The sequence below is a fragment of the Notechis scutatus genome, chromosome 1 (genome assembly GCF_049901735.1).
Source record: "Notechis scutatus isolate UNSWTSFEM ecotype Mainland chromosome 1, rNotScu1.2, whole genome shotgun sequence".
Lineage (NCBI taxonomy): Eukaryota > Metazoa > Chordata > Lepidosauria > Squamata > Elapidae > Notechis > Notechis scutatus.
In genome coordinates this window covers 132,111,325-132,172,272 of record NC_142009.1, presented here as the reverse complement: position 1 = coordinate 132,172,272, position 60,948 = coordinate 132,111,325, and the positions used below count along the sequence as shown (strand labels likewise).

The 60,948-nt window shown below is 40.0% G+C and overlaps 1 protein-coding gene across 1 annotated transcript; it reads left to right on the top strand.

Moving 5' to 3' along the window:
• Positions 1-7,403: 7,403 nt before the first annotated feature.
• On the top strand, positions 7,404-29,927 carry CMPK2 (cytidine/uridine monophosphate kinase 2). The gene is made up of 5 exons (XM_087946112.1): positions 7,404-8,224; positions 12,730-12,844; positions 16,700-16,901; positions 28,196-28,429; positions 29,190-29,927. The coding sequence occupies exons 1-5, from the start codon at positions 7,559-7,561 to the stop codon at positions 29,311-29,313; spliced, it is 1,341 nt and encodes a 446-aa protein (XP_087802238.1). The 5' UTR covers positions 7,404-7,558; the 3' UTR covers positions 29,314-29,927.
• Positions 29,928-60,948: the final 31,021 nt, after the last annotated feature.

The following is a 60,948-nucleotide window of genomic DNA, read 5'->3' as shown; positions in this document are numbered from 1 at the left end:
ACTCATTAGTTGGGTGCTCACTCTCTCCCCCTTTGTTCCCTCTTAGGAAGATTTTCCACCAGGAGGATCTGGCTGTCTTCTCTCCCTGGGGAATCAACTCAAGCTAGGCTAGGCAGGATGGAAGAGTGAGAAGTTTGCTTCTGCAGACCTGATAAAAGTAATCCAGCAGATATTTTCTTTGGAGGTTTCTACTTGTTGTCTTCAGAGAACTTTCTCAATCTTCTTCCAAACCTGCCTCTTCAACAGAGCAGCCCTTATTGCTCAGCAAGTCCTGAATCTGAAGGCACTCATTCACAAGAAGGGTGGTGTGCTGCTTTCTTCATAAATGTATGAAAATGGTATGTGTGAGGACAGATGGTTGAATTGCAGGCGCTCATAAAAAGCAAAATAACTCATGCAGGAGTATATACATTTCATCTCTGTCAACAATGGCTCTGGGAAAATTATGCGAATGGCAATAAGAAACAGTGCTTTTTCTGTCAAATACATGAGGGGTTAATTGGAGTTCACTTTTTATTCCTTATTTTTTTCCCTTGTTCCTGCTTTCCTGTCCCACTTTTATTATTCTTGTTTGGCCAGAGATGAGAGCACTCCTCACCAAGGACACCGATAGAGCAACCATGACTTTTGCAATGTTTTTTTTTCCCCACCCACAATGATAGGGAGTCTAAATTGCCAGGGGAATTCAGATCTCTAAAGAAAACATCTGGAAGGAGATTAACTTTTTACAAAAATGTTTAAAATGTGTGCTCTATTTTGCAGCTGATTCCTCAGTGTTAAATCTGTACTATTTGTTAAAGTACCGGTATAAAAGTGAATCTGCAATTTTATTTTCCTGTTGTGATAATCTTTTTTGTGAATAACATAGATCCCCTTATGTTTCTTTCTTGTATTAATCAGAACTTAACACTTTTACACCCCAAACCTTATGTTAATTTTATTTCTTCCAGTTACAATATTAATTTGGCACTTCTTGTCACTGAGTATATTTTACACACAAGATCGATATGTGTATGTCTACCGGTAGTCCTCGACTTACGACCACAACTGAGCCCAAAATTTACATTGCTAAGTGAAACATTTGTTGAGTTTTGTTCCATTTTACGGCTTTTCTTGCCACTGTTGTTAAGTGAATCATTGCAATTGCTAAATTAGTAACATAAGTTGTGAAGTGAACCTGGCTTCCTCATTGACTTTGCTTTTCGGGTCGCAAAAGGGGATCACATGGCCCTGGGACAGAGCCCCGGTCATAAATATGAACCAGATGTCAAGCATCTGAATTTTGATCACGTGACAGTTGTGTGAAAAATGGTCATAAGTAACTTTTTTCAGTGCCGTTGTAACTTCGAATGGTCACTAAATGAACTGTTGGAACTGTTGTTTATATACGTCTAAGTGTGTATAAGAAAACAACTAAGAAAAGAGACATTACAGTACAGCTATTTTAGCCTGGCCGTATACTCTGTTCCTTTCTCCAGTATAAAAAGTTGGGATTAACCTCCACAATTTGAAAGTTTATTTAATGACCGTTCCAAGTTACAATGGCACTGAAAACAGTGACTTCTGCACACCACTGCAGCATCCCCATAGCCACGTGATCAAAATTTAGACCCTCGGCAACTGACTCCAATTTATGACGGTTATAGTGTCCCAGGATCAGCTTTTGCAATCTTCTGATAAGCCAAGTCAACTCACTTAATAACTCTGTTACTAACTGAACAACTGCTATGATTCACTTAACAATCATGGCAAGAAAAATGGGGCAAAATTCACTTAACAAATGTCTCACTTAGCAACATATATTTTGGACTCAATTGTGGTCGTAGGTCGTAGGTCAAAACATGCCTGCGGCATTCAAATACTGAATTTGGGAAATGCCTTGACCTACCTAGGTGTGTATATGATAATTCTTGCAATATATAGGTACAGAATAATCTGCCCGTTGTTACAGTAGCATTAGGCATTTTACCATTTTTATTCATTCCTTTTATTTATACCTGCTATACTTGTTTAATACTATAATAGTAATAATAAACACTCACTGGATTTATTTCCAGTTTTTGTCACAGCCTCTGGACTTGTACAGAATGTTTTCTCACCAATCATTAATCCTAGTATATATTCCACTTGTTTTGAATATAGAAAGTACTGTACAGGTAATCTGCCATGTCCCTGTCAGAGTCTGAATCTGAGGAGGAAGATGAACAGCTGACAGGGAATGGGAGTGTGGGTCCATTGGCTATGGAGGAGGTTGGGGAAGGGCAAAGTCCGGCTGGGCAGAGCAGCGAGAGATAGAACAGGGGAGAGGGAGTTCAGAGGAAGACCCAGGCCCACGCCCTCTTCATCCTAGGGCATGCAGGGAGGAATGGAGAAGAGAGCAACATGGATTGCATGGCTTACGGGGAGGAAAGGGCCCTAATTCCCTTCATTAGCCACACCTGGGATGAAAGTTTGTAAGAACTGAAGGCTGACTGTGGCAGCTGCTGGGAGCAAAGGTGACTTTATCCTGTGTTGTCATTGTTTATCTGTGTTCCTGGCGTCTTCCCAACCACGTGAGTTTTGCCATGCCTTCACGTATGGAATTCTTGCTCCTGCCCTGCCAAACTAATTACCTCAGTTTGGCTTGATTGGACTTAAAAGTTACAGTTTTTGTTGACCATGTTTTGGACTTGATTTCCTGCAGTTAAAGGCTGCTCCTGGGAGAGTTCTTCTCCAGCCAGAAGGTAACCTGGACACTGGGGGCAAAGTTGGAGCTAATAAACGGACTCTTATTATCTGACTGTGTTGCCTTTGTGCCGTGCCCTGGGTCATCACATAATCCTTGACTTACAACCATTTGTTTAGGGACCGTTTGAAGTTACAACGGCATTATAAAAAAGTGACTTATGACCATTTTTCCACATGGCCATTGCAGCATCCCCATGGTAATGTGATCAATAATTCAGATGCTTGACAAATGGCTCATATCTATGACGTCTGTGGCATCCCAAGATGACATAACCAGCTTTTACAACCTTCTGACAAGCCAAGTCAATGGGGAAGGCAGATTCACTTTAAAACCACGTTACGAATTTAACTGCAGTGATTCATTTAACTGTGGCAAGAAAGGTTGTACAATGGGTCTAAACTCACTTAACAACTGTCTTGCTTAGCAACAGAAATTTTGGGTTCAGTTGTGGTCGTAAGTCAAGAGCTACCTGTACAATATTCTGTTGTTCTCCTAAATCAGCTCTCTTTTGCCAGTTTTTTTCCCCATATGTTTACAGCTGCTGTGATTGTTCTGCTGTGAAGGTCATTGGTAGCTGTTGTGGTCTCACTCAAATAAAATTTGCTCTTGCAATGTCCTTGGCCTGACCCATTTCCCCATTTTTTTCTTTTTTTGGCTCCCTTGCAGGGCAGACATATTACTTAAACAAGCTGTCTCTTCCTGAGCTGTTTTTCTCTCCAACTCAAAGGGCAAGTTAACCAGCTCAGTTCCCTGACTTTTTTTTTTTTTTTTTGTAAATTTTATTTGAGTTTTCACAAAAAGAAAAGAAACACAATTAAAACATCTTTTTTGAAAGCAGCATAATCCTGGGTTATATTTCTTCGTGCAGACACAATTTCAGGTTCATGCTCATTTTTATATTCTATTCCATATCTTATTACAATTTTACATTTTCTACATAGCTTCTCCCTTCTTTTAATTTCCTCAATTTTATTGTATTTATTTCATCTCAATTCAAATAATTATATTTATATTTTTTGTCTGTCCTGTTTCAATTGTCTATTATCTTTTCTCATTAAACAAAATTTCTCCTGTAGTTACTGATTGGAGTATGACGCCTTTATATCTTTCCCCTAAAGTTATAACACTCAATATAATACGTAGCCTCCATTCGGATTCTGTTTGGTACATTCTTAAACTACACACAGTATTCTTTAAAAAAAAAGAAAGAAAGAAAAAGAAAAAATTATAAATGTATATAATTAAAACATTCCATTCCAATTCAATTCTATCATTAATATTAATATTCATTAAAGTCTTAAGATTTTTCACGTTACTTTTCAATTAAGTATCATACTTCTATGGGAACAATTATAAACTTTCCATAATCAATTCCCCCCCTCTTCACTTATATTTTATAAAACATTGACTAGTTAAAGTGTTCCCATTCCTTCCTAATTCAATTTTCTCATTTATTTTATTTCATTTACTTTATTCACAAACATTTCACTAAGTTACACTAACCATTCTATCCCTCATTCTAATCATATGTTGTTTCCAATTTTCTAAAGTTATTTCTATTTCAAATATAACAACACAATCTCATGTACCTTTACAGGATCCCCCTTTCAGTTAAATTTTTACCCATTATCTCTAAATAGGTCCTGTTTCTTTATATCTTGCTCCAGACCTTTGTGACTTCTTTTCCTTTCCTTCTTCCCTCTCTTCTTCTCCCTCCCCTTTTTACCCCTTTGTCTCTACCTCTACTTCCCTCTTCTGTATTCCCTTTTCTGTTGCTTTCCAGTATTATACTTATTTTTTGAATTATTTTTCTTTTCTTTGTTTGTTTTTTTAAGTCTTAAATTCTCCATCCTCTTTCCCCCCTTTCCTTTTTCTTCCCCACATAGAGTTACTTGTTCATTAAAGATGGCTTCTTCTTTGTCCCAGTCTTCTTGTTTTGCAGTCTTCTCTTGTTGTTGCTCATAGTTCCAAATCTCCATTTCTAAGAACTGAAAAACGAAGCCAAAGGAACCCTTCCCTTCTTGTGCGTCTTCTTTATACTTTTTAAGTTCCATTTTCAATTCATCCAAAAGTAATGCCATTGTAGAAATTTTTAAACAACCACCCGATTTATTTTAGTCATTCAAATATAATAGCCAAAAATCCAAAAATCACCAAGTAATCCAAATACACGCAAACTGTTTCTTTTTGCTCTTTCTTCTTTTTTCCACTTTCTCTTCCTGGGGTTACTATTTAGTTGCAAAGTTTCAGTTAAAATGTATCTTTTAGAAGTCTTATTGAAGTTTTACTTTAGATTCTTTTAAAGTCCAGGCAGTCTCCTCCCTCTTCCAGATCCTGCCCTTATTCTTTTTCTCTCCCTTCCTGTTTATAGAAGAAAAAGTTTTTAATGTCCAGAAATCTTTATTGTCCCTTTGGCATTTAGTTATATTTTCAGTTTAATTGCCTATTGATGCCAAAGCGGATTTTTCCAATTTCTTATTCTTAATTGTCAATATAAGGAAGGAGAGAGAAGAAAAAAAAAGTCAAACCTTTCCCTTTTCATTTTCTTTTGCTGCTTCCGACTCTTCTTTGGGAGCGATGTTATTTCTTGTAAAATTTAAATTCCAGGGTACCTTAGTTATTGCTTTTTCAACTTAGTCCGGTCAGCCAAAACTTTCACTTATCTTCCTCCTGCACGTTCTTCTCCGGTTGAGTACTTCTTTGAGGTGGCCATTTCTGACCACCGCTCCTACCGCCTTCGGGAAAGGGAGTTTCACCAGTTGAGGAGGAGAGATGCGGCTCTCCTCGACCCTGCTGGCAGTCTCCCCCTTCTTCACCACCTCTAGCCCCGAAACCAGCTGGCTCGGGGCGCTCCAGCGGCAAGCCCAAGCAGAAACCGTGCACGATCGCGGATTCCTGTCTGTCACTGAAGCCCTTCAAACCGTAAGTTCCAGTTCCCTGACTTTTAATTGGTTGATTAGAACAACTCTGCCAGCTGCTGCTTGAAACTCACCAGACCTTAAATCAGTTTCACTGGGAAGGTTTTTGGGAGGTCAGGAAATTGGTTATAAATGCCTGCCTTCGTTGGAAAACGATTTTTTTCATCACTGTTTTATTACCATTGTGCTTGTCAATGATACTAGATAACCAAGCTGCACCGTGAAGGCCATGGTTTACATAGCTGTGAAAACTGGGTCAAAAATATTAAATGAATAAAAAAAGGTATATCTGTAATGTGAGGGCAAGAGCCATCGAAGACAAGCGGGGAAGACACTTGGGAAAAAAGGAGGATGGTTAATTAAAAGGTGGCTAGATGCTTTCTGATAACACCAGTGGGACTTTACAAGAAGCCAAAGGTGCAGTTACTACTCCTTGACAATTCTGATGACACGTCCATCAGAGTCCAAAAAGTCAGAACTGGCTGAGAAACGAATTAAAGCAGAGGTGGGGATGAGACGTCACTGAACAACTCCCAGTAGCTAATTAGCATGGCTGATATTAGGGATGCCAAGTGAGTTGTTTTGCAACATCTGGAGGATCAGAGATTTACCACAGTGCTAAATCCATAGCAGGATTGAACCAATATTTCATGTGTTGATACATGATCTTTAACATTCTGGTGTTGCCATAATTCTTGAGAATAGACATGGAGTACAAATAGGTTTGTGCGAAGCAAATATTCAGCTGGAGAATTTCAAATGAATAGGAGTTTCTCACACAACTGCGGATTTGGATATTTGGTGTTAGTCTTGGTTTCTTCATCTCTATAAGATCTCAGCTTAACAATATCTCTAGTTGGTGAGGGCTCTAGACGAGGCCAGAGAAAATGAGCTGGAGAACTGCTCTTGTCCCTGGGATCCAGCTTGCCCACCCCTGCTTTTTTAAAATATTGGAGTCTTCCATTTTATTGAGGCTGTCCAATATATTTGCAGAACAAACCACCCTAATTACATACCAGATTAAAAGTTGTTTTTAGAAACTGTTTAAAAAATGTAAGTATTAGTAAGTGTTGGCAACCAATCAACTAACAACTCAACATGCCAGAGTTTAACTATCAAGCTGGAAATCCACCTGATCCCAATTAAGCAGAAATTGGTTAGAAATCAAGTTCCCTGGTGTTCCTTTTTCCTATCCTTACTGTCCAATTTCTGTAGCAAAACTAAGAAGACTGCCTTTTGGGCATATGTAGTTACCGATGCTGTGAAGAGGAATAATGTTTATCTTGCACATCAGTGTCTATGGCAGTTGGGCACTAATTCAAATAAATACCCTTTATATAAATAACGGGGGCACTTTTTATGTTGTATATTAACGTTTTCCCAGAAGATGATCATGTTAATCCGATGCACACACACACACAAAACAGCAAATAATGTGCCTTCTCTCCCAGGCTCATTCCCATAAAAATTATTTGCATTTGCCTCGAATCGCAAACGGGTCCCTCCACCCCCACCCCGCTTCAAAACAAACGAAAGGCAAATTTATCAGAGGTAAATTAGTCTGCTTGCTAATACTCAGTTAGCTTAATACTTGGTTAGCTTTCAGTTTCATGAAATATCGGCTTCATTTCCCAAATCGTCTCGGTTTCCTTTTTTTTTTTTTTTTTTGTCACAAGTTTCCCCTATCACTTTTGGTCACGGATTCTTGAATCTTAACTTCCTCTCGGGTTGTTTCGTTATGTAAGGTCGTGTATGTAATGTAAAGGGAGAGGGTGGTTCGCTTTCGTTTCTCCGCGGGTTTTTCCTTCCTCCAAGCGATAACAGCAGCCGGCGGTCGGTTTCTGTTTCCCCGTTCGCGAATGGGCCGGGGCCGGGGCGGTTTCTTAAGCCACTCCAGGTTTCGTTTCTCCTCATGCTGCCCGGCAGCGCCGCTGGATCTCTCCGGCTGCTACGATTAACCATGGATAAGCTGCTCTCTGCGAACCGAGCGGGCTGGCTAGAGCGCTCCTTCGTAGCCGAATCGTCAAGGGCGGAGGTGGCCTATTTCTCCCTCAGCGGCGCCGACGGGCAGCCAGGCAACCCCGCGAGGCCCCGGTGTTTCCTGCCTCCTCCGGGCAGATGCTATTCCTTCGGCATCCCCGTGGCTCCAACCCCGCGGGAGCGCGTCCGAGCTGCCCGGCTGCAAGGGACTTTGCAGCGCCGGCTCGAGCAGGAGGCGCCTTGGGGCGATCGGGGCCGAGTCCTGCCGCTCCTCTGCTACGGGCGTGGCGGAGCTCTGCTAGAGAAAGGCTTCTTGGTTCAGGACGAGCAGGGCCTGCCAGAGACGCGGGGCTTTTTGGAAGAGCTCTTGGGGGCCCTGCTCCCAGCGCCGGCCCACCTTTGGGTGTACGAGCCAGGCGAGAGCGGCCGGCTCGGCTGCGCCTTGTGGGGCTGTAAAGGGCCAGGAAAGGAGAGCGAGCTGCTGGGCAGGGCTAATGTGGTGGCCGCGGAAAAACCGCAGTCCCACCCTGCCGTGCCTCACCTTCTGGGCAACGCCGTGTTCAGGTCTCGGGAAGCTGCCCGACAAGTGCTGGAAGAAGTAAGTGTTTAGGATAAAGAGGAACACCGCAGAACCAGGCCTCCTTTTCAGGCCGTAGCTGAAGCACAGGTAGCCCTCGACTTACAGCAGTTCATTTAGTGACCGTTCAAAGCAAAACGGTATTGAAAAAGTGACTTAGGACCATGTGTTTCACACTTACGACCGTTGCAACATCCTTACCATGTAAATTCAGACCCTTGGCGACTGGTTCACATTTATGACAGTTGCAGTGGCCTGAGTTCATGTGACTGCTTTTGGCAATCTTCTGACAAAGTCACTGGGGAAGTCATATTTACTTTACAACCATTCTCCATTCAACCATTCTGCAGCGATTCACTTAACAACAGGAAAGGTCGTAAAATGGAGCAAAAGTTACTCAGCAACTACCTTGCTTAGCAGAAAAACTTTGGGTTGTAAGTTGAGGACTACCTGTATACAGAGGGAGGGAGGATGACTGGCCAAGCGAAAGCCAAATAGTGACCAGGTGGCTTCCGTGGATAAAGAGTGATGGAGGAGGTTTGATAGGGTTAAAAGATTGTACAGGGGAAACGTATTTGCTGGGTCTAAACCAGGAATGTCCAACCTTGGCAACTTGAAGACCCGTGGACTTCAACTCCCAGAGTTCTGGCTAGGGAATTCTGGCTAGGGAATTCTGGGAATTGAAGTCTTAAAGTTGCCAAAGTTGGATACCCCTGGTCTAATCAATAATGGCACCAACAGAATTTGGGTGTTGGGGGGGGGGGGAATGATGATAAAGTAGACTTGATGTTGCAGCCACAACATTTACCCTTTTTAAATAAGTTAGATAAATTATAAATTGAAAAAAAGTAGACTCAGATCATCTAGGACTAAGTATTTCATAAGCTTGGTTAAGTTTACAATGAAGTTTACAACTTCAACTCCCAGAATTCCTCAGGCTGCATCATGTGATAAATCAAGAGTCCCCCAAACTGGTCAATACATTATCAATAATCAAGAGTCAATATTATTATTCATAGTATTTATTGGTAAACGTAGTATTGAATTATTTACCTATGTTGGGACCCAATGAACCATCTGACATTCATGAAGAGGTTGATAAACGAAAGGATTTGAGGTCTTGTGTTAAATAGACCTTGTGACCGACATGTATCTTCTACAAGAGGCATAACCCAGTTAAATTGCCTTAATGGTGGCAATGGTAGCGGCAATCACACTAACTGGGTCAAAAGTTGTCATGGTTTTCTCCAAGAAGCTTTTCAAATCTTGGGCCTTCAAATCTGGAGCATATAAGCAGGCCTCAATTTATGACTGGTTGCTTAGCAACCATTCAGAATTACAAAGGCCCTCCCCAGGAGTACTTATGACCCAGTTTTGAAGGGCCACATAGTCAACTGATATACATTTAAATTGTTTGCAAAGTCTTGCAATCACATGACCGTGATTTACAATATTTTTACAAGAAACCATTTTTCACTTCCAGTTTTACACAAAAATGCCCCATAGCAAACAATGTGTTTGCTTAATTTTTTGTTGTTTAACGACCATGGTACCGTGTTTCTCCAACAATATGACCTCCACCAATAGGAAGACTCAGCATGTTTTCTAGGCATAAAATCAAATTAAGCCCCTCCCCCCAAATTAAGGCCCATATTAAAAATGCGAAATGGGGGGGGAATGGCGGGGGGGGGCTTACCGTTAGGAAGTACTTTGTTGCATGCCCAGATATGGTGCTGCCTGCGTTGGTGGGGCACTTCATATTGGGAGACCTTCCACCACCATTGCTTTCCCTTCTCCCTTGCTGCCGCGGCGTTAGAGCAACGCCACGGTGTTTGGCGCAGCCACGTGCGGCCAGTTAGGGCTCCTCCCTGCAACCGGAGCCCTGTGGAGACACTTGGCTTCAGGCGCTCCTGTCGCCGCCTTCCCTTTGCCTTCGAAGGTAAAGCGAATTATTTTAAAAATGACACCCTACTACAACAAAGCCTCCCCTGCCCGAGAGGACAGCCCAACCCCACATGGGGAGGCGAATCTCCCGGGGCCGCAGCGCAGGATTGGCCCACCTTGGGAGAAGCGCCCAGCTGCCATCCCTGCCTGGTGCCAGGCAGAGTGCGAAGAACATTTAAACACCCGCGGCTCACTTTCCTAGCTCTGCCCAGCCTGCACGGCTCTGGCGGGATGAGCGGAGGGGAGGCGCTCATTGCCTTGGCGAGAGCTCCACCACTGGGCAGGAGGGCCCGCCTGTCAGGTGCGCTGGGCACCCCAGGCGAAGCTCTTCGCGCTCTGCCCAGCACTAGGCAGGGATGGCGGCTGGGCGCTTCTCCCGGGGTGGGCCGATCCTGCGCTGCGGCCCCAGGAGATTCACCTCTCCATGTGGGGTTGGGCTGCCCTCTCGGGCAGGGGAGGCTTTGTCATACCAGTAGTAGGCGTCGTTTTTAAAAGAATTGGCTTTGCCTTCAAGGCGAAGGGAAGGCGGCGACAGGAGTGACTGAAGCCGAGTGTCTCCGCCGGGCTCCGGTTGCAGGGAGGAGCCCTGACTGGCTGCACATGGCTGTGCCAAATGCCGCGGCGTTGCTCTAACGCCGCGGCAGCAAGGGAGAAGGGAAAGCAACGGTGGCGGAAGGTCTCCCGAACATCCAAGCTGTCGCCGCCCACCCACCCGAGGATGCAAGGGGGGGAATTAAGTCACCCCCGAAAAGACAGCCTAGCTGTTTTTTCAGGGGTCAAAAAAAAATAAAGCTCGGCCTTATTATGTGAGAAACACGGTAGTTGCTTTATGACGACTGTCCATTTGAAGAAAAATCACTCTGACTAAATTATATGCAGGAACTACTTTTCCATGGCCCATTTAGAATGCCATATATGAAATATGTTATTAACATATGACTCTTAATGATGCTTGTTTATATTTCAGGAGGGTTTTTGTTTTTAATTGAACTATCAAGTAACTGACAAATTTGTGATGTATCTGCATGCACATCGATATATGTTTTTATGTATAAGCTTATTTAAAAATCTGCTAATAAGATAGTTAATAGTTAATATATATCTAAAGCTTTACCAATGGTATTTCTATTGCAACTGAAATTAAATATAATGTTCATCAAATTTGGTAGAATTATAGTTCCTGTGTCTGGTGTATTTTCACTGTATCTGTAATCTTTTCTAACATGGCAATTGAAGAGGTCTTGTTAATCCATACCTTAATTATTTAGTTATCTATTTTTTCCCAATATTGGGCAATAGTTTTAGCTGTTAAAATTAAGTAGCATACATTTCTCATTTTTATTTAGTCTCAAAAATAAATTCAGTAACTCTGGGTAACTAAGTTGTATTCAATTCTTTTTAAATAATGATTTTGTCTCCCCCAAATTTTTACTCCAAACTGATATATAACTTTATTGCATAACTACTACAAATGAAGTAAAGACAACTTATCCAATATTTGGAAGAATAGTATGTACAGTTACCAATCTGCCTAGAATCAAGTGCCAATGATATAAAATCTCCCACATAATTTCTTGCATTAAAGCTGTGGTGAATCAACCTGATTTCTATAATGCCTGTCAATTTATCTCCTGAATGAGTTTACTAAAATGAAGCTTCCTAAGCTTCCTTAGTTTAAGAGCACGAAGTGGCTGCCTTGTTTCAAACTTCAAGGGTAACTAACCTATACAATTTTGAGATTGTTCTCTTTATTTGTTCTGTATTATTAATTATTAAGTTCTCAAAATTAGTGTAATACTGAATTGCTGAAAGTCTAACATCTTTAATGCCCAGGAGAAATTTAATAATTAAGAAAAACACTTGCAACTTCTCACTTACTCATTGCTGTATGTCTTCTTTATTGAGGGGTTTCCTATTGCTATAGAAATCTTTTATTCTGTAAACATATCTTCTCAAAAGCTTCATTTGAGCCAGACTATGATAATTGTCATGTTTTTTTTTGTTATTAAAGCAATTAGAATAGAAACTTTACCAAGGCCTTTTGATTTTTGTTTTTGAACAATAAAAAGTTTATTTGAAGGGAAAATGTATGAAAAATCCTGGTGGAAAATGTAAATTGTGTATCATTATGCAACACATGATGTTCAAACTTAGTTTTTCAGTGTCTGCATTCTGTTTGTACTCTGTAGTGTCTTGAACAGGGATTGTGTATGTTTTCTTGAAGAAAATATGGATGGATAAAGGGGACATGGATACATATTCCAAAGAACCTTGTAAAATGTCCGTGTTTAATTGCACAATATCTTTTAAATTAGGCCAATCATACTTAAGTCTATTAAGTATTGTTTTCCTATGATCTACCCTTTGAACGGCCAAGGTATAGCTCCTATGTGGAAGACAGAGATTTTGGTATCTGTCTCTTGTGAATGTCAGCTGAATTTCTTTCAGGTGACAGAACGGTTGCTCAGGATTCAGGAGCCATATTCTTCAGTCTATCTGGCATTTCAAGTGGCCATCACAAGCATTGTGTTCCTTAGGTACTGCTTCTAATTCTTCAGAATCAATGTATCTTCTCGTTATAGTGCACTTCAATAATTCCTGAATCCAGACTGATTCTAGAACTAGTGGATAAGTGTCCTAAACATCCAAAGAAAGGAAATTTTCCTGTAATCGTTATTGAAGGGCTAGATGGAACAGGTAAGAAAATATTACACACACACACCCATAAGCTTTCGTTTGAGTGACACATTTCATATAGTATCAAATTAACTTACTTTGTGGGTTTGCACTGGAAAGCAAACAGGTTAGGGTTTGTGCAACATCTTAAAACTATTTAAAAAAAATCAAGGCTATGTGAAATATAAGACCCCCAATAAATTTATACTCACAATACGAAGACAAGTCTGGTGCACAATTTCAAAGGTTTATTGAAGAAAAGAAAAAGCAGTTGCAAGCGCGGCCTCCAAGACCCTTCCCAAGTGGATTGAGTACAAGGAGAGCAAAATTCCATATTCAAACAATACATTTATACCCCTACATAGAACACACCACGCCTAAGAGGCCCTCCCCAGACCTCCTTATTTTCTTGCATTCTAAGATGAGCTAAATTATAGGTTTAAGGGTCAACATGACATTGTTTTCTGTGCCTCTGTGTCTTGTCTTGTTTCACTGCTGGGCTTTACCTTGGGAGGATGTCCCTTATCTTATTTACTTGTTGTCTAGCCCTGGGCAGATCTTCCTGTCTTCCAAGAAGATTGTAACAATTCACCATGTACTTGTAACTGAACACATTTTAGGCTTTAGGGTGAGGGTTTTATATGTAGCAGAAAGAGTAAAGAGGAAGCTAACAGAAAGAGTTTAGCTTAACCATACTTAAACTACATAAAATCCTATTATAAAAAAGTAACTTACAATGCTTTTCTCTCAGTTACCAGCAGGCAAGTGAGTACATTAACATGTTTTCTTGTCTGATTGTTTCCTAGGCAGCATCTCTTCCCCTCTTTCTTCGAGATCATTCACACAGTCCATGATATTTAGTACAACTACTTTAAATTGCACTCAGAAGCCTCTTGACAATCAAAAGCTGGGGAAAGGATGGTAGCCCCATGCTTTTTCCAAGTTCAGCCAACAGACCACTAGAGTTCTCCCCTTTGTTTTAAAAGACCAATTATTTTCTCTGTCCAGCAGAGGGGAGGGACTGGGGTATCTCCTTTTTTGTGTAACCAACCATATATCTCTCTAATGGGGATGTGGACTGACAATCTGGCATGCAATCCTAATTTGTTGCAGATGTTGATGAATAGAATCTCAATTTCTAAATAGAATACATTGGATTAACTTGCTTAAAAATTAATTCTTCCCATTGAAAAATATCAGCAGTTTAGCTACTATATGTAATTGTTTACTTTTTCACCACTGCCCTTAGAACATTTTCACCAGGCTTGAGAATTATGGATTTTTTTATTTATTTATATATATATATAAATATATATATATATTCTATTTATATTATATATATATATATATATATATATATATATATATATATATATATATCTATCTATCTATCTATCTATCTATCTATCTATCTATATATATATATATCTATATATCTATCTATCTATCTATCTATCTATCTATCTATATATATATATATAAATATATATATATATATAGATAGATAGAATATATATATATATATATATATATATATAGATAGATAGATAGATAGATAGATAGATAGATGATAGATAGATAGATAGATAGAAATATATATATATATATAAATATATATAAATGCCCTTAGAACATTTTCACCAGGCTTGAGAATTATGGATTTTTTATATATATATATATATATATATAAAAATCCATAATTCTCAAGCCTGGTGAAAATGTTCTAAGGGCAGTGGTGAAAAAGTAAACAAAATATATTTATATATATATAAATATAAATATAAATATAAATAATATAAATATAAATAATATAAATATAAATATATATAAATTGTAGTTGCATCACAGGAGTGAACAAATAAGGCATGCAAGTGACATACTGCCCAGAATTGTTTGCAGGTGATGTTTTTGGAGGTCATTAGTGTGTCCAAATTAGCAAGAAAGTAAAATGGAAACAATTAAATAAAAGTGTGTTTGATGGTAATTTGAGGGTTAGTGAACAGATGTTAAGGTTAGTAGAAAACAGAAATCTTTGTCATATGACAGAGGGGTGTAGCTGACAGTGTATGGATCAAATGTAGCCTGCAAATCCACCTTTCTACCTCCCTCAGAGTTCCCTTGCCATTCTTGTGAGTATCATAGGAATTGTAGGCCAACATAGCATAAGGGCATAGAGTGAGGAAGGCTGACATACATTAATCTGTTTTAGATCATAAAGTAATGTCAGGTGAGTAAGCATTATTTTTCCCCTTGTTCAGTCATTCATCTAATGATTGCTGTTTATAACAATATCTAGGTAATGGCATTCTACTCCTACATAGTAGTATTCCATAATATTTGATAATGGTTTATTGAATAATGCCCAACTGACTGAATTTGAACATAATTATAATTTGTTAAAAACCACAATTGGATGCACACTGCATATTAAACCAAACAGATCATTTTATGGCGTAGCAGAATATGATTTGTGAATGAGGCTGGTGAATTCATGCAAATAGTGGATTAAGCCCTGTTGTGAAGCTTAGATTCTATGCTATCTTAATCCCGGTTCATTTAATGAAGGTACAAGAAAGTTGCTTCTTGCCTTCATGACATCTCTTCACAGCAGGATTGGTGGCAGTTATGAGGCACTAAAGGAAGTAAAGGAATTCCATCTTCAACTCTTCTTCCTTCAAGTCATAGCAACTAGCAATAGCAATGGCACTTAGACTTACATACTGCCTCACAGTGCTTTATAGCCCTCTCTAAGTAGTTTACAGAGTCAGCCTATTGAGTAACCATCTGGGTATTCATTTTACTGACCTCAAAAGGGAGGGAAGGCCAAGTCAGCCTTGAGCCAGTCAGGATCGAACTGCTGGCAATTGGCAGAATTAGCCTGCAATACTGCATTCTAACCACTGTGCCACCATGGCTCTGCCAAGAGAATAGCTGATTAGAATAGAATAGAATAGAATAGAATAGAATAGCATTGAAGAGCATAGCATAGCATAGCATAGCATAGAATAGAATAGAATAGAATAGAATAGAATAGCATTGAAGAGCATAGAATAGCATAGCATAGCATAACATAGAATAGAATAGAATAGAATAGAATAGAATAGAATAGAATAGAATAGAATAGAATAGAATAGAATAGAATAGAATAGAATTCTTTATTGGCGAAGTGTGATTGGACATACAAGGAATTTATCTTGGTGCATGTGCTCTCTGTACATACCGTGTTTCTCATATAATAAGGCCGGGTCTTATTTTTTTGTGAGCCCTGAAAAAATGGCTAGGTCATCTTTTCGGGGGTGACTTAATTCCCCCCCCCTTGCATCTTCGGGCGGGCGGCGACAGCTTGGATGTTGACCTCGGCATTGGTGGGGCACTTTGTATCGGGGTCAACGCAGGCAGCACCATATCCGGGTGTGCAACAAAAGTACTTCCTAACGGCAAGTCCCCCCCACCATTCCCCCATTTCGCATGTTTTAATATAGGCCTTAATTTGGGGGGAGGGGCTTAATTTCATTTCATACCTATAAAACATGCTGGGACTTCCTCTTGGGGGAGGCCATATTGTTGGAGAAACAGGGTAAAATAAAAGACACATTCGTCAAGAATCATAAAGTACAACACTTAATAGTCATAGGGTACAATAGGCAATCAATCCTACTAGGAAACCGTCCAAAAAGTTATGGTCATACAGTCATAAGTGGGAGGAGATGGGTAGTTCTCTGCAAAACTGTACTTTATCTGCAGATAGGACTGAGAAATCCAAACAGTGGACTATTCCCTATGATATCAGTGATCTAATCTAAATTCTTGCAAACTTGATCAATCCAAGTGCTGTGTTATAACTAAGGGTGACTTTTCTTCCTGTACCAAATGTAGGCAAAACAACAGTGACTCATTTTTTGAAAGACTCATTGAATGCTGTGCTCTTGAGGACTCCTCCATCTTGTGTTAGCCAATGGCGGAAGATTTTTGATGATGAACCACCGATCATACGGAGAGCATTCTATGCACTGACTAACTACATTATGGCTTCTGAAATAGCTGAAGCATCCTCTAAGTCACCAGTGATTCTAGACAGGTTTGCAAAAATAAAGTGTTTTCAGTGGAAGAAAATGTAGCTCAGAGATGAACTGTGGTGTCCTTGAGCTTGGTTGTTTCCTTGCAGATGTTTCAAAACTGGCTGGACAAGCTACTCCATATTAACGGAGTAAACCCCACATTTACCTGTACAGATGATGTTACATATTGGTTAATAAGATATCTGCAAAAAACAACCAAGCTCAGAAAGCATCAAGGACTCAACAAAAAAATGTGCTGCCTTGTTAATTGTACAAGTTGTGTTTCTAGTATTTTATGAAAGGTTGAAATAGGAAGTTATCATGCATTATAATTATCCATTGCCTGTGGTTATTTTACTCCATTACAGTTCTGAATTTTCGGAATAATCTGGCTGTCTATATGCTAGAAAAAGAAAAAGGACATTGGTACTTACCTGACACGCCCGTTCTCTTTGAGCTATGAAGAGCATCCAGTAGTGGGAGGTGCTTCAGTCTCCGCATGTCTAGGCTGGGCTTAATTTGTGGAACGCTGCTCCTCCTCCACGGTACTCCTACCCAGCATTCCCCAGTTTTGGCGAAGACGAGATACATAACCGCCCTCGTCCTCAATGCCCTAACAACTCATTGGCCGAAACAGGACCCCACCAGATGGAAAAAAAGGGTGGGGCTGGATGCTCTTCACAGCTCAAAGAGAACGGGCATGTCATGTAAGTACCAACGCCCTTTCTCCCATGAGCTGTTCAGAGCATCCAGTAGTGGGACATACCAAAGCTTGGCCTGTCCTACGGGAGGGACTCCGTCTGGCCTGGAATCTCCTCCTGGTCCCTGTGGACCCGTTGCAGAACTCTTCTGCCAAAGGAGGCCTCAGCGGATGCAAACACATCTATTTTATAATGCCTAATGAATGGTGATGGAGAGGCCCAAGTTTTGAGGCTTAACAAATTTCAGTTATTGGTGCCTGTGTGGCCCATGCTGCCGATGTTGCAGCGCTCCTTGTTGAATGAGCTGTTATGCCCCGGGCACCTGCAGTAATTGAGTCTGATACATTTTCGCTGTCGCGGCCTGTAGCCAACGGCCTATTGTAGAAGGTGAGACCTTGCATCCCTGAGTGTTGGGCTGAAAAGACACAAATAAGGCCTCCGTTTTTCTGAAAGCCGCTGTGCGGTTGATATATATTTACAATGCTTGCCTCACATCAAGCCTATGCCACTGCAGTTCCATCCCTTGGGATGGTCTGGGACAAAAATTAGGAAGTATCAGCTCTTGTGCCCTATGAAAGACCGAGTTAATTTTGGGTATAAATTTAGGATCAGGACAAAGGACCACCCGGTCAGAATGGAAAACACAAAGATCTTGTCTGACAGATAAGGCTGCAATCTCCGAAATACGACGAGCAGAAGTGATCGCTACAAGGAAAACCACTTTATAAGTCAGAAATTGGAGACTTGACAATTTCAAGGGTTTGAAAGGGCCCTTAGTGAGTGTGACAGGGACCTTGTTAAGGTCCCAGGTGGGATAACGATGTACCGCTTGAGGGCGTAAATTTGTGGCTCCTCGAAGGAAACTCCGTATGCGTGGATGATGGGAAAGAGAAAGTAGACCTTCACAAGTGAGAACTGACGCCAAGGCCGCCACCTGTCTTTTCAATGTATTCGGTGATAAACCCTTGTCAAGTCCCTCTTGCAAGAACTCTAGGATTTGAGCCACAGATGGAGAGGTGGGATCAATTCGAGACTCGGTACACCATTTGCAGAAACTGGACCATGTAGCATTGTAGGTACAAGTTGTTGAGGGGCGTCTGGCAGCTTGGATAGTGGAGATTACTCTGTTGGAAAACTTTTCGCTCTTCAGACAACTCCGCTCAACCTCCAGACGGTCAGGTGCAACCATTGAAGGTCCGGATGTTGAAGGGGTCCCTGGGTTAACGAGACCCTGGCTGGCGGAATTCTCCATGGTGTTGATATGGATAGACTGTGGAGGTCTGCAAACCACGGCCGTCTGGGCCAGTAAGGAGCTACTAGAAGTAGTTCCGCCCTCTCGTCTAGCAGTTTCTGGATGACCTTGGGAACCAGTGGAAGTGGCGGGAATGCATACAGAAGTCCCGGAGGCCAACGACAGTGGAGCGAGTTGTAGTTCTCCGCTCCTTGCGAGGGGTACCTGGAAAAAAATCTCGGGAGATGAGCGTTGAGGGGGAAGCGAACAGGTCCACCAGCGGCTGTCCAAATGTCCTGACCGCTTCTTTTTTAAAAAAAAACAAGTTTTATTAATTTTCAAAACACACAAATCATCATTATCCATTACATGTTTAAACCTTTTTCCATTATAAATTTAACAAGTCAGATAAACTATAATTCTGTTTTAAACTATTTCCATATAAACATACAAAAACCTCTTATCCAATTTCTCTTTACTTCTCTTTACTCTTATTCAATTTCATTATTATTATTTCATCTATTTCTTTCTGACTTAGTTACCATTATTCTCATTCTATATTTCTGCAAGGTTTTATTAATTCTCCCCCCCAAAAAAAAACATATACACACAACACACAAAACATAAAAAGATCTTTTTGGAAAGTAACTTGGACCCAGGTATCTCTCTCTTCATGGACTTCAATTATATTCATGCTCATCTTACATATCATTACTTATTTTATTTACCATTCTAAGTCTTCTATATTAACTTCTCCACATATTTCACTCTTCTTAATTCTATCTTAATTAATCATCTTAATTTGAGTCATTGTATTTGTATCTTTTGTCCGTTCTTTATTGTCCCTTTGTCTCGTTCCTTATTAAAAAAAAAGAAGTTTCTCCTGAAATCACTAATCAGAGTATGATGCCTTTCTATCTCCCCCCTAAATTAATCAAATTAACCTTTAAAATAACGCCCAATACCCAATCCGATTTTGCTTGGTACATTCTATCTAAATAGTACATCCAGAATAATTAAATACATAATTAAACAATATATCTAAATATTAAAAACAAATACTATAATAGAAATTTTATAATAACATCAATACCATAATCTTATTAAACTCTTTAATTAAAACTCAATATTCTAAACCTCCCCTCATATTATTAAATTTTAAAACCAATCATTATTAAACATTTCAACATTTTAATCTCTTATCAACTCTTAAACCATTTAAGTTTTCTATTTCTGATACAATACTACAATATCATCTTATGTACCTTGCAAAATCTTTTTGAAGAAATTATACTTTATCCTTTATCCCTAAAAAAGATTCCTTTTTTCCCATTTAATTTCAAAACTTTATAGCTTTTCTCCACCTTTTCCCTTTCTTTCTTCTCCCAACAAACCTTTCTACCCCCCCTTCTTCTAGCCTCTGCCTTCCTGGCTTCCCTTCTCTGTCGTGTTCCTTTTCCCTTTTGTTTACTATCATTATATTGATTTTGCATCTTATTTTTCCCTTTCTTAAGTGTTTTTTTAAATCTTAAGTCCTTTATTTCTCTTCCTTTCCCTCTTCCTTCTTTTGGTCGAGTTCTGAAATTCATTAAAAATGGATTCCTTTCCTTCTTCTCCTTCTGCTGTCTTCATCTGTTGTAATGTTTGTTGATAGTTAATAAGCGCCATTTCTAAAAAGAGAAAGGCTTCTTTCAAACCAGCTTTACCATTTTTTTTGCTTGTTCATAATCTTTTCTCAGTTCCTCAATAGAGAGAGCCATTATAAATCTTTTCTTTTCTTTTCCCCTTCTTTCTTCTTACAACAACCAGAATATTCCAAAGAGAAAATAAAACAGTCCCAAAGTTATCAATCAGTCCAAACCAAGGCAGAGTTCTCACTTTCTCCTCCTGGGGTAGTATCAATCAGAGAAAAATAAAATCCAAATCTGTTTCTTAAAATCTTAAAATCTTATTGCAATATATTTTAGTCTTCAAATCCTTAAGGCATCTCCTCCAACAAATTCTTAGCATACAAATATTATATATTTTAGTCCTCTCTCTTCCCACTCATTGCTTAAAGCCAGTTTTCACCTAAAAAAAAATAGGTTTCTTAATATCCACTTATTTATTCCGTAGGAAAAGAGGGTAAGCTTTCCTTTCAGCACCACCAAACTGCCGGTTTTTTCCTCTTTTAGAAGGTATCATTCAGAAAGTCATACTTTTCAGGAATTTTGTTAAATATGTCTTAGAGTCCTAGGAACCAAGAAAACTTTCTCCTTTCAAAAACTTTCTCCACTTCCTCCTGCGCATTCTTACCCGGCTGCCAGCTTCTTTGTGGCGGCCATTACAGACCGCCGCTGCACCGTCTTGGGAAAAGGGGGTTCTGCCGGCCGGGAGGGGGTCTGCAACACCCCTAACCCCTCTCCGGATCCCCTACCTTCAGCTGCCCCTGCAGGGCAGCCTAGCTCCGCACCGTCCGGATCGAGCCCCAAAAGCGGCTAGCGCAGCAGGGATCGCGCAGCTCGCGAATCCCTGCCGCCGCGGCCGACAAACCGGACCTTTACCTGACCGCTTCTTGAAACAGGGATGGATGGAGTCGCCACTCTGATTGATCGATGGTGGCCCTGCTCAGCCAGTCTGCCTGTGTATTCAATAGACCCGAAATGTGCTCTGCTCTGATGGAAAGTAGATTGCTCTCCGCCCAATGACACAAGTGCTCCGCTTCTCGCGTGAGATGTTTCGACTGTGTGCCCCCCTGTTTGTTTATGTGAGCTTTGGCTGTTACGTTGTCGGTTAATATTAGTATGTGCTGATTGCGTACCTGTGGAAGGAAGCTGCGGAGAGCCAGGTGTACTGCTCGAAGCTCCAGCCAGTTTATGCTGCACAACTGAGAGATATGAGGACCTTTGATGGTACCCTGACCTTGTATTTGGAGTTGCTTCAGCCGGAGCGCTGGTACGGGAGCAGGAACCACTGGAGGGATCTAGTGTGGAGCCGGGCCCAAGGGATGATAGAGATACATGAGATCATCTTGCCTAACAATTTTGATAGTTCAGCTAGGGACACCCTCTTAAGACCCCTGATCTCCTTAACTAATTGCTGAATGCTATTTAGTCTATCTGGTGACAGGTAAACTTTGCCTTTCACCGTATCTATGACTGCCCCCAGATGGGTTAACCGAGTCGATGGTGTTAAATGACTCTTTTTCCAATTTATTGAGAAGCCGTGTTGTAGGGATTGTAATGTGTTCTGAGTGTCTTTGACTGCTTGATGGGCGGAAGATGACAAAATCAAGATGTCATCAAGATAACACTGGAGTCGTACGGGGATATCACGGAGATGAGCAGCTAGCGCTGCGAGAACCTTCGTGAAGGTCCTAGGGGCAGAAGCTAGTCCGAAAGGAAAGGCCACATATTCAAAATGGTGGTTATTATAACAGAATCTCAGAAATTTATAATGGGAAGGCTGAATAGCAATATGCAGGTATGCCTCTGTCAGGTCTATGGATGTGAGGACGTCACCCTTTCTGATGCCAAGTAAGATAGATTGCAGGTGTGCATTTTAAACTTGTGATATACTAAGAAACGATAGACTAAGAGACATTTCAGATCTAATATTGCTCTCCACACACACACACACGAACTTTTGGGAACAACAAAAAGATGTGAATAGAAACCTTGCCCTCGTTGGGTGGTGGCTACTGGCTGGATGGCTCATATATCCAGTAGGTGTTGGATAGCTGTTTCCATGAGATTACGTTTAACCGGGTCTCTGGAGAGAGGGCATGACATGAAAAAATCTGGGGGAGTGGATTGAAACTCCAGCGCAAGGCCAAATCTAACCGTGTGTCTGACCCAGGAATCAGAGGTTGAGGAGTCCCATTGGTCAGTGAATAATTTAAGGCATCCGCCAATGGGGGTTGGGTCCAGGGAGTTATCTTGGACGCCAAAAGGGCCTGTTTCCTGCTCCCCGAAAGGATCTTTTGGATTGACCACCCCTTCTGCTCCTATCCCCGAAGTCAGACCTGTCTGGCTGCTGCCCTGGTCTGAATGATGGGGGTCTCTGGTATCTGGGTGAAAAAGATCCCTGGTAAAAGGGCCGAAAGGATCCCCTCCAAAAGGACTGAGGGTTTCTACGATCTGACTTCCAAAAAAGGGAAGGAAGAATTTACTTTTTGTTATGGGTTTCAATTAGTAGCGGATCAAAGGAAGGGCCAAACAGTCTGTTTCCCACAATAGGGGATGAAGCCAGCTTGCATTTGTGCTTAAAGTCTGCTTGGCAATGTTTTAACCATAGCAAGCGTCGCGCTGTGACATGTGAAGTAATGGCCCTGGCTGAAAACTTGACTGCATGATAAGTTGCGTCAGCTGAGAATTCAGCAGCTGCTATAAGTTTAGCAATATCTTGGTACGCTCTAAGGTTAGAATTAGGGACATGTTCCCGTAAGAGGCGGAGCCATCTGAGAGAAGAACGGGTGAAGAAGGAGGCAGCCGTGGCTGCTCTGATGGCCCACGCGTCAGATTGATGGGCTCTGCGTAGGGCTAGCTCGGCCCGTTTTTCCTTCGGCTTTAATGCCTCCAGCACATCACTGGGAATGGAGGAGGATGCTAATCCCACTATAGGTTCATCTACCTCGGGAGTATTCAATAATTTTGAGAAATCGGGCTAAATTGAAATATTTCCTGTCATATCCAGTGGGGGCTGGGTACACCGCTGCAGAGGCCCACTGTTTCTGTACCAGGTCCGAAAACATGGGAGGAATTGGGATCACCTCTGCTTCAACTACTGGTTGGTTGAAAATTAGATCCTCTGGTCCCTCTTCCGAAGGAGTTGGAGTGGTAGAAGGGGTCGACTTGTTTAGGCGTGCAATATTTTTTGCCTTAAACAAGAGAGATCTGAAAAGTTGTGGGCGGAATAAGCCTGTAAAAACAGGTTGGTCAGGAACAAGGCCCTCATCCTCAGACATTCCCCTTTCTAAGGGGTCTGCTTCTGACAGGGGCTTGCTGTCACGTATTGATCCTGATTCAATCTCTTCCATTTGATCAATTTGATCCACTTCCTCCTCCTCCTCCTCCTCCTCCTCAGTCCACCCTTGGAGGGGGACCTCCCCTTGTAAATGTACCTGGGTATGGTGCTGCTCCGACCTGGTCAATGACCTCAGCGATTGGGAATCATGATAGGTGATCACAGGATATTCCCTGGTCATAACTGCGTGTTGAAGACTTGCTGCGATTCCCTGGCAGATTGCCAGCTCCATCCAGGCCTTCATCCTCTCTGGAACTTCCTCTGTAAGACTATCGTCCTGATGAAGACCGGCAGCCGTCGGAGTGAATGTGGCTTCGGGAGCCCTTCGCATGGTCGGTGTCCCAGATACTTGGGCCTGTTGGCCTTGGGGAGCCAAGCTGTGCTTGGATGAGAGGGAGAGATCTAGGGGAGGAGGAGGGTGGGAAGAGGTAGACGGACCTGGGCTGGAGGAGGGGAAGTCCTGTGAGACCTTGTGCGCCTCCCGTGTGCACTTATCTATCTGTTTTTGTAAAGCATTATGGCGCCTGATGGCGTCCTTTTCTGAAGTTTTAGAATTCCCTTTAGCCTGCTTAGGTTTGTGCTGAGATTTGTCTTTGACCTTCAAGGATGAGGTCTGAGAGCTGCTACCATCTGCCATTTCGATTGAAAATGGAATTGCAATATGCTTGTTATACAATGCAATACTGTGAAGGCGGTTGGCACTCCCAGGGGCCTGATCTGAGGACAGACCGGTTGCCCTGATGATGTTTTTATTGCCCCCTTTCCTCCTTTTTTTTTTTTTTTGGAATAATGCCTATCTAAAATGAGTCGTATCTCAGTAATAATATTTTATTGATATTAAAATATTATACTGAAGAGAAAATTATTATTATTGTTGTTTGTTGTTATTATTATATATATATATATATATATATATATATATATATATATATATATATATATATATATATATATATGTTTTCTGAGGTTCTCAGGGTATTTGTATGTGGATCTTTGGTTATTCGGGTTTTCTCCAACCAATGAGAACACACCCCACCCAATCGAACGCAGCCAAGCCCCCACCCAGTCAAGTCACACCCCACTGGCAGTTAGAAGGAAGAAGCAGCTGAAAGCTCACATCACTCTGAGAAGCACAGAGCCGAAGAAGCAAGCCTGAAGATGATGAATGAGACTTCATCGAAACGTTGCCTAGATACTTTGAATCTTACGCGGGAGAAAACCCGAATAACCAAAGATCCATATATATATATATATATATATATATATATATATATATATATATATATATATATATATATATATTAATATTATATATTATATATTATATATTATATATTATATATTATATATGTATATGAATATTAATTTAGTGGCATGATGTTACGTGCTGAGAAACCAAACAGCCAAATTGAGAACGCCTAAAGGCCCAGATTGATAAGGATAGAGGCCTTCAACAGCTTCCCTGCACAGGCGGACAGAGGCCTAGGTGCTCGCTGTTGTGCCGCCGGATTGATTGGGCTGTGAGGGTTAAGCCAACAATTTAACTGTAAGAATAGCCTCGAATGGAGAAAAAGACCAAGACGAGGGTATAATGGTCCCCAGTATTTCTGAAGGGAACCTCTGCTCGGAACAGAGCTACCTCACACAGCACAAAATGGAATACAGGCGCATGGCCATGAGGTCTTGTAAGAAAAGATGGCCTCCGGCCGTTAATCTTTTGGCGTGCTCCCCAGCAGCAAACTCCCGCCGTATAAAGGAATAGCCTCTGATGGCTTTTCCTATGAGGCTAAACGGCGTGGAAGGTACTAAGTATTTGAATCCTCCACCCCAAATGGCGTTCAGAGGGGGAAGGAAAGCGATACGACTCTGTTGAGAGCAAAGAGCTCACGCTGCTGTTTGGGTAAAGAAATGCTGCGGCAGTCGGTTGGAATGGCAGGGGTAGAAAGATCGGTTGTGGGGAGGGGGCGCGGAGCAGCGCTGAAGCCTCCCGCCGCTTTGGGGCACGAAATGGCGCTTCCCTGAAATGCGAGCGATCTCTGCAATGCGAGCCAACTTCGAGAAATCGCAATAGGATTAGAAGGCTAAAGTATTAGCCAAGACAAGCTGATTAACCTTCAAACCTGCTAGCAAGGAAAGATTTTTTCCTGTTTCAGCCAAGGAAGAATCACAAGCACTGCCTATCTCTCACGAGGCTGAGCCAAAAACTGGGGAACACTGGGGAGGAGTACCGTGGAGGAGGAGGAGCGTTCCACAAATTAAGCCCAGCCTAGACATGCGGAGACTGAAGCACCTCCCACTACTGGATGCTCTGAACAGCTCATGGGAGAATGGCAAACCACTTCTGAAGAACCTTGCCAAGAAAACTGCAGGGACTAGTCTAGGCAGTTCTCTGGGGTCAAAAGTGATTAACACCCCCCCCCAAAAGGCTAGATGATAGCATGAGGATGATCTGATGATGATCTGATGATAGCAATAGCAGAAAAGTATCACTCTTAATTTTCATTTAATGGGATCAAAACAACTATGGACTTTTCTGATTGCTGAATAGGACTTGTATTTCTGCTTTTAATTTGTGCTCCCATCTGTATTGAACGAAGCTGAGGAGCTTCCAAAGCAACCAGTGATATAATGGATAATGCGACTACCATATTTGCTACAAAAATGTATTAGGATATAAGGGTTCTTGAGCTGATACCTTGAATTTGGCTCCTTTGGAGTCTTAAAAATTTCAAATGATTTTTAAAGTAAATTTCTAGACCTTATTTGAGAATGCAATGGTCAGTTTATTTCTAAAATATATCAGCCATCCAAATTATTTTTTTCATCTGTCATGAAAAGGGTAACTATATACAGTATGTATAGTTTGGTACAGTATTACGTTGGCACCCATATGACTAAGATAAAAATAGGTCAAAATACAGATACGCCTTGAGTCGCCATGTGGGTATAGGGGACAATATAAATTTTCTAAATAAATAAGTAAAATGAAAAAATACCTTGCCTGATTTTTCAATACTTTAATTTCCCAAACTCAGTGAACCACAGAATGACTCATCCTTTAAGCTGATAAAACAAAACAAAAAAATGTGAATTATAAGGAAGTGTTTTAATGTGGCATTTGTTTATCAGCTGCCTGGAGAGATAAATACAGAAACAGAGCTACTAGAGGACTTAAAGCCATTTATTCTTTTTCAGTCTTGTTCACTCAGAATAACTTAATTCTGATCTTTATGTAATTTCTCTCCCCCTCCCTCCCTCTCTCCCTCCTCTCTCCCTCCCTCCTCCCCCCTCTCTCTCTCACACACACACCATATTACATTCAAGCAACTTATTAGAAGAAAATTTTATTTTTTTAAATTTCAGAAAATGAACTTTTAAGAAAACCCCCCATGTTTATGGATTGTATTCTTGTCTCACGTTGAATTTGGGGCTGGTGTTCATACTGCAGTTTGAAGAAAAGTACCTGTACAACTGACTCTGTTATTTTCTGACAAAATTGTAAGGGAAAGCTGATGGTACTGTAAGGTAGCTCAAGTCTTCACAGAGCTTAGTTTGTGTTTTGAAAAAATCACTTTGCTTGGGTCTGTATGACAAGATCCTTGTGAAGAGAAAGTGAGTGTTCCTTAAAACCACGTCATTTAAAGTTGTAGCAACGTTTCGGCAACTTGAAAAGCACAACTACAATGACATGGGAACATACCCGAACAAAGCCGAATGCCATACATGTAAGTACCCGCGAAACTTAAGAAAACATACATACATACATACATACATACATACATACATACATACATATATATATATATATATATATTTCTTAAGTTTTCGGGTATTTACATGTATGGCATTCGGCTTTGTTCGGTATTTTCCCACGTCATTGTAGTTGTTCTTTTAAAGTTGTAGTAACGTTTCAGCAGAATCTCATCTGCCATCATCAGGCTTCTGTATATATATATATCTTAAAATGTACATACTGATCATCCAACAAGACTCAAGGCAGCTTACAAAAATGCAACATTAAAATACCAATATCCCACATTACAGTCACAATACAACAGGAGGCTTCCCCCTTGTTGTAATTTTGCTCTCAAAGGACTTCAGTAAAGCTAGTTTTATTAGCTTTCGGAAAAGCGAGTAGTGTGAATTCTAGTCTTTGGAATGATGTTCCAGAGAAGTGGGGCTGCAGCTGAGAAGGCCTGATCCCTGAAGATGACATTCCACAAGAGAAGGATCCCAGAGGGAGCCCACCCTTCCCCATGACCATTTTGAGGGAGGCAGAGTTGCCTTCAAAGTTCATTTCATATGTAAAACCTGATTGGTTCTAGAAGCAAAGAATGATCTTCATCTGAAAGTCACTCTGATGCCTTTGTTTGGACAGATACTGGCACAGCACTGCAGCATACGCAATTGCAACTGAAATAACAGGGAATGTGCAAAATCTTCCTCCACCTCATCACCTGGTGTATCACTGGCCTGATGATCTTCTGAGTCCAGACATTGTCCTGCTCCTGACTGTTAGCCCTGAAGAAAGAGTCCGGAGGCTACAGGGACGTGGGATTGAGAAAACAAGAGAAGAGGTTGATTTGGAAGCGAATGATGTCTTCCGTCAAAAGTATGTACTGAAATGCAAAACAAGGTGCCACTATATTCCCTCTTAGCAAATCATGAAAATCTTGCTCTTTTTATGATAAGGAAAAAGTGTATTGGGGCTTGATAATTATGGTAAATATGTATATCTTAGGAAGAGTTGTGTACTGGTTTTGGTGAACAAAAAAACCCTTAGAAGGATGGTGTACATGTGTTACATCGCACTTTGCAGGGTCTGCTGCCTTGGGTGAGGGGTCCTAAAATACCAGGTAGACTAGCTGCAAATAGTAACCACTTCAGTCAGATAAGCTTCTGTGTTTTTAGATGCAATTGTGCTCCATAGTAATTGAAGCTGGACTACAGTCCAGTAGCTGGACTCCATAACATATCCAAAGATAGGAAACACAAAAACTAAGCCAAGCTCTGATTCAGATTCTTTTTAATAATTGTGCCTATGCATATGTATAAAACTTCATGAAATCTTTGAATTGACTTGAAGTTAACTGATGCATTCAGTTCTGAGGAGACAATTTGCCTCACTTTCAGATCGAAGCTTAAAATTAAAGCTTTGCAAGCCCTATTAAAAATCCTTTTCAGACAACCTGGGATGACATATCAGTTTGCTTAATTTTGCAATAATGGCTATCTGAATCCTTCCAGTGCAGTATTTAAATCACAATTCATAGCGTCTGAAGTATATACTACACTGAAAGTTTTGCGGTTGGCTCTTAGTGTGAATGCAAAGTTTTTGTACATTTGGTGATGCTATGTATTTTTTAAAATAGAGTTGAAGAGTCTTACAGAAGAATGGAAAATCCAACATGTCATATCCTTGATGCCAATCCTCCTAAAGAAGGTGTTGCCAAAGCTGCTCTACATTTGATTAAAAATCACTGTCATTTCCTATAGCTGTTTGTGTATATACACTATTGTCAATAACTGTCGGAATGAAAAATTCCCAAGGAAAACGGATGTTAATATTTTCTGAACAAGTGAGAAGCATAAGGCATGCAAGACAATAAATAGTCTTTTATATGGAAAAGCTAATATTTAAAATATGTAATCATACTGAAATGTACTACTGCGACAGGAATGCAAAATATGTACATGATACAAACTTTGATTGTATTGGCACTAAATTTGTGTAGATTTTCCAAAATATTCTCCTTGTCTGAATTAACTTAGTGACAGTATCACATAGACAGATTATAGTAAGTCTTTAATGAGGTGGGCTTATCAAAAGGTAGAATAATTAAGGACTTAAACATGGTCACTGGAGATAAAATTCCGAATTGAAGTGAAAAATAAATGGTGTCTAGGAGTCCTTTTGCGTCCTTCCATTTTCTTGCTATATTTGTTGAAAACGCTTCACACTGCAGGAAGGAGAAACAAGAGGAGGTTTACATTTTAAAAGGAAGAATATGTGTGGAGGAATAGCTGTGCAAAGTTTCAAATCAGTTCTAGTGTACTGTGAAGACGTTGTGTGATTTCAATTTCAAATAAGAGGATTGATTATTACTAGATAACCTGTGGCCTGTTGGGTCATTGTTTCAGAGATAAAACGAAGAAACCTAAACAGAAACAGAAGGGCCACAAGTGGAGGAGACATGTTACCCTATTTAAAAGAGTGGCAGAATATAAATGCCTTTTGTGCAGGAAAGATAATAAAAGTAGGTGCCTGGAATACCTTATAGAGGGATTCTACTGATGGCACTTGTGTCTTGGATGATTTCTTCTAATAGAGCAAACTCAGACTGCCAGTGTCCCTTTAATCAGTTTCCACCATAAACATTCCAGAGTTTATAAATGAACAAGGTTAACAGTTGTGCTGTATTGTTAACAAGGTAATTAACATAGCAACCCTATATTTTACATTGAGCCTGTAGACTCAATGGGAGTTACAGATAGTTCTTGTTTAGTGACTTTGCAGATATCACAGTGATGGAAAAATAACTTTACAATCAGTCCCCACATTTATGACCTTTAACAGGGGTGTAAAGCAAATGAAAGCTGAAATAAGATCACAAACACAGGTTCCAGTTTCACTTATCTTGATAACTGAGTTGCCAATGAAAATTGTGGTTGCTAAACAAGAGTATCTGCACTTTTTTGACCGGTCATATATAGAATTGACATCACAATCCAATTTCAATTCTAAGCTTAGCAATTCTTGATGGAAATGGTGGTATGGAAATGGCTGTCACAATTCATAAATTAGCTTCAGTGTAGAACATAAAGGGAAGGGGTCATGTACATGTGAAAGGTTATCTTTAAATTTATATAAATTTGCAGTTAAGCCCACTAGAGGGCAGGCGAGAACTAGGCATCTCAGGATTTATAATTCAGGTAGCTGTCTTCTAACAAATATTTTTTTGCCCTCCCTCTGGAGGGTAAATGACAAGAGTTAAAGGTTCAGATGTACTAGAAATATCACATTCACTGTAGGACTCTGGGTCATGCTACCAAACAGGATGATGAGCCTGGCACAATTCTGGGAAGATTTCCCCCCAAAGAAAATATGCTTGGCTGAGAAGCTTAGGCGTATTCGGTGCCAGGTTTCTAAAATGAAATGCTCTGACCTGAAAGCATTTCCTTTTAGTCTGTGTTTTGCTCAAAGGCCACATAATTATAATTAGTAAACAAAAAAAAAACATGCAAAATACTTACTGGAAATTATTACAGCCACTGTGTTCTTTTTTGAGGCTTGTACCAATTTCAGAACATCATGCACACTCTTTTGAAAGATTTTTTTTGGTCAACATTTTTTTTAAACAGATCATACATTCCAATGACTTGAACAATGGTAATGGTTAAGGTTTGGTGGTCTCACGGTCAGCAGAAGTCTTTGTGGTTTACAGTTGGCTGTAGCAATATAAAGTCATTTGCCAAGGCCTTCACTCAGCTCTGGAAATAAATACTGTAGGTATTTAATGTAAATAGACCCTCCAATCTAAAATATCTGAATTTGGGATGGTTTACACTTTTCAGTATTAATGCTGATAATTAATGACAAGATTAAAGCTGAGCTGGCCCAGCAATCTGGTCCTATTGTGGTCAGCCTCCTAGAAGCCTATCAAAAAGGCATATGTGCAGACTCTCGGAGCTTAGTTGTTTTCTTGCAGGTTCAGAGAGTACCAAGGAGCTCTAATTTCAACCCTGAACTACAAATATTATCCTTTAGCAGTAGATATAAGTGCATTAGTGCCCTTCCACCTACATTTTCTGGAAACTGGAATTGAGAACTATGTGGCCTTTAACTTTATATGATAACCATTTTTTTGGCTTTTGAAACTATCCAGGTCATCGACACATTCCATTACATTTTATGATCAAACACTCTCCAGCAAGACCTTACCAACCATCTTTTTCCTGATTTTTTTCTTTCTTTCATTTACACAAAGTTACACTTTAAGAATCTAATTTTTGGTTGGAGAGGAGATCATAACAAGTTGAGGCCCAAAAAAGATACCAGGAGTGGGTGAAACCGTTTGAAGACCACCTTTGACTGGTAAGATCTTAAAGCTACTGGAACCTTCAGGAGTTTTGTTCCAGAAGGCTCTGTTGTCTGAGATTCCTTAAGATTACCATGCCCCAATTTGTGGCCTGTACCTTTCCTCAATTTCTGGGGTGTGCAGAGAAAAGAGGTCTTCCTCTTAGACAGCATTGATCAGTTGATTAGTTCTTCTTTTCGACTAGAGAAAATTCACCTGATTGGTCCAAAGTAATTGCTCTTTGGATCCTTCCTGCTTCTCAGGTATATTCTGCCTCAAGTCTTAACCGTCTTGTCTGGGGTCAGAAACCTAGCAAGGTTGGACTTGGTTAGTACTGGAATGGGAGACCACCAGAAATTATTGAAAGTTTTACGCTAGGATTAGGAAGTTAAAATATCCTCATAGAAAGTGACCAAATACCTAGACATCATTGCTTGCAAAATGGCATAATTGTGTCTACAAATCATCAGAAATTGAGCTTACAAGAGCATCTTTATATTGTTGGATAGGAATGTGAAAATCCCCTTTAGCGGTCATCTAGAGCCCTCTGGACGTATTCAAACAACATTTCCCAGTGCCTAGCACAACTTTGGCATATCCGAAGTGCTACCAAATTGTAATTATGTGAGAAAGGAGATAATTTAAACACTGTATTTAATTTCTATCAAATGTTGGTTTTATGCTGGCATGTTAGTCTAAAGCCAGATGTGACCCTTAATCTCACGTGCAAAAGACATTTGACTAAAGAGAAAGGAAGAGGCATAATCAGAGATGTGAACATGGAAAAAAAGTCAGGTGAGTTGCCTAAATGCCACTATTATGAAATATCAACACACATGCACGCACACACACACACAAACATTTTATTTTATTTTAAAAGTTAAAATACAAATTCTGAAAAAGAAAGATCAAGAGATTTTAGATTCTCCCCGCCATTTCAAAGTTGGTCTTCATTTGCATCTCTACATACAAATTACACTGTGCAGATATATGCACATTGCTATAGGGGACCTATGCCTGTTTCAAACACCTAGCTTTTCATAGGCATATATGCAGACTATATTCCAATTTTCGTAGGAATGGGTAATAGTTAAGTTAATAGACCTGTTGGTTTATATGTGGAAATCTTTTATCTTCTACTGAATTCTCATTTAAAGACTTCTGTAGCAGCCTTTTCTTCTCCATTCCCATTATCAACTAGTTCTATTTCTATTTTTAAAAAATTCAGCCTGGAGAAATAAAGATCCTTGGAACTCTTAAACTATATAGTAGCAGGTCCATTCATGTGACACTGTAATATAAAAAGCTCTGGGTCTCTGATATATTTTATTTTAATAGGTTTTGCTTATGCTGGTATAATAATAAGGGGTGTGGCAAATTATTCTGCCTCCCAATGGACAATCAAATGTCTCTGTTGACTGCATCTTGAGATATATACCAGAGGATCTGCTGTTTTTAAAGTATTTGTGAATGCCTTAAAGCATTTTTTTTAACCAGATTGGTTCATTAAGGAAAATGCGTGTGCTCCATAATAATTTAATCCTGGAAGAGTTTTCTTTCTCTCTGGCTAGGAATGTGTTCTTTCTTGACCTAGAATTTTGTTCTGGTGTAAAATACTACAAATGGGCTGTCATTTTATTCTTTGAAAGATGTGATGTGAAAGGACCTAAAGCTCGCTGGCAGCTTGGTAGTTAGTTCAGATTGCCTGCTTGCTTGCCTGATTGATTGATCGGCCGACTTAATATGTGATATGAAGTCAGTATTGACTTTTAATGACACTATTTTCTCTGCTACAATCTATCCCTAATGTGGCCTTCAAGCAGAGGTGGGATGCTGCCGATTCGGACCGATTTGCCTGTACCGGTAGTTCCGACCACCGGCTGGGCCCACGCACCCAACCCAGTGCTATCTCGCTCTCTGGCTCGCTTGCCCCGCCCATGCAGGTCAGCTGATTTCCGCGCCTTGCCTGATCTACTCACTGTGGCTGCCCAAGAAGGCGTGCTGGAAGTTGCGTGCATGAAATTGCCATGTGTTTGAACTCGTGCACGTGTGAAATACATGTGTGTGCATGCGCTCACGTTTTTGGTTCTGCACTAGGCGAACTGGTTGTTAAATTATGTGAAGCCCATCTCTGCCTTCAAGTGTCCCAGTGGTGCACCGATTGTCACTGTGGATCATCCTCTTCTCTTTCCATCCACTCTTACCAGCACTACAGTTTACTCCAGACAGCTAGGTCTTTGTTCACATAATGTATCTGAAGTAGAATAATTTGAGCCTGGTCAGTTGTGCCTCAACTGAAAAGTCTTGAGTTGATTTCTTTGATGATCCATTTGTTTGTCTTCTTGGTTACCTACGGTCTTCTCAAGAGTCTTCTCTAACACCTATATTCAAAAGCATCAATGCTCAAACAACAAGCTCAGACAGCACCGAGGATTCCCCAGAACTGTCATGTAAACAGAAAAAGAGGATGTCCCTGACTCTCAAGGTTGGGGAAACAACACACATTCAGTTGACTTGAAAAAAGTGGGGGCCAAGGGCCCAGAATTTATCTTTATAACAGCTATATTTATATGTCTTGATTTCTGGGTTCTACCGGATGTAGATGTTTTCCTCATATATACCGTATTTATCGGCGTATAACACGCACAGGCGTATAACACGCATCTTCATTTTAAGAGGGAAATTTCACCCCCACTCCCACCCGCGCGCTTCAATCCACAGTGTCCCATTCTGCCTGCCTGCCTGCCTGCCTTAGTTTCTGGTTGTTTGGGAGCAGCTTCGGCTGAGAATAATAACTATTCGCCTCTTTTACTCAGCCGAAGCTGTTCCGATTCAACCATTAACGAAGGCAGGCAGGCAGGCAGAACGGAGCACTGGGTTGAACCCGCAGGCTGGCGGACGGGGTGGGGTGGGGGAGAAACGGGCGCTTCGGCGACAGGAAAAGCCCCCGGCTTCTTTGAAGCAGTTTCTTCCTGTGCTGGTGGAGGAGCGAGAGAGCGACTGAGAGAGCTGAGCCAGAGAGCAGGACAGGCTTCGGTTGCTTCCTCCCTCCCCTTCTTTATTTGTGTCCTTGATCCCGATCCCAGCAGCATTCACCGAAGGCTTCTTAACATTATATCGGCGTATAACACGCATACATGATTTGCCCCCTATTTTCAGGGGGAAAAGTGCGTGTTATACGCCGATAAATACGGTAATCTTTCTGGTCTACAATAACACAACTTATTTTAGCAGTGCCATATCAGTAAAGGTTCTGCTGTAAGCAGGTTCCTGAATATGGCATTGGACATCTAAGTGTTAAGATTTATTGCTTTGTCTCCTGTGATACCTGATGGGCCCACAAACGTTGATACTAGAGAACAAATGTTTGTTTGGACTTAAGCTGGTACCTTCTGGAAAGGCAGAAGAATCATGGAGAGTTCCCTGGTTAAAAGAAGAAGGAAACAGGCTGTTATACTGAGAAGCCTACAGTCTATTAACAAACCAGGGTGAGAATCAAGAATCAAAAAGCAATTGCATATGCTTGAAAATCTAAACAAAGGCAGGTTTTATTCAAATGTGTGGCACATGCATGACATACACGGGACTTTTGTGTCTTTTAGCAAAAGTAGCCATTGGTTGGGCTGCTTACCCTGTGAAGCTATTACAAAAGGACAGTGGACACAAGTCCCACTTCACAAAATGGGCAAGAATATAACCAGACATGGTTTTCATATACTGAATTACATGAAACAATACTGGCTAGGGGCCACTCAAGTTGTGTGACCATTATAAACAAACAAACAAAAACAAACAAGCATCTGAAAGTTGAACTCCTGACTCCCTGCTTCGTAACAATATGGGAATGCACATGTACTGAAAAATAAAGAAGTTAGATCCACTGCAAGAAGGAAAGTTACCGCATTACTGAAATCAGATGAATAAATTCTGCAAGGATGAAAATTACAAACTTACAGTACCAAAGTCAAATGAAGAAATTGACTTGCAGGTTTTATCCCATGGGGATTCCTGGTTGAGCCTTCTCTGTAGCCATTCTTAATCTTGGAAATGTGTTCCTGGGTGAAGCTTTTTTGGCTTTTAAACAAGCTCTAATGAGGTATTTAGAAACAATCAGGTTTAATATTCTTGTTTTTTTTACTTGTGTCATCAACTGCCAAGAAATTTTAGTACACTTTGGTATAAAAAGCCTAAATACATAAATACCTTTCTGACAGTGATGGGTTTTTTTTTTTTTTTTTTTTGCTACCAGTTCTGTGGGCGTGGCAGGGGAAGGATACTGTAAAATCTGCATTCCCTCCCCTCCCCACCCCACTAACCTGCTTTCCAGCTCTGTTCTCCTGTGCAGGGCAATAAAAGAAGACCCAGCCGATCAGCTGGGACTCGGGAGGCAGAGAATAGATGGGGGCGGGGCCAGTCAGAGGTTCTCCGAACTACTCAAAATTTCCACTACCAGTTCTTCAGAACTGGTCAGAACCTGCTGAATACCACCTCTGCTTTCTGACTACAGCTGACCATAGTTTCTTATGGGAAAGTTTTAAGAGGCATTCTCCCATTCCAGCCCAGCCTGTGTTTCTACTCCAAGAAGCTTTGGTTTTATTTAACTCAGAGGTACAGATTCATGATTTTTCTTCCAAAGATCTGGATGGAAGGGAGGGTTGTTCTTAGCATAAATTAGCATCTGCATTAACGAAGGGATGAATTAGTTCTGACTTTAAAACTTATTCAAATAAGAGAACAAATCACTCTCACTGTTAGTCAAACAGGAAACACATAATTTACAGCACATTAAATTTCAATCACTGCTTTAAAATGGTTCATGGAAAGTTCAGGGCTTACAACTTAATCTAGAAGTGTGTGAAAACGAAGCCAATTCTGTATACCAGATAGTCTTGAGTTGTTTTATTTTTTGGCAGAGGTATTTAAAAAAAAATTCTAGAGAAAAATGCTATTGCTTCGTTGAAAGCGAATCTGACAGGAACTATTTTGGGAAAATATTTCTCATATTTAACTTGGTCTCCATTTGCTGGAGACATTTGGGCACATGAGCTCAAATGCATGGAAGGGAGATGGATGGAAGAAGCAACAAAGTCTTGTTTGTTTATTCATGTAAAAAGTCATCAATGCTTATATAAAATTACACATTGCAATGTAGCAATCTCTTTATAGGTTTGTTGTGTGTTTGTGTTTCCTTGCAGAAAAAAAAAAACATTGATCCACTGGGGACCATATCATCTGCTAACAGACTAAATTTCATTAACTATTAATTTAATGAGTGTTGACATTCAGTTCATTTATTTGTTACTATTTTTTAATTTCATCGTTGTTGCTTCTGCTATTGTGGCCATCCCCAGAAGCATCCTGAGACATCCAGAAGTGAGACCTACGTACTTTGACTTACCATCTGCCTTACGGCAATGGAAGATAAGTCCATTTCTTGGCACGAAGGATCTCTACTCTGCTTGTATAATAGGGTATGAGATTTAATGTCAATATACAGTTACCTTAAAGCAGGGGTGTCAAACTCAAGGCCTGGGGGCTGGATCCAGCCTGCACGGTGCTTAGATCTGGCCCATGTGCCACCCTGGAAACAGCGAAGGAGTGGTCTGTGGTGCCTCTGCCAGTGAAAACAGAGCTTGGGAGGGCTCCCGAGCTCTGTTTTCACTGGCAGAGGGCTGCAGGAGGCCTTTGTAGCCAAAAATGGAGCTCGGGAGCCCATTTTCGCTGGCAGAGTGCTCAGGCCACCACAGGTGCCCCCAACACGAGTGATGTTGAGTTGGCCATACCCACCCTGGCCCCCACCCCCTTAGGTCAAACACAACCCTGATGTGGCCCTCAATGAAATCGAATTTGACACCCCTGCCTTAAAGAAAACCAAATGGAGATAACGTGCTGGATAATAGAAGTAGCTGTTTTGCTTTAGATCTCACTGTGCTAATGAAATCCCTGTTCTTGCCTTGGATCCTCCTTCCTACACTACCTGGGGAAATTGTTTTACTTCTGTAATTTATAAAAGAGGTGGGAAGAACTACAATAGACCACCCAGGGATGCCAATTGCTGGAAGATCAGAAATAAACTTTTTAACCAAATAATTGGTGGTTTACATTAATATCAATAGTATTTAGGAGTTCCGGTTTGCAGCGCTTCAGGGCAGGCAGGAATCCGCGATCATGCACGGTTTCTGCCTGCACTCGCCGCTGGAGTGCCCCGAGCCACCCGGCTTCAGGGCTAAGCCACACCCCGTAGAAGGTGGTGAAGACAGGGGAGATCTGGCAGGGTCGAGAGGAATCGCACCTCTCCTCCTCAGCCGGCTAAACTCCCTTTTCCGAAGGCGGTAAGAGCGGTGGTCAGAAATGGCCGCCACAAAGAAGCGCTCAACCAGAAAAGAAAGTGCAGGAGGAAGTTAAGAAGTGAAAGTTTTTGGCTGACCGGGACAAAAAGTAACAACTAAGGTACCCTGGAATCTAAAATTTGCAAAAGATACATTGTTCCTAGAGACTCGCAAGCGGTGAATGAAAGTTAAAAGGGAAAGTTTTTTTTTTTTTCACTCTCCTTCCTAATGTTGACAGTGAACAGAAACGAATGAGAAATCAGAAAAACCCGCTTTGGCATCAATTGGTAACTAAACTGGATAACTAAATGTCAAGGAGATAATAAGGATTTCTGAACCTTTAAAAAAAATTCTTCTGCTGTAAGTGGGAAGGGAGAGGAAAAGAATTGGAGTAGGATTTGGAAGGAAGGAGGAGATTGCCTAGAACTTGAAAGAATTATTAAATACTAACAAGACTTCTAAAAGATACATTTTAACTGGAATTTTGTAACTAAACAGTAACCCCAGGAAGAGAAAGTGAAGAAAGAAGAAAGTGTTAAAAGAAACAGCTTATTTGGACTGTTTGGTGACTTTGGGACTTTTGGAAATTATATTTGAAGGACTAAAAACACTTGGGTGGTTGTTTGGAAAAAAAAAATTTTTTTCTACAATGGCATCACTTGTGGATGAACTGAAAATTGAATTCAAAAAATACAAAGAAGAGGAACAAGAAAGGAAGGGCTCTCTTGGCTCCCTTTTTCAATTCTTAGAAATGGCGATTTGTACTTATGAGAAACTGACTGCGCAACAAGATGATTGGGACAAAGAAGAAGCCATCTTTGATGAACAAGTAACTTTACTTGGGGAAGAAAGGGGAAAGGAGGAAAAGAAAATGAAGACTTTAAGATCTAAAAAAACAACCAAAAAAGGGAAAAATAAGGTGAAAAGTGGATATAATATTAGAAAACAACAGAAAGGGGGAATACAGAAGAGGGAAATGGAGGTGGAGAGACAAGGGGTAAAAAGGGCAGGGAGAAGAAGCAAGAGAGGAAAGAAGGGATGAGAAGTTTCAATGGTATGGAGCAAGATGTAAAGAAACAGGATTTATTTAGAGATAATGGGTAAAAACTTAATTGAAAAAGGGATTCTGCAAAGGTACATAAGATTGTATCGTTATATTTGTATTAGAAATAATGTTAGAAAATTGGAAACCGTATGTGATTAAAAAGTGGGATAAAATATTTAGTGTAATTCAGTGAAATTTTTGCGAACAAAAGGAAGGCAATGAAATAAATGAGAGAATTGAAGTAGGAAGTAATGGGAACATTTTAACGATACAATGTTTTAAAATATAAGTGAAGTGGGGGGGAAATAATTATGGAAAGTTTATAAGTGTTCCCATAAAAGTATGATATTTAACTGAAAAGTAATGTGCAAATTGTTCAAGATTTAAATGAATATTAATATTAATGATAGATTTGAATTGGTATGGATTGTTGTTTTAATTATATTACATATTTATAATTTTTTCTTTTTCTTTTTAAATATAGTGTGTAATTTTAGAATGTACTAAGCAGAATCCAAATGGAAGTTATGTACTATACTAAATGTTATAAATTTAGGGGGAAGAGATAAAGGCGTCATACTCCAATTAGTGTACAGGAGAAATTTTGTTTAAAGAGAAAAGATAATAGATAGCTGGAAACAGGACAGACAAAGAATAATAAGCATAATGATCTGAATTGAGATGAGATAAATAAAATAAAACTAAGAAAGTTAAAAGAGGGGAGAACCTATATAGAAAATGTAAAATGGCAGTAAGATATGAAATGGTATATAAAATGAGCATGAATTTGAATTTGTGTCTGTACGAAGAGATGTAACCCGGGATCAAGCTGCTTTCAGAAAAGATATTTTATGTTTTTATGTTTTATGTTTTGTTTGTTTGTGTATTGTTTTTGAAAACCAATAAAATTTGTTTAAAAAAAAATAGTATTTAGACTATTAGACTTATTAGCAGAGTATTAGACTTATATACCACTTCGTAGTGCTTTACAGCAATTTCTGAGTGGTTTACAGAGTCAGCATATTGCCTCCAACAATATAGGTCCTGATTTTATGGATCTTGGAAGAATGGAAGGCTGAGTCAACCATGAGTCGGTTAGGATTGAACTCCTGGCAGTGGGCAGAGTCAGCCTAACCATGTACCCCCACATGGGATAGAAGTAGGAATAGAAGCCAGGAGCAAAACCCGCCCGTCCCTAGCTTATTCTATCTCTAACTGCCAATCATAAACAGTTTGGGACATTTTAAAAAGTGGATATGGTTTGCTGTGCCAGAGGCCTTCCACTCCTATATCCATCTTTGGAATTGTGTGTGTGTGGGGTGGGGTGTGGGGAGCAAAAGAGAATGAGAGTCCAAAATCAGCCTGAAAAAAAGCAATTTATTTTATGTTATTTATTAATCAAAATTATACACCACCTTACTTATAATTTGCAACTTTACACGCCTGACAAGATTTAAAATAAAAATTTAATATTAGAAGTTTTAAAATTTAAAATTAGGGAAACCCCAATGTTTCCTTTTCCATCTTTCATTGTAGAAAGTAAAATGCCACTTGAAACTTTGCTACTAAATTTCACCACAATTTCTATGTGACAAAAGGTCACCAATAGTGTTTTGGTGGGTGTGGACACGTGAATTTTCATCCCTGGGTTAGAATCACAAATATATTTATTTTGCGGCATGCGCTTACAGCCATAAGGGGTAAAAGCTGGTTATATAAACATAAGCTTCTTGGGAAATTGAATTTTGTTCTAATATAACAGCCTGTAACCTGCAAGTCTATTGAATTATGGCCTGCATGCTTCCCTCTTTACATTGCCCTGGAGGTGATCTTCCACTTTGAGAGGACCTCTCATCACTGTGTATGTGTATGTTTGTGTGCAACATCATGATTTATATCTTGCGTGCATACAGGCTAGGATGTTTGTCATTTATTTGAAGGGCATCACACAGCTATGGATTAGATATGGTTTTAAAATTGGGAGCATCTCCAAAATCTTACTCTTGCAATTCTGCATTAATGCAGCTTAACATGCATTAGATCATTTTACTGCAAATGTGTTAATGCAATATGCATTCGATGTCATCTTTTGATGTGATTTTTGTGCCCGGCTAAAGATATTCTTCAGCTGACATAAAATAAGCTTTATTGCAAATGTGTTAATGCAATATGCATTCGATGTCATCTTTTGATGTGATTTTTGTGCCCGGCTAAAGATATTCTTCAGCTGACATAAAAAAAGCTTGGGTAAAGGATTTGATTGGGTCCCTGAATTCGAACACACTTAGAACTTCGATGCACGTAGCTTCCCATATTTCTTCAATCCTTTTTGAAGAATGTCGCTAATTTAACTCAGTTTTGTCAAAGTGAGACAGAAAACATAGGTTTAACCAGTTTGGGGGCTCTAGCAGTATCTGCAGCCATTCCATAGCCAAAAGAAGAGACTTCTACAGGTAGTCCTCAACTTACAACAGTTCATTTAATGACCATTCGGAGTTACAATCTCACTGTAAAAAGCGACTGATGACTGGTTTTCATACTTACAACCATTGCAGCATCCTCCATGGTCATGTGATCAAAATTCAGCTGCTTGGCAACCGGCTCATATTTATGAAGGTTGCCATGTCCGAGGGTCATGTGATCCCCTTTTGCTGACAAGAAAAGTCAATGGAGAAGCCAGAGCCACGTGTTGGGCTCCGTTGGTGCTGATAGATAAACTGAGCCCATCAGCATGTTTTCAAGAGCTGCTGAAGCCTGAAACTATATATTTCTGGGATTGTTTATCTGCGTCAGATGCATCATCGGCAGAGCGGAATGGTCGACGGTGATGAGAGGGGGAATCCGGAAAACCCCCTGTCCTTTTGCGGTTTTTGGAATTCACTGTAGTGCTGCAATGAATGAGGGGGGGAGGGGAAATCTGGTTATATAGTTTACTTGCAGTAGGTAGGGTTCATAGGCGAAAGATAGATTGCAGAGATAGGAAACAATGGACATATTAGGTATAACCGGATGGTGACCTAGAGGGTAATTAAGGGGCAAATCAGGGGTAAGTACAGGAGATAGGAGCGTTTAGGTGGGTGTGTTTATACCTTAAAATAGCATTGGAAGGCAGAAGCTTCCAGTGCTAACCTAGACCGGATTGTATGCCGTTCTTGCCGGATGGGAAGTTTGTTGTTTGACATTAAACACCTTGAAACCTGATTTCTGCTGTTGTATGGTGGTTTGTGTGTAAATCTGCGAGCTTTCAGAAGACCGGCCGAGCCAATGTAACAACCACATTACTAACTTAAGAACTGCAGTGATTCACTTAACACCAGTGGCAAGAAAGCTCATCAAATGATGTAAAACTCAGTTAACTCTCTCACTTAGCAACATAAATTTTGGGCTCAATTGTGTTCATGAGTCGAGGTCTACCTGTATTTTATCTGTGCAGTTAAATTAGTGACGTGCAGAGAAGGTGTATCCTGGATGGAAACTGATTGCTGTATCATTTCTTCACTGTAGTTTCAGAACGTGGTGACAGAAACACTGTAAAAAAGGGGGCCCAGTGGCAAATCAAACCTACAGCATCATTATTTCAGACCTTCAACCACCGCAGCTGACAAGTAATGCTTGCAGTGCTCTGCAGCTCTTTTTTTCCTCTTGCATCCATCACATTTATGGCCTCCTCTAGTGCCAAGCTGCTCAGAGCTATGTACGCTCTCTTGCTTTCACACGCTCCATATCTATGCTTCCCATCCAAGCAGCTTAAATGGCCAGACCAGCTTACTCTTAGCAATGGAAGGCCATCAAATATTTTTTGAGCATTGTCCCTGCCCTACGTTGTACTGCCTTTACTGGAAGTGCAAAGGGTTGTTTCTTTCTTTTTTCTTACTGGGCAGATACAATCCCAATCTCACACCTCTCACACAAATGAAATGGTCGCATAGCTTCACATCAGTTCGGGACCTGCCAATCTGTCACATATCATCCTGTGGTACTTGTAGCTCAGCTGGGAATACATCCAACCAAATGCCTTGATTGAGATGGCTATATTTTAATGTAGAACCTCCTTGGGTTTCTTCATCACTTCTGTTACTTTCTTTAACATGGTATTCTAAAGAGGTGTGAATTCTATTCCCAAGATGAAAGTCAATAAAAACAAACCTTGTTGCTGGTTCTCCTGTTGAACTTTTCATTGGATTGTTACCAACATCATCGCTTCTGAAAGCATCTTGCTTTGAGGATTTCACTGAGCTCAGGAACCCAAAACCAGCCCTAGTCTAAGAAAAGTAAAATAAGCAAAAATAAAGTAACCTAAAATACAACAGTATTTGGGTAAAAGGACAATTTGGATGGTTTTTAAGTCAAGGCAGGATATCTATTTGCCCTCTCCTGATTCAAAAACCTCTGTAAGCTCAGTGTCCATTATATAATTGAGTAGCCCTTGGCTATACCCAATTGATCCAGACTAGTGATGATGCTTTCTCTTCTGAATAAATCTATAGTATTTATTTGTCAACCTTATTCCAATTTTCACTTGACTCAGTCTAACCTAATCTTCATTCAGCTAATTTATTTATTCCATTTTATATTATTTTTGTTTCCCTTATCTTATCCTGGCCTTGTCCTTCTTTTCACAATGGACACATTTTTTCTTTTCTTTTAATGAATGCATTGGGGTGGAGTTGAGGCGACTGAATGGAGCTGAGCATTTACTGGCTGATGACCATCCTGGGGCCTAGGCGAGCTCACAGCAAATATGTTTTCTCCTCAGAGGGAGAAATACCTGCTGCCAGCTTGGATTGAACCCCACAGCCTCTCGATCATGAGGTGAGAGAGCTCCACCTCTAGGCCATCATGCCGCTTCACACAACAGACACATACTATCCCCAATTTTCTTTTCTTTAAAAAAAAGATTTTTTAAAATTTTTTTCTTCAATTTGAATTTTGATTTTTCTACTGTTATATAAATAATAGAGTTGTATGCCAGTTCTCTTTTGTTATCGTTTTATGTAGGATTCTTCCCATACTGTCCCTTTTTAGCCTAGTAAGGGAGGTGTAGGTTTGTGTGTGTCTATATGTTTCAATACAGTAGCCACAATCCCAGGTGAAAGAGACTGGATCAGGTCTTGTCAAATTGCCTTTGCCCACGATCCTGAGAATTTCAGAAAGTGCTGGAAGTAAGCAAATCAGACAGAAACTACAACCAAACACTTGGCTGAAGTAATGAATCCTACCAAACCCCCCAAACCCTACACTTCTTGTTTTAACAATTGTATTGTCCCCTAATAATTAATTGTCTGGTTTTTCTGTCAATTTCATCCTGGGGAAAATGAAGGGGAAAAAACAGGGGGAAGGACTCAGATTTTTTTTAAAAAAGAAAGAAATTGGAATACCTTTGCACTAATTTCTGTGGAATTTAATGTACTTTGTCTCTCCTTATTCTTTCATTTTCCTGCAGTGTTTCATGTTCCGTTTTAGATAGCACTTACTGCATATAGTTTCCCAGCCTGGGAGGGTAATAATTCTCCATTTCTCCCCCTTCTGAATCATTTCCTATTTCTTCCCCTTAGTATTATTATTTTTTTTAAAAAGTGCAGAGTTCCATTGTTTTCCCAGCTCCCCCACAAGGCGGGAAGGTTTCACCTTCCAGTTGTCAAATAGTGCTTAAGTTATTTGGGCTATTTGGAAGCTGAGGGTGCCACCTTTCCACCTGGTGTGACTGCACCATTTAATTAAAATTTAATTACCTTAAGAACATAATGAATCACAAAAAAAAAGTATTAATTAAAATTAATTATTAATTCAGCCAGGTCTTCCTAGGAGAATGCGGGGACTGCTATTAATAGCATAATACTGGATCTATGCAAATAATATGGCAATTGGCCAGAATTTCATCTATTTGGCTGGGGGCCAAATAGAAGTCTAAAGCAGGACATTTAAAAATGCATGTTTCTAGGGTGTAATTTTCTAAAATGGTATTTCTGCTTTTCTGTACAGGGCAGGCAAATGATAAGATTATAATCAGAAAGAATACGTTATTTATTCTCCTTAAACAGCTAACTGCTACTTAAACAGCTACTTCCTTTTGCAAAATAATTTTCTTTGAACATCCTCAACCATATGATAAAGAGACTTCCCTCCCGCTTAAAGGCGTTCATCCCAAAGTGTCAGAATTGTCAGAAACAAAAAAGCAAAATGAAAAGCAGCTCCTACTACAACAAAGGACAATAACATCAGTCCCATAAGGGCCAAGGAAGGAGTTGTAGTATTGCCACTCAGTAGAGTTGGAACAACTCGGAACAATGGAATAATTACATTCCTCTCTATTTGCATGTAACTACTTACTGTATGGTGTGAACATACTCCGCTCATCTCTTACTTTGTGTTATAGCCTCATGATTTTATTTTCATAAAATCTTTACCTGAGGCACCCAGTGGGGATGATGGGAGCTATAATCAAATACATCTGAAGGGCATCAGGATGTGCATGTGTTTTGCCAAGGAAGGCTGTTGCAAAAGTATGGCTTCTTAGTCAGCCCTTGAATGCAGCTAGCAACATTACAAACCGGATTTCTGTTTTCAGTAAATATGCCTCTGGTTAAAAAGATTAACTAGTGTAATAACCCAGTTCTGGATGACATTTTCTTAAAGAAAGGGAGAAACATGGTGGTTAGGGAAAGGAAAATGGAAAGTTTCTGCAGCAGGACATATTTGGTATCCCAGAACGCTGGGTGCCATATGTGTGGGGATTTATAAAGAGGGAGGTAGGGATGCAATATTTGGGACTCCAAAAAATCTGGACTATTTGATGGCAGAAGCATCTGTAGTTTCTCACTTATTTGATGTACCAGTTACAGGATCAGGCTAGAAACTGGGAGACAGTGAGTTCTAGTCCCGCCCTAGGCACAAAGCTAGCTGAGTGATCTTGGACTACTCACTCTATCTCAGCCTGAAAAGCAGGTAATGGCTTCTGGATTCACAGCTACTCCAGGAGGTATCAGCACCAATCTTTGAATGTGTAAATCCATAACAACAACAACAATAATAATACACCTATATAATATTTTTCTCACTTGTAAGAGTAAGAAAAACACCTCCTTTGCTGCATCATTTAAATGCCAGGGTGAGAATGAATATGGCAATGGCAGCTTATGAACCTACATGTTCAGATATATTGTCTTTTCTTGGTAGGGAAAAATGATTGGAGAATGAACATGATCTTTAGGTCCTACTAAATTACCAGTGCCTCTTTGGGCCATCTCTTCATAGACAAGAGGAACAGATTGACAGATAGTGAGGAACCACTGAGTTTCCTTCTGGGAAGCTGACAGAAAGCAGGGAAAATCTTCCTTCCTTCCTTCCTTCCTTCCTTCCTTCCTTCCTTCCTTCCTTCCTTCCTTCCTTCCTTCCTTTTTCTTTCTTTTCTTTCTTTCTTTCTTTCTTTCTTTCTTTCTTTCTTTCTTTCTTTCTTTCTTTCTATCTATCTATCTATCTATCTATCTATCTATCTATCTATCTATCTATCTATCTATCTATCTTTCTTTCCCAAAACTAACCAAGGAGAGAAGCAACCTAGAACTAAGGAGAAATTTCCTGACTGTGAGAACAATCTTGCCTTCAAAAGATGTGGGTGTTTCATCACTAGACACTTTTAAGAAGAGTCTGGACAGACACTTATCTGGAATGGTATAGCGTCTCCTGCTTAAGCAGGGAGTTGGACTAGGTCCCTTCCAAGGTCCCTTCCAATTCTGATATTCTATGTCCCTTCCTTCCTTCCTTCCTTCCTTCCTTCCTTCCTTCCTTCCTTCCTTCCTTCCTTCCTTCCTTCCTTCCTTCCTTCTGTATCTGAAGGCAACCTACCAAAGGTAATTTCTAAACAAGGATAGACACCTGCTGCTGTGCTACATGTCATTGGGATTGCTGAGTCTCCTGTCCAAAATACTGGAGAAATTGAATGACATTGCCAGGTACCTCTATGTCTCTAGGCCCAAATAAAGTATAAATTTTAGAGCTTATGTGTGCAGAACTGCAGTTGCATTTGCCATTTGCTATAGTTTGTTGAGTGTCCCCCAAAACACAATGAAAGAAAAGAAAACAAACGAGTAGGAAACCTACCTCAGACGTGAAGATGAATCCACCCGGGGGGGGGGGAGAGGGGGTGGTGGAGGGGTTGTTATCCCTTCAATGGAGGATCCAGACAATTTAGGAAAAAATTATTTCCTATTCTTGAACAATGGATTGCATACATCCTTTATTATAAAGGCCAGCCCTTTATTTCAGAAAGCTGCCTTTTACACTGATTTATTTTTCAAAACTTCATTTTGTCTTTTATTTTGGTCATTTAATTTTTACAATGCTCATAGCTTTTGATGCTTTTGAGATTTTTTAAAAATTAGAATATGCATTTTTATAAAGCTTTTCTTATTGCTGTTGGTTTTTCCTTTACAAACCAAAGTTATAAACATAAACAATTTCATCTTTTATCCTCATGAATGTCTTTCAGATTTTCCCCTTTTCAGGTTTGGGTCCAGCAAGAAAATATGGTCACCATAACTATGAGGCACCCTTTCATCTTTCAGCTCTTCCCCCAAGCGTTGATTTGCTGCAGTTCTTGCTACAATCCCTTTCTAAGAAGGGACTTCTTTGACTTCAGGAACGCTAAGTGAATAGCCCATTGTTAGTTTCCTGCTTCCCCCACGGTCAGAGAGGAAGAAAATTCACTTCTGCCTAGAAGCATCTTCTCTTAATATGAATTCTGGCTCTTTCTGACTTCCTCATGAAAACAAGGCCTTCCTTTCCCTCTCCTTTTTTTTTCCAGAGACCCTAAAAAGAACGATCAAGTTTGTGGCCCAGGAGCCCTAAGATCAACAGACATATGGGTAGCACCTGGCTGATGTTTGTGATACCCTAGGAGGGTGACTGCCCTGGCTGGGGGAGCGGGAGCTGGGGTACCCCTACTCTGTTTACATAGTCCTGAAGACTGTGTAAACAAAGAAGACGACTCCTTTCCTGCCATTAGAGACAAAATACACACACACACACACACACACACACTGATACATTTACTGGACCTTTCCTGCTCAGGTTACTATGAAGGAACTTGATGCTGACACTGCCTTTCTCTCCTCTTCTTCAAAATTAAAATCTGGCCAGATTGACAAAAGATGCTGTCACAAAATTGGCCAAAGATGTTTGCTTGATCCACTGTGGTCCCCCCCCCCCCTCAATTGATTTTTATTTTATATTTTTTATCCCACTTTTAGTATTTTTAAAAATAACTCAAGGCTGCAACACATCTAATACTTCCTCCTCCTCCTCCTGTTTTCCCCCGAACAACAACCCTGTGAGGAGGGTTGGATTGAGAGAGTGTGCCTGGCCTAAAATCACCCAGCTGGCTTTCATCCCTAAGGCAGGACTAGAACTCCCAGTCTCCTGCTTTCTAGCCTGGTTCTTTAAACACTAGACCAAACTGGTTCTTCTTTCTTATACATTATATATACATTTTCTTGTGCATCCTCCCCCCAATTCCCCATCAGGCTGAGCCCCGCTCTGAAACTCCTTCTATTCCCCCCCCTCCCCCCGCAAAGAGTAAGCTGTACTAGCAGTAGTAGTGGTTTTTGTCTGGGTTCTTTCTTTTCTGGAAAAATCAAGTTCATGCAAGCCATTTCCTTTTATCATTATGCCATCATTTTCTCAACCATCGCTTGTTAAGAGGGTTCTCTGCACTTTGCTGGACCAATAGCATTCCAGTCAACACAAGCAATTTCTCTCTGATTGGTCCTTCCCAACCCAGAAGAGGTTGGGTTTTTTTTCTCTCTCGAGGGCAGTTTAGCAGCCATTTTGTTCTGCCATACTGCTCATTCTGTAACACATTAAATCAAGGATTTGGTTTTCCAATTCCCTTGCCCTATACTTTTGACAAATAGGGCAATTTACATAGATTTACAACTTATAATAGTTCATTTAATGACCGTTCAACATTACAGTGGCACCGAAAATAGTGACCTATGACTATTTTTCACACTTATGGCCATTGCAGCATCCCCATGCACACATGATTTATATTCAGATGCTTGACAACTGACTCGTATTTATGATGGTTGCAGTGTTCAGGAGTCGTTTTGCGACCTTCTGACAAAGAAGCAAAGTCAATGGAGGACCCAGATTCACTTAGCAACCATGTTACTAATTTCACAAATGTGGCAAGAAAAGTCGTAAAATGGAACAGATTCACTTAACAACATAAATTTGGGGGTCAACTGTGATCGTAAGCTGAGGATATGTTGATGTTTTTATTTAAAAAAGTAAAAAAGGTTTGTTCTATTGAATGTTGTGTCACATGACTGATCAAACTGCCCCTTTCTCTTTCCCCACTTCTACCAAATGGAAGGTTCCCTCACTTTTCTGAGAGAGACAATTACATTTACTGGCAATATCTGTCAATACAAACCATCTCAGTGTTTATTTTCAGAAGGTTCGTTGGACTGCATCATTGACCCAAGACTTTGCATGGTTTCCATCATCTAATGAAGGATTGATGTTCTGGAGGAATTTTTTTTTCCTTACCAGGAAGCTGTGAGTGAGCAAGGATTGTATTATTTTTGTACAAAACTTTTACCTATCAGAAAATCTCTCTCTCTCTCTCTTTTTGCTAGCTTAAGAAAAATGATGACAGGTGGCTTCAGGGCAATTCAGAATACCTGAGTCCATTCCCTTTTCTCTATGTGTGTCAGTAGATGGCAGCATTATCCATATTCTTGCAGGGAGAAACTGCACAAATGTGGATGAAGAATTAATAAGTGGTGTCTAGAAACACTTGATGACTTCTCAGGTTGTGGTTCATAACGTTGTAACCAGATGTTGCTGAAGAAGGATCACCACCAAGGTTCATTTTTTTTTTTATCTCAGGAAAACGAATCCATATTTTCAAAACAGATTTCCTCCTAAAAAACGTCACTAGAGTTTCCATGGGAAAGGGTGGAGAGAGGAGAACATATTTCCACCGGATGACTATCCCAGTTCAAAAGCAAATCTGAACCTCTGTGATCCCATGGTGTTGGTTCTATGAATGAAAACCGAGCCAGTTTATTTCTAGCTCAGCTGTGATAGAGTTCAAATGGCTAAAAGGGGAAAAAAAGCAGTTTTGTTTCTGTGGCTTGTGGCAGTCCATTTCTCTATTTTTCCAAGAACTTTTGCTTCACCATTGATCCTTCTAGCTCACGGTTTTGTTTTTATACTGACCGCTCAGTGGAATTGCTAGGATTATTTTGCATACAGAGAGAAAGTGCAAAACATGGCTTAGTGTTGGAAGGTTGACAATTCGCAAACGATTCCAGATCATCTTCAAATTGCTTTCAGGGGAATAAAAACAGAGGGGAAAAAAACCTTTAGAAAGGGTTTTTAAAAAAAATAAAAATAATAATTCGTTTGGCAACAAACCACTGATCAATTCAAGGCAATCTGGATGGCTACAATTATGGTATCACAATTGTAAGTAACTTGTTTTCCGGCAGCCATGCAAAGGGTGTACATGATGGGTTGATACAGATTTGCTAAAATAAAAATGGTGTGCAATCTTGCGATGTACTGTGGACCATTAAAAAAAAGCAGATTATGCGTGGTTGCCTTGGGAAAGGATTCTTCTTGTGCAGCCAAATTTTTAAAGAGGGCCAATTAGTCAAATAACAAGATCCAGAGTCAGGAGATTGCATTAGAGCAGGGCTTTCACACTCATGGCCCGTGGGCTGGATGCATCACATGCTGGCCAAGCCTATGCCTGGTTTCAAAAGCGAAAAAAGTCCCGATACATCACTTGACGTCACGAGTTTGACACCCCTGCATTAGAGAAACAATTTCCTTGTTTCCATTTTGACATGCTGGTAAATACCAGCCCTGCAAAGTAGTCCAGGTCAGGAAAGAGGCACCGCAAGGATTCCTGAAACGCTGTGGTACTGTTATAAGCTATAATAGCAGACTCTTGAAAGCCTGTCAGAGATACAGGCTGAAGGTGCTTATTTCCAGTTCACAGGGTTTAATCATCAGAGTAAACTTTCTACTTTATTCACGGAGTCAGGATGGCACTATGACTTCAGTGAGTTAAAAAATGCAAAATTAAATACATTCAGAATCTTCTGAGTCTCTTTCCCCCCCATAGATGTGTTCTTGTCTTTCCTTAGCATTTGTACTGTAACAGTTGTGTGTACAATGGCAAGAGAAAATTAATTTCATATTTTACATTTGAAATAGTATGCATAATTTTTAAAAGTGGTTGTCCAAATGTACAATTAAGTTCAAGTTCTAAAGTATTGTCGCACCCCGAGCAATAAGGAACGCACACACAAAGCAAGACTGCCACTCTCTTTCCTAATCAAGAAGCAACCACTCAATAGCTTATCCTGGACACAACACATGTAAGGCATTAAATTCACCCTGAAATTATTTCACTTGAAATACTGCTTCAAGACATTTTGCTGAGGAATTGTCAAACTATGATCCCTCAAGCAGCAAAGAAGAAAGAAAGAATACGGAAAGACTATCCGTCCACATCTTCATCTGATTTGAAAAGCAGATGTCTGTTTCAGTCACCACTGGATGACACTGTTGCTCTGCTGAGAAGAATAGAAAAAAAACCCTTTGGACAATTAAAAATAAGAAGTAAAAAGCATATATCTCAGATTCTGAAAAATGCTTATGAAATTGGGTGCCCCACAATATCTTGCTAGTCTTTTCATCCTGCTTCATTCTCTTTGCAAGTTTTATTTTTGTAATTTTTCCCTTCATACATTGTTTTGCTTGGGACTGAGATGCTGGAGACCAGTTTTCCAGAACAAGAGTGTGGAAAAATCTCTCTCTCTCTCTCTTTCTCCCTCCCTCCCTCCCTCGCTCTGTGCGTGTGTGTGTGTGTGTGTGTGTGTGTGTGTGTGTGTGTGTGTGTGTGTGTATATATATATATATATATATATATATATATATATATATATATATATATATATATATATATATATATATATATGTAGTAACTTCAGATGTTGCATAAGGCGGCTTTTCTTACAACCTCACTTAGAAGATTAAAAATAAATTGAAGCATATGTCACTTCAAAGAGGGCAGAAAAAGGACATCTGCATTATTTGGGCGCATTAATGAGAAAGATCTGTTGTGCCTTGATTTGAACTGTATGGGCAAAGATGAGATTGGGACATTTGCAAAGGGAATGCATTTTAAATGATTTTCCAATTTCCTTTAAGAAAAAAAATCTGGGGAAAGGGGAGAAAAACCTGACTTGGATTTCTATCATATTGTTGGTAAACTGAGCTCTCACTGTTTTAACTCTTACAGTTTTACAATGAGAAGGGGAGGAAAAAAACCCATATCAAAGCGATTTTGTAAATATATGAGGGCTGCATTTCACTGGAATAAACAAGAGCAGTGTTCCTGCCTCCGGCTTGGCCTTATCAGCCCTGACCATCTTCACGACTGCAAAGCAACTACCTTTGGCTTTGCAAGATTGTAGAGCTGATGGCCTGTAGACTTTGGAGCCATCAGCCATCTATTCATCTCTCTCCCCTCTCCCCACTACCAGTCCTTTCATCACTGATCAAACTCAGTAAACATGGATGGGAAAAAGCATCATTTTAAATTCCCCACTCCAAATACAACGGCCTACCAGTTGTTCATCACTGCTTGCTGTTGATGAAAGAGAAAAGTTTGTTGAGGGATCACAAAGATTTCAGAGTACTAATGGGTTTTTGTTTCCTCCACTCTTTCTTTAAACAACTGAGCTTTGTGTGGCCAGTTAGGTGCCACTGTGTCATGTCCAAACTCTACCTGGATAAAAGTTTAGCTTCTCAACCTGTCCCTAGCTCCCAACTGTCCATAGTTCTTCCAAAATCAGTTCATTCATTATATCTGTTGTCTCCTCTTCCTCCTCCTTCCCACTTCATTTTGCCAAGCATACTTTTTTCTACTTCAATGTACCACATAAATTCCTAAAATATGTGAACGTCTCATTCTGATTGTTACTTCAAGGGAGTATTTTTTATATGACCCAGGACTGACTGACTGACTGATTCTTCTTGTACTCTGAACAATTATGTTTCTCAGTTTCCACTTTTCAGTCATTAATTTCTAATGGAAAGATCTTTGCTTTATCTTATACTAATCTTGTTATCGCTGAAAAGTCCTTACACTTCTTGTTTAAATTTCCCATTGTCTTTCTCTCCAGAAGTAATTTCTGTCCATCTTTATCTATGCCTGAGCCCAAGAAAGCAAAACATGTCTATCATCTTCTCTTCTTTTCCCTCAGTTGTAAGTTCGCCAGCCATGCACATTGGTCTTAGTTCGCCTTCTTAATATTTAACATTAATTTTCCAGTTCATAATGGGATCGTAATAACTGAACTCACTTTCCATTTCACACTCTACATTTTTTTTTTTTTTTTGGTTAAGTTGTGTCACTTGTCTATCTCAATTCATTAGTGTTTTGGTCTCCAGTTTTGACTCTGACCATCATCTATTTTTAATTCTTTCTTTTTTATATATATTTGCTGTATATGTTAATCACCTAGACATCCGTCTCTCATTGTCTTTCATATTCTAAATCATCATGTTCTACCAGTAGTGGTATGCTACTGGTTCGGATTGGTTCGGCCGAACCGGTAGTAAAAAAAAAAAGCCTCCAATTAGCTGAGAGGAGGAAAAAAGTCTCCAATCAGCTGAGAAGAGGAAAACAAGCCTCCGACGATCAGCTGAGAGGATAAAAGACTGAAAAGCCCATGGGAGGGTTGGAGGGTTGCTCCTAGCATTTTGTTTCTTCATCCTCTCAGCTGATTGGCTTGTTAGGGGTGCATGCGTTGGGGGTGCATGCATTGGGGGGGGGGGCGTGTGCACACACATGCACGTGCAATCACCCACCAAATTGGTAGCGACTAAGGTAGGATCCCACTACTGTGTTCTACCATTTCAGTTACTACAATAACTTCTTGTTTATTGTAGATTCCTTAGAAGAATAAGCAGCTGTTGTGGAACACTCATTAGTTTAAACATCTTCTGCACTCTGGCATGATTTACAAGGAGAGGCTTTTCTGTCATCAATGAAATAAAAATAAACCATTTCCTTCTTGTAATGTCTTCTTCCAGTTGGCTGTCTGATCTCTTACCTTTTCTGAAACTTGCCAGTTCGTTTGGCCGCTGCCTGTAAAACCTTAAGGAAAAACTTGGCGGGTATGAGGAATTAATGCAATAATATGTGTGTGCTCTTGGGACTTCTTACTTCAGCACTGTTTAGGCATATACATTGATTTACAGGCCACATAGTCTTGATCCATGTTTGTTGACATAGCACAATGTTTTTTCTGCTGCTTTAAATAGTTCAATGGCTGTTTCACCCAAGCTTGAGGCTTTTCTATTTGACAGCTAGTCTACTATCTATCATACCTTACGGCTCTTGAATACATTCTGTCTCTGCAAATATTTCTATTGTTTTGTAAAGCATGTTTAGAAAAGGTCTAAGTATAACCTTTCTTATTTTCCTTTAATCTCATTTCCTTCAGCTAGATTTCTTTCATGTTTATTTTTGATTATTATTAACTTAGCTACGAGTGTAATGCATTGGACTAGAAACTGGGAGGCAGCGAGTTCTAGTTCCATTTTAAGCACAGAGCCAGCCGGGTGACCTTGGGCCAGTCACTTTGTCTCAGCCCAAGGAAGCCACTTCTGGTTTGCCCAGGTAGTCTCCAAGAATCTGACGCAACCAAATGGAAGAAATAACCCACAGCTCTAAACTTCCCTGTGGTTATTTGATTTTCTTTAAAATATTGTTTGTTTTCCGTTTTTTTTTTAAACAAGTTTATTAATTTTCAAAACACACAAGTCATCATTATCCATTACATGTTTAAACCTTTTTCCATTATAAATTTAACAAGTCAGATAAACTATAATTCTGTTTTAAACCATTTCCATATAAACATACCAAAAACCTCTTATCCAATTTCCTTTTTTCTCTTTACTCTTATTCAATTTTATTATTATTATTTCATCTACTTCTTTCTGACTTAGTTACCATTATTCTCATTCTATATTTCTACAAGGTTTTATTAATTTCCCCCAAAAAAAAACAACATAATCACACAACACACAAAACATAAAAAGATCTTTTGGAAAGTAACTTGGACCCAGGTATCTCTCTTTTCATGGACTTCAATTATATTCAGGCTCATCTTACATATCATTACTTATTTTATTTACCATTCTAAGTCTTCTATATTAACTTCTCCACATATTTCACTCTTCTTGATTCTATCTTAATTAATCATCTTAATTTGAGTCATTATATTTATATCTTTTGTCCATTCTCAATTATACCTTTGTCTCATTCCTTTTAAAAAGAAAGAAATTTCTCCTGAAATCACTAATCAGAGTATGATGCCTTTCTATCTCCCCACTAAATTAATCAAATTAATCTTTAAAATACCCAATCCGATTTTGCTTGGTACATTCTAACTGAATAATACATCTAAAACAATTAAATACATAGTTAAGCAATAGATTTAAATATTAAAAACAAAATACTATAATGAAAGTTTTTTTAATTGCTTCTTCATTTGTTGACATTTTTACTTGAACCATCTTTCCTTGCCCTTTCTTGCTTGACACTGAAAGTCTATGTTTAGTGGCCAAGTATCTTTCTATTCTCTTTTCCTTTTTCCTCCCCCCTCTTATTTCAGTTTTTACAGTGTTTGTTATCTTTTTCCATAGGTAGCAAGATATTAAATACGTTCCTTACATTCATCTTTCATTGTTTTTCCTTGTTCTCTGGTCTTATTTTCCTGGCACTGGGACATGCACTCTCTTTAATTTTTAAGTTTGACCTGTACATTTGTAACAATTATACATGATCCACTAACCCACACTGGAAGTGTCCATACTAAATGAATTACATTTCTAATCTTTGGATCAGTATTGGATAACCTCTTTGATTTCAGTGTGGTTCACCCAAGGAAGTGCAGTTGCAAAATATTTATTTCCCTGAATCAAATTTGTAGTGAATTTTTTTCCCTTTTCAAAATTGTAAATTTAAGCTGTATTAATCCATCTCTTGCAATATTCTGTTCACCTAATCCTCCATTTCTTCAGCTTTGGCATTCCAATCACCCATTAGTAATCTTAAAGCACTTCTTAGTGTTGACCTTAGCACAGTTTGCTTTTTTATAGAATTTGTCAATATTTTCAGCAGTTGCATTTGAAACATTGATGTGTACAGGATGTCAATTGTTCAATAGATTGGTGTAGTGATATCCAAGTATATTGCCCTCCATTATCAAGTAGTGATATGGTGTCATGACCTAAATGCAGATAGTCCTCAATTTATGACCACAATTGAGTCCAAAATGTATGTTGCTAAGTGAGAAATTTGTTATGTGGGTTTTACAACTTTTCTTGCCACATTTGTTAGGTGAATCACGGCAGTTCTTAAATTAGTAACACGGTTGTTAAGTAAATTTGGATTCCCCATTGACCTTGCTTGTCCGAAGGTTGCAAAAGGGGATCACATGACTCTGGGACACTGCAACTGTCATAAATGTGAGTCATCTGTCAATTATCCAAATGTAATGGGATGTTCCCTTCAACTCACCCAGTCGCTGGCACCCGGAGTGGACCCTCCAGCGGGCCTCAGGGCCCCTTGCATCCTGCCGTGGTCGCCATAAATGTTGCAGCAAATCTTGCTTCCAAAATCAGGACACAAGACCACGAAAGGTTGGAGAATATAGGTTTATTTGTGCACAAGGTTCAGAGCATTAGCATGGCAAATTCTGAACCCCTGGCTCTTCCTGAGGCATCACTTTTATACATTTCATGGCCTCAGCCTAGCCCGGGGCGTTTCTCTTATTAAACTATACCAAAAAAGGAGAATAACATATATACCAAAAAGGAGAAGTACATTTAATTATTCATTTTATCTTACACCATCTGTTATTTTCCATATCCACTCTTGTTTACTGGAACATGGCTAGTTCCTTGGTTCAGCAACTTCGTGGTTTTGCACAATATTGTATTAAGCAAAGCTTGGGGACTTCTGCTAAATGTAACAATACTTTATTTGTAATTTTCCATACTGCTTCAACATGACCATGGGGATGCTGCAACATAGTCGTAAGTATGAAAAATGGTCATAAGCAGTGATGAGATTCAGTCATACACCCCCCACCCCCAGCTATCAAAATGGATCCTGGGTGCTGCACTGCAATGGAGAAATGGGCAACGAAGCAGCAGGCACGAGAGAAGGAGAAGGCCGCTTTCCCTCATTCTTCTCTTTGCTCCTCCTCCTTCCCTCATGCCGGCTGCTCCATTGCCCATTTCTCCATTCCAGCGCAGCCCTCAGAATTCACTTTGATAGTGGGGTGTGCTTGGGTAATTTAAAAACCAATTTGCCCAGGGTCAGGTTGGCTGTCATAGGAGGCTCATCCCACATGTGTGGTGGAGCTGGAGGACAGAAATAGGCCACATCTCCCACGACAGCCAACCTGATTCGGTTGTTAAATTATTTGAATCCCACCACTGGTCATAAGTCATTTTTTTCACTGCTGTTGTAACTTTGAATGGTCACTAAAGGAAATGTTGTAAGTTGAGGATTACCTGTATAAAAGTTATATTTATATTTAAGGTGGCATGCCCTAAAGTTATAAAAGTATAACTTACAAACATCTGAGGAAATATAGGTTATTCCAATCCATTAATTTCTCTCTTTCCCAAGACTTCAATTTGATATATTTAATTTCTGCTTTAGCTGTCTCAGGTTTACCTATATTCATATCTCTCATATTCCATGTTTTATGTATATATCGCTGTAAAGTCTAGTCACTAATGATGTCACCAAAGAAACGTCTCTGCCAATATTGACATCATTAGTGACTAGACTTTGTGGTACCTTTGGTCAGGCCACATCATCATCCCTAGACATACTGAGAGAAAATTTATATTCCTTCACCTTCTCCAGAAAATTGAGAGGCTGGGGTCTCATCCTCTGCCACCCAAAGTTATCAAAAAGTAATAACCATGTCTATAAAGTTTTCTTGGCAAAAGGGCAGAGGTAGCTTGTCATTGCTATCTTCCACACTAGATTTTGGACTTGTTTTCCCTTGATAGGCTGGTACCTGCATGCTTATAAGCTCCCACCAGACCTCAGCCCTTTCTGGATTACTTTTAGCTTTTCATTCACTTTTTCAACCTTACCAATAAATGTAGTTCTCCCAGAAGCTCCTGTCAGTGTCATTCTTGGCTAATTCTTGGATAGCACCACATGATTAAATCAGTAATTTAAATGATTGATACAACAGAAGAAGGAGGTTGCAATGTTGAACATCTGAATCTTGAGGTGGCTGTGTATGCAGTTCTTTTATACACACATACATGCATAAACATCCCCTCCACACACAGACAAAATAGGCAGTGTATAATTAATGGGCTTTGTCCACATAAGTACAAAAGCGCTACTATGTCACTCATATAATTAATGGTGGCGCAGGAAGAATAAAACAAGAGAGAGTTATTTTGCATACCTCAGAGCTTCTGCGGAGTAACTTATTATTCTAAATATGAAAGAAATATCGATGGGAAGTACTCTGTAGAAGTAAGGGATAACTAGGCTGGTTTAAAAGTCACTTGTGGGCTTTTTCTGCTGCCACAAAGTCTTTCCCTGCAGCACCAGAAGACAGCTGTAGAGACTACAGTTCTTCTTCTCATTTTAATATAATAGAAGAAAGGGATCCTATATCTTGACTAGAATTGAAGAAATAAGAATGTCGTTGTCTTGCCATGAAATCAATCTAAATCAGCCCCATTATAGTTTGCAACTGAAACCTGAATGATTTCTTGATGTGCCTCATGGGGAAAAAATATTTTCAGAGCACTTCCCCCATGGCTAACAGATAGACTCCTATAGCATAACCCTCAGCCTAAAAAAAGGCCTAATCTTACAACTGTCCTTATTACACAAAGCTTTTATGAAACTATCATCTTAGCGGAACCAACATAAATTTAACTTAGAGGTCAGTTTGAGTTTACTCCCAAATAAATGATTATAATACTGTATTCCAGATAACGAAATCGATGTGTTAACTTTCAAGTTGATTTCTAGAGCGGTGGTCCTCAACCTTTCCAGCTCCACGGACCGGCAATGGCGGCCGCAGGAGTGGAAGGGGATGATTTTGTGAGCACACCTGCCCCTTACACAAATGGTGCTTCGCATGCTCGCCCATTGCTTGCGCTACCTGGTTCTCAACGGGCCACTCACCAGTACTGGGCCATGGACCAGGGAGTGGGGACCCCGTTCTAGAGGACCCAAGCACAATGAATTTAGTCAAGATCTAATCCAGTAACAGACTCTTTTTTTTTGTCCCTATAGCTAATGTTGTCCATTTTGATCTTGCAGATTACGATACATTGAATATTTTTGGGTGTGGTCCACAATAGAGCATCTTCCCCGGCACTCTTGTGAGCAGGTATTAAAATCTCTATAGTTTGCAGTGCATAGGAGACAATTACTTAAAAATTTACCTCATTTGAGGAGTTTCAGCTGAGGTCTTTTATAGGGACATATTTTTTCAACTGCTTTTAAAGCTTTGTTTTAATCTGCAGGCATCACTGCTGTTATGGCTCTTCATGGTAGTTGATTTTTAGTGGTCTAGCTAATTGCTTAGAAAGGGAGAACCTGATTCTCTCCTTCCTTTTCTATTGTCAGGCACTTCACGGACAGGGGTTCACAGAGAACAATCGTAATGTCCTATACAAATGTCATATGATTTTTGCTACTTCTAACCTTTTTGAAGGGACGTGGTAGCTCAGTGGCTAAGATGCTGAGCTTGTTGATCAGAAAGGTCGGCAGTTTGGCGGTTCGAATCCCTAGCACCATGTAATGGAGTGAGTTCCTGTTACTTGTCCCAGCTTCTGCCAACCTAGGAGTTCGAAAGCATGTAAAAATGTGAGTAGAAAAATAGGGATCACTTTAGTGGGAAGGTAACAGCGTTCCATGTGCCTTAGTCATGCCGGCCACATGACTATGGAGACATCTTCAGACAGCACTGGCTCTTCGGCTTTGTAACAGAGATGAGTACCGCCCCCTAGAGCCAGAAATGACTAGCACGCATGCGTGAGGGGAACCTTTACCTTTATCTAACCTTTTTGAAATCAAACTCTGGGAAAGGAAGTAAAGAAGATGGAGATGCTGTTTGGGGTCCCCTGGCACATTGCCAGACTTAAGCATAGTAAACTTGCAATGGTGTCCCCATATTTAATTGACAGGATACAAACAATGAAAATAAAGACTCCCAGGATTGAGTGATTTAATTCAGGTAGTATTTTTGGCAACGATATGGAAGAACTGTGGGGTCCTTGGAGCCTAGTTGTTCTCTTGCAGAAATTTCATTACCCAACTAGGTAATATCATGAGTGCTAGAAGTGAGTGGGGTTTGCTCTCTGTTTATATACAAGTGTCTTAAGAAAGAGGTTTACTATTGACTTTTTCTTGAATGTTTTTTCAACTGGCCAGTGTTGCCTACCACTATGAAATGTTCTGGTGATGGTTGGAATTCTTCTTTGCACCCGTTGATCTTTTACATCTTCTGCACCATTGGCACTTCCCTGCTCTAAGGGACAAGAGTCACAGTCAGAGCAATTCCACATCTAAGCAATTGGTCTCCCT

Coding starts and splice junctions, on each gene's coding strand:
- CMPK2 (XM_087946112.1), top strand. CDS start 7,559: ATGCTGCCCGGCAGCGCCGCTGGATCTCTCCGGCTGCTACGATTAACC. Junction 8,225..12,729: donor CCCGACAAGTGCTGGAAGAA/GTAAGTGTTTAG, acceptor TTCTCGTTATAG/TGCACTTCAATAATTCCTGA. Junction 16,902..28,195: donor TCACCAGTGATTCTAGACAG/GTTTGCAAAAAT, acceptor TTGTTTGGACAG/ATACTGGCACAGCACTGCAG.